The sequence below is a fragment of the Gymnodraco acuticeps genome, unplaced genomic scaffold (assembly GCF_902827175.1).
Source record: "Gymnodraco acuticeps unplaced genomic scaffold, fGymAcu1.1, whole genome shotgun sequence".
NCBI lineage: Eukaryota > Metazoa > Chordata > Actinopteri > Perciformes > Bathydraconidae > Gymnodraco > Gymnodraco acuticeps.
In genome coordinates this window covers 2010799-2082887 of record NW_022989983.1, presented here as the reverse complement: position 1 = coordinate 2082887, position 72089 = coordinate 2010799, and the positions used below count along the sequence as shown (strand labels likewise).

The 72089-nt window shown below is 42.8% G+C and overlaps 1 protein-coding gene across 4 annotated transcripts; it reads left to right on the top strand.

Annotated features, from left to right (window-relative positions):
* The first annotated feature begins 26728 nt into the window (after positions 1-26728).
* sulf2a (sulfatase 2a) lies at positions 26729-68887 on the top strand. 4 transcript variants are annotated; one of them, XM_034212397.1, is made up of 23 exons: positions 26729-27121; positions 33369-33476; positions 34400-34473; positions 53516-53779; positions 54501-54740; positions 54836-54987; positions 55773-55942; positions 57375-57525; positions 57783-57958; positions 58094-58222; positions 58548-58604; positions 58705-58834; positions 64038-64251; positions 64642-64921; positions 65020-65116; positions 65548-65642; positions 65722-65781; positions 65859-66025; positions 66168-66310; positions 66480-66588; positions 66680-66713; positions 67159-67212; positions 67608-68887. In XM_034212397.1, the coding sequence occupies exons 4-23, from the start codon at positions 53581-53583 to the stop codon at positions 67636-67638; spliced, it is 2688 nt and encodes an 895-aa protein (XP_034068288.1). In that variant the 5' UTR covers positions 26729-27121; positions 33369-33476; positions 34400-34473; positions 53516-53580; the 3' UTR covers positions 67639-68887. The 4 variants fall into 4 exon arrangements, with proteins under 4 accessions (XP_034068288.1, XP_034068286.1, XP_034068287.1 ...); XM_034212395.1 differs by lacking the exon at positions 33369-33476; XM_034212396.1 differs by lacking the exons at positions 33369-33476; positions 34400-34473.
* The last annotated feature ends 3202 nt before the right edge of the window (positions 68888-72089 follow it).

Sequence of the window (72089 nt, the reverse complement as noted above, 5' to 3'; positions counted from 1 at the left end):
GCAACCCCCTCCCCTGGTCCCCCTTTTTTTTACTGTGTTACAACTGATGGTGACCTCACACTGGCCTGGTTGACATCCAATCCAAGCATTTAACATTATAACCAGATTCCAACACACACACGTGGGCCTGTGATTACACACACACACACACACACACACACACACACACACACACACACACACACACACACACACACATACACACACAAAACCACTCCCTCTGCACAAAATGAAACACAGTGTAACAGGAGGCGTATGAGCAGGGGTCACATCAGATAAGGCGAGGCCAGACAGCCTGAGATAAGCTCTTTGAACAGCTCTATCTGCAGCGTCAGGGAGACGCTCTCCCCTCCAGCCGTTTCACATGATGACTGTGGGCCAGGCCGCTGCTGGCCTGTTTGTGGCCCAGCACTGCTACTAATTAACTGGGAGAGCCCAGGGCCCTCTGACTGACTGCCTTGTCTCTTGCAATCCCCCCACTCAGGATTGCTCATGCATGCATACTAACAGACACTCAGGCAGACTCACACACATACCCACACAGACTCCTATCTGTTGTGGACTCCAGCAGGATCTAAAAGGGTGTAGGTGGCCCTCTTGTGGTACAAAATGAAGCCTGTTGAGGCACCTAAGTGTGTTTTGTCTAATCCCATGGCTGTCTGCCTGAAAACACATAGTTCTACATGCTAGACTGGTACATAAGCAGTGGCGTTTTCTCCTGGAGGCCAAGGGAAGCCAGGCTTCCCCTGTTTTTTCGGAGTGTAGTTATAATTTTAATAAATAAATAAAAACACTTTGTTTAGTTTCGGAAATTCCGGCCCGTCTCTCCCCCATTCTCAGAGTATTTTACAAAGAGTGAAACAGCGCCCCTCTAGATGTTATGGTGAAACAGTAGATTGCACTCTCTGCTGCGAGAGGAGGCGAGCCAAAATTGGCTTCCCTTGGTGAAAAAAAATTGAGAGATTGACCAATCAGATGAGGCTCACGTGATGCCTCTGCCAACCTGTGATTGGTCAGGGCCATGCCAAGGGAAGCCAGAGGCGGCTGGCTTCCCTTGCCTCACAATCCAATCAAATTGCATCAATTTAGTGTTGCAGTGACGCATTCTAAAACCCGGAAGTAAGCTGCGCTCGGGTTGCCTCGACAGAAAGCAATGGGAGTTCTCCATAGGATTTTGGAAAATAGCTCGAAATAAGGTCAGTGGAAAACGAACCTGTTAGATAAATGCACGTTTTGTTCAGTCGGATAATATCCACATGTCTACCCTACTTTTATAATTTTCGAATCATAAATCTAATCGATAGAAGATAGATAGCGTCACTGCACCACTCTCACCGCCGTTAGAAAGTAGCAAGCAACTGAAGCAAGTGCAATTATGGAGGGTGAAGATTTGGAGTATTTAATAGTATTTAATAAAGTAATTGTACTAAACTTCCGCTACAGCAGCAACACCAAATACAATCTGATGACAGGCCAATGCCCAAACTGGAGCTGTGTACAGCGAGGAAAAAAGGAGCGAATCGGACGTAAAACGTTAAAGGTCTCCTGATTTAGTTTGTGAATGAATGCTTATTAGAGTTTAGGCTGGAGAGTGCGTGCGGACCTGTCGGTTAGATAACAGGCGTGTGTAAGTCCTGCATCTGATACAAATGTGTGTAAAATGATACCGGGTGCTGTAATCACTCATCTGGTTACGTTATTGCATTGACCACCACACCCTCCTGACCCAAAAGAAAGGACGTATTATTGGCTTCCCCTAATTTTTTCCCCACGCCACGCTACTGTACATAAGGGCTGTAACTAACAATTACTTTGACTATGGTATTATTTTACTAAAAGTAATTAATTGTTGAGTCAAGTTATTCACAATCAGGGACACGAGTAGGTAACTTCTAAACACTTTGTGTTGTAATTGAGATTTGCTGTTAGCAAGCGAACAGAGAAGCAATAATGAATAAACAGTTCAAAAATATAGCTAAACGTTTTCTAACAGTTTACAGTTGACACTGATGGCTGAAAGTGTTTTACAAGTAGCCTACATACAAGCACTATAAAGTAAAGCTTAACGTTTTTAATCTATTCTAAAGCTATTTAAATGCTAGCAATAGCATAACGTTAGCTTAAAGGTCCCATGTCATGGCCATTTCTACTGATCATAATTCCATTGTTGAGGTCTACTAAAATATATTTATACTGCGCAATTTTCCAAACTCACATTGGTTTATCATACAGCATCTCTGTATAGTATGTGTGTTCACTCTCTGTCCTAAACGGCTTGTTGGAGCTCCTGCCCCCCCCCCCCTCCCTGTGAGCCCAGTGGCCGTCTGCGAGACAGCGAGACACAGCCCGAAACACACCCGCAGCCTGGCTGGGAGTTTGTGTGCGTGCTCAGGCTGAGTTCTGCGGTGTCTCGCTGTCTCGCCGACCCCACACCAGTGAGCCGGCTCACAGTGTCCCGCTCCTCGCAGCAGCGAGCCTCGCAACGTCCCGCCGAGTGTGTGAGTGTGAAGAAGTCGGCGGATTGGTCCAAACGTAACGGCTCCGCGGACGTGACGTCACTATACCCGAAATACGTCACTATACCCAAGAAGTAAACAATGGAAAAATAAAAATGTCCAACGAGGCGTTCTGGGGCAGCATAGACAGGTCTTTTCTGTGTTAGAGTTTTACTCGCTACAGGGTGTACTTTGAGGGTTTGTGACTCTGCAGACCGTTTACATATATGCATACAAAGCTACATAACACACAAGGGGACGGGTAATAACCAGAAAAGCATGACATGGGACCTTTAAACTGATGGAAACTTTAAATGGTTAAATAGTTTGCCTAAATCATTTGATAATCAGTTTGATATCTGAAAGTAGACTATAAGATGAAAAGACTGATGGTTAATTGGTTGAGCTTAAAAGCAATTGATTTAAAGTTAGCTGAAGGTAGGTTACTGGATAGGCTAAATGTAATGCTAAAGTTAAGTTAAATCAAGAGTTGAAATAATATATTCTTAAAGTTGGCTAACTAATGGCAGTAGTAGCCTATAGAAATCCACCAAACTGACCTAAATACTGACAGTTCAGTTATGTGAAAAAATACTGTAGCCTAACAATATCCACTTATTCTTAATCAATTGGGTAAATGCAATCAACCTTCACTTCAATGTAAATAAACATGGGAAATGTATTTCCCAGAGTTCCCAATATTATGTAAATGAAAAGTGACTAATTTCCTGTCAATCACATATTCACTTCTGGACTAATAACCAATAAAGACCTCCATCTTCTCTGTGTGTGTATCATGTATTTGCAGACTTAACATTCAAACTAAACAACATTGACGTCAAGTCACAGGACTCATATGGTTGATTCTTGTACACTTCATTGTCTAATGTAAGCTTCTGATGACAGTCCAGTCAGGGGTCTGTGTTGTGTTTCAGCAGCGCTCCCCTCCCACCATGCAGAGGTTAAAGCCCACTTAACCTCATATGTCCAGGAGCATTCCTAAGGCTGTCAGCTGTTTTATCCTGCAGTGACCCATGCAGGGTACAGGCCTTGATGCTGGGAAAACTCCCTCTGTATCCTTACAACAAGGAACAACACAATCAAGGTGTTTGAACAGCCACGAAATACACACACGGTCACATATGGACGCAGGAGGAGGCTGTGTGAATGCTGCTGCTCCAGGAATCTCACCATGAGCAAGTGTAGGTTTAAGGGGATCAGCTAGGATGTGTGAATAGGTGTATTTGTATTATTCAGTTACTGTGTTTGTGTCTACTGGTTGGACTAAAAATGGTGGCTTGCTCACCTGTTCACACACAGTGGACAGAAGGAGAGGCGGCCTCTTTTCACAGGGCCACAGTCACGGCTGCAGGCACACACACAATCACACACTCACATACATACACTGACCTCCACATTTTTTTTTCTGCGCTCACCTGTTTGTTCAGAGGATGTCTGCAGCCTGATCAACTTAAACACAGCTCCAATGTTTCCACTACCTGTTTGAACAGCTGAGTGAAGCGTTGACTTTAGCACTTTGCACAATAGAACAGGATTGGTTTGGAAACACACACAGGCCTCCTCCTCCTCCTTCTGGGCTTCCTTCAGTTTGGCGTGGACTTGGATGTGTTAAACGCTGCACGGCAACCCACTGAAAAACGTATTTTCCCCCCTTTAAAATAGCTCACTTGGTCTCATGGAGTACAATAAGAAATCTGGTTTTAAGTGCATGTTTGTGGTTTGCATTGCTTACTATATATGGGCCAAGCCTCCCAGTCTAACATCTAATTATGTGCTGATGGGAAAGGATTAGACACTCACATCCAGCAGGAATCTGTAATTGTGTGAGTGTTCTCTGTAGATGTTGGAGTGGATGTGAAGTATGGGAAGCAGTGTGCTATTGAAGGAATGCCCTGGTGCCAGTGAGACTGGGGAGCAGACGAGCTGTGGTGGATCTAAATGAGGAGAGACGGCGAGAGAAGCATTTATGACACTAATCTGCATTCCTCTCTGATCTGAATGCAGCTGCAGCCTGATGCTGCACCTCACCTGCATTTAGAGGAACACCTACATGCAAACACACACATAAAAAAGCAGTGCAAGGAAAAGGGCTAACCTGACGCTGGCTCACGTCAGAACATAACAACATATTTCCTGTGCATTGGTTTTTGTATTTTATTTCTCTTTGCTATATTTAGTTAGCAACATTGCTAAAGCTAGTAGCCAGCAGACCTAAGGTAGAAACAACCGTAAGAACCCCTAAGAACAAAACATCCTGATCTCAGTGCAATGATAAAAGCAAATTCAACACCTGGAGGTATTAATACTTTGGTTACTTGATGTAGCTTAAAGAAAGACATGTTTTTATCACTGTACCACTTAGTTTTTTTGCATTCAGGTTTTTTTGTTGCCAGCTGGAGCTTCAACAGTTACCATTATTCCAGTTGTTTTTATACATTGGTGGTATATCTAGTTTGTTGAATTAAGGCAATCGTTTATGAAACAAATCGGCATCCTCTCTGAAGGCAGCTGCAGCCTGACGCTGTTCCTCACCTGCATTTAGAGGAAGCAGTGCAAGGAAAAGCGTGGTAACTCTTGGAGCCCGTTGTACCTCAACAGTGAGGGAGACTATTACAGGCCTAACGCGGCACAGCGGGCTCGTCGGCGTCCGCCTGTCGCTGGCCAGCCTGTTTTGGGGGTCCGGGCGGAGGGTTTTTGTGGCTGCGGTGCTGCCTGAGGCCTGGCTGGGCTGATTTACAGGCGGCGTGGGGACATGTGCTGGGGATACTCCCAGAGCAGCCTGGTGGTGGGGGCCAAAACAGCCACACTGCTGCTGCCTGCACATCTGGAGTCTAGACTGAGTGGCTCTGCCGAGAGCCTCGATCCCTCCCTTCTTCCCTCTCCACATCCACATCCATCCCTCTGCTTCAGCTGCTGTGTCTCCCCCCTCCCACCATCATGCACTGTTTGTGTAGCTGCCGGGGCTCAATTGAAATTTAAGATCAGCTCTCACTTTTTCCTCTCTCCCACTCACTTTCCTTCACTCTTGTCTCTCTCTTTCTCCTCTCTCCTTTTTGTCCTAACTCTCTACACATCTGATAAAGGACAAAATAGTCCGAAAAAAACGAGTGGCGTCATGGAGGAGCGCATGTGGAAGACATCACAGAGGGGATTGTTATTCCTCTCCCTCTGAAAACCAGAGCCTAAGTGTTCACAGGGGGACCCTCCAGTGATCTTTCAAGGAATTATGGATCAGGCTGCTGAGCCAAGGAGCGGTCATATAAACATATTGGCTCTGACATACACAATAAACAGCCGTGCGATAAACACGATACCTCACACACACTCACTCTTTAAAACACAGCCTTGTTTTAATGGTGGCTCCTGTTGTTGCTGTCAGGACAAATGTTCCTCATTCTGCAGAAGACATTGTGAAGATGACGACTCCTATCAGAGTCATCATCAGACTCCTCCCATTTATTCTCACACACACACACACACACACACACATAAAGCTTTTATGCTGATGCTGCTTTTCTAATCTTTCTCACATATACATCACATAAGGGAGCACTCATTACCTTCGTATGTCAGCCCTTAATGTGTGAACAGAGACATATGTGTTATCTCTCATAACACCAACATGATGGATGAAGCCCCACAAGATACATATGTTCTGGTATAGGTCAGATGGTCTTGGGATTCAGTTAGGAGCATCCCCCGGAGAATTGTTATGGACATCATCCATTGTCCCTAACGAACAGCATCAGGCTTTCCCCTCCGCACATGATCACAATTACAATAGTCTCTCCCTCCCTAAGCTGTGGAAAATTGTTGTAGAAACAACTTCTGTCAGTGGAAACAGAGATGTTATTTACTGCAGAAAAACAGGGACCTCTCGTTCTTTCCATGTAGCTTGATTTCCTTTCCGAGTAATGAACATGAGCTTTTTTTTACTGCCGTGTTCACCCTATCACATTCACACTGTGTCATACACTGCGGGATAAATGGCTGCGTTCAGCTCTCTGGTGTTAAACAGGTCGTAAAAAAGGGCTACATAATACCCTTCCAACAAGGCCCGAACCTGTGAGGCTGCTCGCCTGACTGTCGCCTGCCTGCCCCCCCCCCCTACACTACCCTCAAATGGAACAAATTATCTAGCTACTTTGGTGAAACAAGGTAATATTCATTTAAGAAAGAGAGAAGTATAGAAAGAAAAACATCTGGATAGCACTGGTTGCTGTTTGACTCCTCTGGAAGCCATTAGGACAAACAGTGCTGCTGGTCTATCACTCTCACGTTTCGCACCGGTTGAACCTTGCATCCTCTCACCACCTGTATCAGCTCTGGTTCCCACCCTTGTTTTTTAGCCACAGGACAGATACCGAGGGTGAGAGATGGGAGAAAGACACCAGATACAACAGAGGGGAGGTATTTTTTTTGTAAAAGTCAAAGAGTACAAGTAGTCCCAAGTGATAAAGGTGACCTATCACTTACAGGTGAGAACCAGCTGCACGCTCTCATCTGCGCTGAGGCTGCAGGGCTTCTGTATCATACATGACAAAGGTTGAGTTTTCTCCACTGTGCTGCTAAAAAATTCTCTTCAAGTGCTAACCTGACCCGGGCTCACGTGAGAACAAAACATAACATATTTTCTTTCCATTGGTTTTTGTATCTTCTATCTCTTTGTTCATATATTGTTAGGAACATCGCTATCGCTATCCAGCAGCCACTGTCCTAAGCTAGCAACAACTGTAAGAACAGAGGTGGGAGAAGTACTCAGATCTTGTACTTGAGTAAAAGTAGCGGTGTGTAGAAGTACAAAAGTCTTGGCCTCAGATCATACTTGAAGGATCAAAAGAAAAAGTACTTAATGTGCGTAATGTCACATTTCAGTATCATCTATATTAATTTACTGGATTATTATTATTCATGCATTAATGTGTTCATTACTTCTGGTAAAGGTGGAGCTAATGAATTACTTTATGTACCACTACTGGATATATTAACCCACAATTATATATCATAGTTTATGTATTTGTGTATCTATATTAGCTGAATATCTGAATCTGTAAAGTACAAGTACCCCAAAATCGTCTTTAAGTACAGTAGTTGAGTAATACTTCATTACATTACACCACTGGCTATTGTAGCCAGCAGCTACTGTCCTAAGCTAGAAAAACCACTGTAAAAAACCCTAAAGGCCCTGACACACCAAGCAGTCACCAGAGGACTCGCCGACGCCGACGTCGGCTGTTGCATCGCGGTGTTCTCCTGCGTCTTGGCCATGTGTCGCACAGGAACACACCGCAAAGAGTGGCAATAACTCTCCTTACCAGCAGGCGGCAGTGTGTATTATTCATTAAAAATAGGCAACAACCGGAAGACAGAGAAGAAGAACAGACTGCGTGATATAAACAACAACAAATAGCGTGTGCAAACTGCAGCCTGGTTATGATCCACTGCTGTCTGCCCGTCTTTGGTGCTCCACAACTACCCGAAGGGGCAAGTCTCCTGTACCGGGTGTACTGGGTTCTCAGAGAATCCCACTTCTTCCTCAGCTCTTTCTCTGAAGCACACAAATAAACGATGTAAGCATTGTGGCTAGTTAGCATGTCCAATTCATATCTATATGCAGTGCCAAACTGCACAGCTAGCAACAAGATAACAACAAAATACAAGGTTGAAATAACAAATTACATTTCACGTTAACGTCACTGTACGCTGGCAAACAATAAAAAGCCAACAATATCTGCTAAAGAGCTCAATTGATGAAAAAGATAATCTTACCCGAGAAACCAAGTTGCGTTTCAATCTCTCGCCAGAGTCCGGTTTTCACTACTCGGTTCGAGTACCTTTTCTCTGTGATGTCGTACAGAGCTGGCCTCTCCTGGATCAATGTGATGAGCAGGTCTTCGTTTGCGTCATTCCAGATCGCCATGATGAGATGAAAATGAATAACAGTCTGTGTGTGCCTTCTTAAATCGTTTGTTTACGTCCCTCACTTCCGTTTCGCTTCTCATGCACTGATTCGCTAGCTGAACAGCCAATCAGAGTGATTGTTTGGTCCGACTGCCAGACCCGATGCATGGCCGATTCAACATGTTGAATCGGCCATGCATCGGGACAGGCAGTCCAAATAAGGCGTGTCACGGTCGACGGTGCGGGACAGACCAAATTGAGTTTGGGCGACAGGACACGCTTCGTCTCCCGACTTACGAAAACAGCCGAAATCGGCCTGGTGTGTCAGGGCCTTAAGAACAACAACTCCAGATCTCAGTGCTATATCAAAGCAAATCCAACACCTGGTAGTTTGATAGTTGGCAGGTTTGGTTACTTACTGATGTAGCTTATCGAAAGAACATTTTTTATCTTTGCTTTCTTTGCCTTCTGCGTCAACAGGGCTATCATGCCAGGTGGGTTTTCAAAGGTTACTCCAGTTGTTTTTCTACATGGGGATATCTAGTTTGTTGTATTGTTGAGCTGCCTCTCTGGTAGGCAGTGATGCAGTGTACTATATGTCAGGGGCTTTAACTGTGAAAGGGAAATGATGCCCTAGAGGTAGAGCGCTTTGTGAAAGCAAGTTTTATAGGGAACAACTCTAAACACAGAGGGTGTCTTTATTCTACAACAATTACCTTTTGCAATCAACATTTACTACATAATTATAAGTTTAAGCAAACATGTTGTCTTTTGCCACTTTAATGCCAAGTGTTTACTGTAAACCAGACTGAGAGGCAGCTGGGTGGATTTTGCCTTTTCAAGGAAAGTGGTGATTGACGTTGTCACAGTAGTACATATGTTGCTCAATATTGTCTTTACATCCAAGAAAGAACAGTGTTATTCTACTTATGAGTCAAGAAAGTGTTTTGTGTCCGACCTTTACACAATAAGCTGGCTGGCTAGGTGTGGGCACTATGATACACATGTGGTGTTGAGACGTGCAGATTGGCACAGTATTGTGTTTGAATCATACGGCAACACCACTGTCAACACACGCCTGCCAAGCGCCCCACTGGGAGAGGCTCAACATAAGTGATGCTGCGCCCGCACTGGTATTAGCTGTGTGTGAGCTCTGAGTGTTAGGCTCAACGTGTTATCAGGAGGATTAGAATAAACTCTGACTGCTGATAAAAAGTCAGGTATGAAGAAAAGCAATCACTGCTGCAGGAGGTGAGAAGTAGTATATGATCTGACTGCTGATAAAGTGGTGATAAAGTTATGAAGAAGGGTGTGAGGAAAAGCAATTACAAAGACATAGTGGGTGAGAATGGCTGTTTGTATTATCTGCAACTTTGATAAAATCCATCAAATAATGACTGATCCGTTTACTATAAAGTTGTAAATTGAGATTCTTAAGTAATAAAACACACACTTCATCACTCAATTAGTTTTAATCATGGTTTTAATACTAGTTTGTCTTGTATGACCAATGGCTAACATTGGCTAATGTTCGCATACATATTGCTGACATTGGGACTGACATACTTCATGCGATATCTTTTACAATAACATCTTATAATATATAAAATAAATAGTTTTATCACAAACCCCCTATACCTCACCAGGAGAGGTGTGTGTTGTTTCCATAGATGCATTAAGGGAATTGTATATAAAAAATGGCTTCAAAACCATTCCTGTTAAAGTTGCTCACCCAGCACAAGAGTCAGGTTACTCTCTTCACAGTATGGCTCTGTATTGTCCTGCACAGTGCATATGCACATTATTTCTCCCTCTCTGAGCCAATTGGATAGAATTTAGATTACTATGATGTCTCATTCTTAGCTGCTCTAAACATATTAAGCTTGCATAAGTCCAATGCACCCTATAATAACATCTTTAAATCAGCTAACTATAGAACACTTTTAAGATGAAGAGAAACGAATGCTGTTCAACCAAAGTTACATGGAGTTGATACATCACGTCTTACTTTGTCTCTTCGATACAGCTACAGTATATACAATCGCTGCAGTCTTACATCCAATGGAAAATTCCACAGTTTGAAACTAAAAGTGGGAAATTGTAACGATCTCAAATGTCGGTGAATTTCTACCTTTCTTTACATAATTACAGATGGACGTACCAAAGAACCATGGGGTTTAAACAAAATTGAATACCATTTGTCAAAGGCTACATTGGGATTTCATTTGGAGGATAAGTGGTGTCTGCCAAACCAGGCCGTCACAGATACTGTGTAAAACGCTTTACTGTGCATCACCTCCAGTTGTAAACTGTTTTAGTGTGCTAAACTGGTCTGTAACAAACTATACCTTTCGATTTTTTACGACTGTTGTTACGTTTGCAGGTGGCCCTTAACCTCTCACTCAACTTCTTCTCTCTGCAGCTGCATCTCCCTCTCTTCCTCTCACTCACAGTTGGTCTGTTTTTACTTTTGATTCTGTCTATTCAACACTAAAACTGCAAAGACGCATCCATTAATCATCCAGCTCTTTTTGTCAACAGTGATCTCACTGGGCCTGTGACAGTGAACCAAACCATTGTCAGGGGATACTTGTCAAGCTCACAGTAATGCCTGTAATAACATCTCTATCACAACAACAATTCTCAGAGACATATTTAAACAGATTACGACTCCTCTCCATGGGTGTAGGCTGTTTTCCCATCTGGCTTTATACTGTCACCTCGAGTGAAGCCATCATTTTTTCCTTTGTGTTTACAGTCATTTTCAAGACAGAAAATAGGGCTGTTGAAGGTTGCGCTTGTAGTTTGGATGAGACCCTGTTCATGTGCAGGAGGCCTCTCTTCCAGGAGCTCAGTGCCTCTGGGAAATAATGAAAAATAAACACTGAGCCTTGATGTTGACTCAGAGAGAAGTGATCCACAGGTTATTACTGCGCTCCTCTCTCTCCTGCTCTCCCATGGCTCTTGGATGAGTTTATGTAATCTAAACAGACCCCCCTAAACCTCCATCGCACACACACACAGACACACACATACACGCACACCCCTCTGGCCTCCTGGGCAATGGATGTCAGATGCTGCTGTCATGTCTCATTTACACCTATTGCTTTGCAGCTGTAATGGGTAGATGAAGTGTGCTGGTGATACAAATCTTCTTGAGTGGAGATTTCTCACCCCATGTTAGGGTCAGTACACTTAATCTTGTCAATACATGTCATAAACGGAAGCAGCAATTGACTCTACAGTAATGCAGCAGCCATTCATTGTGGTTAAAGACTGGTTATTTGATCCAATAGCCATACATTTTCACACACAAATTCAATTGCCTTGAGTTTGATTGAAAACCGGAAGGAGTTTTCTGATTTGTCAAAATGGTGTAGTCCTTTGTGTATTTTGATTTGTAAAAAATACGGTGCAACTATATATTGATCTCTTAAAGTTATATAAAAACATGTCAAGTGTGGCCACCAAAAGTTATTTGATCCACTTATTCAATTCAAGCATTCAAAGAACGTTAGTGTTTTAGATATTTGTTTAAAAAACCCAAATCAAATCTATTTATATTGACACCTTACATACATCTACACATTTGACATTTGTAATGATGGCATTCAAAGACTTTTATTATCAGCTGGAGGAAGGAAAGTCGAGTTCTTGATTGATATAAACATGTAATTGTTTTTATTAGGCCACACACCAAATGTATTAATTCAACTGATTAGTCAACTAAGCAAAAAACAATGTTTATGTTATCTGGAAATGCTTTTTCACAGGGTAGATAGATACACTGACACTTGTTTCCATGTCCTGCCGGCTGAAACTAAAAACTGTAACCATTGTCTGCCTGCTTGGACTTGCACTACTTGTTAAAATCATCCAAGCTAGTGGCCCCCTCTTGTGTGTAAAATGGGTAAGTACAACAATAAAAAGAATGTCGGTGTTTTGCTTCTTTATTTTCAAATGAAGTATGTATTTTATCTTGAAACAAATATGCTACCATTCCTAGTATTGCAACTTAAACTATCTGATGTAAAACTTGTAAAAACCCAACGCTGGCCTGTGTTAGACCTATGGTAAAATCACCACTCAAAGTACACCTGTGACCGAATAACAATTAAAATATCAATGCGCTGCTTTAACCGTTAGCACAGAAACCCGCTGATAGCATGTTTTTAGCTCGACGACGTTGCTTTGGAAAAAAACACAGACATCACTTTTTAATTATTAATGTCCTCTTTTTGTTCATTTATTTGTTTTTGCAGTTGTATTAACTCAAGTGTGTAGACATCGTTAATAATCAGTAGAGGTCGCTGCGCAACAATGCTAGGCTGGACAGGAGAGAGGTTCAAAGACACACAAACAGTAAGTCAACGCTACAATATATTATATATATATATATATAATATTGAAAGTACATATTGCCTGAGATCTCATGATGTTGTTTTATTAAATGTGCCAAGTGCTAGGACTGTCTTAGGGAAGAAAGCTTTTAGTTGTGCAGCTCCACTAACTTGGAATAGTCTGCAAACATGTTTAAAACTGAGCACTTTGGTTCCCCTGCATCATTTTAAAACTCGGCTGGGTGACATGCTGTATGATACTCATGGTACCTGTCTCTGTGAATAGAGTTTGTAAACTGTACCCTGTACATTATGTTGTATGTCATCCTTATTGTTGTTCTGTTGTTTTTATGTTACATGTGTAACTAATGTCCTGCAGGTCACCCTTGAAAAAGAGATCTTTTGATCTCAAGGGGCTTCACCTGGTTAAATAAAGGCTACAAACAAACAATATGGGAAACAAATGTCAATTCGTCTTTATTAATGAATTCCAGAGCGACAAGTGTGTGAACATATTTGTAAAAATGTTCTGAAGATGTTAACAAAGTACCAAATAAATGTAGGGGCGAATATTTAGGTTATAGACCAGTTAGTGACCAGTTAGCCGACAACACATCTGTAAACAAAAAAGTAGTTCGTGTAACGTTCACTTTACTGGTTACTAAAGATGTATGCAGTGGTCTAAAGTAACTAATTACATTTACTCAAGTACTGTTCTTCACTACAATTTAACAGACTTGTACTTTACTTGAGTATTTCAATGTTTGCTTAACTATCCCACTACAATTCAGAGGTGAAAAGTGTACTTTTACGCATGTATTAATACCTTTAGTTACTTTGCAGATTTTGTTTGTTTTGATATACTTAAAACTTAAATAAGATTTATGATCCTGGATTAAATATACAAGCTATCCTACAGCATACAAAGTAATTAAACTAGCTGCAGCTTTTCCTGCTTTGATAACACTCTAATACACATGTGTCAAACTCAAGGCCCGGGGGACAAATCAAGCCCTTGGTGGATTTAATTTCGCCGCGCAGGATAATTTCTAATTACTATTAGATCTGGCCCGCCGGTATATTGCACGCACACCTTCACTCCATCCTGAGGGTCTCCTCAGCTCAGAGCCTGACCCCAAATATTGATGACCTTGCACCCAAGATGAGATGCCAAGTATCTGACTTGAGCTAGCATCACAGAGCAGCACACTGAGTTTGATGGATGTTTCCTTCTGCACTTTTTCTCTCACGACAACAGGGCATGTTTGGTTTTCTCTATGAGGGAAATAGTTTTTTTGAAGCTGTTGTTGGCCTGTGGAAAAATGTAATCATAAGAAATGTCTCCGGAAAAGCTGCAGATAGAGCCATAAGAAATGAATGCAACTGATTATTTAATGTTTAATGTTGTATAGGCAATCATTTAAGCTTTGTTAGTTCCAGGTTTAATATGTGCAATAAGTTCATTTCAATAAGTTTTGCAATAAACATTGAACCAGTCCGGCTCTCGACTAGCACCGATTTTTTAATTTTGGCCAACTGTGTATTTGAGTTTGACACCCCTGCTCTAATACATCAAGTATAATCAGTGCTGCACATAACTGGTGCGCAGGTGCGCATGCGCACCTTCGCCAAAAAAGAGCACCGGGTCATTTGAAAAAAGGCGCATTTGCGTACCAACATTGAGAGAGAGGAGAGAGGGAGAGAGAGAAGAGAGAGAAGGGAGAAGAGAAAAGAGAGAAGAGAGAAGAGAGAAGAGAGGAGAGAGAAGAGAGGAGAGAGAGAAAGATATTTGCGAGTTGCATATGAACTCAGGGCCGGCCCGTAGCGCTGGCGTTATAGATGTTCGCCTAGGGCGCCAGATCTGTGGAGGCGCTGCGCTGGCAGCTCTGGGAGGGAAAAAACCCTTTTTGACCATTGGGCTCATCCTAATTTTCGGCCTTGATGTAACAATATTCATAATTAAGTAAATGTAACACCCTTTTCACCCCCGTTACACGTTTCCTTTGCCCTGTACAATGGGTGCTGTAAGTGATGAAAATGGGGGATGTTGGCTTATCTGGCACCCGGTTCCGGCGCTGTTGTTATTAGAATCTGGTGCTAGCTGCTCTAACGGATATAAGAAGAAGATGTTTCTACAATGATGTGGAGGGAGAGTCCTCTCCAGTCAGACTGAGAGGCTGATGACTACAGCTCAGTGAGGTAAAGGACTCTGAGTGTTTAGATAGTTCACTTTAGTCTAAGTTATCTCAGTGGGTCTCAAACGTTTTGATCACAATTTATGTAAACACATATTTCCAAGGCACTCCTTTATAATTATTGGGATAAACAGGTTTGAAATCATTCCAATGTATACTATAGGACAGTAAACCAAAAATAACCTTTAAAACTGGAAAGATTAAAAAAAATGCATAAATAAATAAATGTTAAGGTAAAATATGAATGAACAACAAAAATAAAATAAGTTACATTAATTTGTTATTGGCTATGGTAGGATATTGGTTATGTTCACATACTTATTTGATTACATCCACTTGTCTAAGATGACAACAGAGACTTTCGACCCAAACCCAGCTGTTGACTTGTGGATGCAAGCAGCTAATCGAAGACTCAACACGAGAGAAAGTAGTAGGCCTACATCATCAGCTACCATGTCTGACAGAGAGGAAGACAGTGAGGAGAACAGTCAGGAGGGTAGTGATGACAGCTTGTAGGATTACTGGTCGTGCTAATGTTGTCTTGTGTTCACCTCTGTGTGTGTGTTCTGTGTTCACCTCTGCATGGGTGTTCTGTGTTCACCTCTGCATGTGTGTTCTGTGTTCACCTCTGCATGGGTGTTCTGTGTTCACCTCTGCATGTGTGTTCTGTGTTCACCTCTGCATGTGTGTTCTGTGTTCACCTCTGCATGTGTGTTCAGTGCCGTGTGTCTGGCAAATAAAGACCCCCTCAAAAGTTACGGTTTATTTCATTTTAAGGATGAGCACCAAGCAACATCTCCAGGTGCTCCTTTGAGAACCAGGGCAAAAAAGTTATGTGCACCCCTGAGTATAATCACACATATAATACATTATAATGAAATGGGCTAAATGGCATAATCAGTCATTTTAATGCTAATGCTTTTGTACTTTTAACTTGGGTTACATTTTTATTGCAGGACTTTTACTTATAACAGAGTATTCCTACACTCTGGTAGCTCTACATAAGTGCAAGATCTGAGTACTTCGCCCACCTCTGGATGTATGCAATTATAAAATGTAAAATACTACAAACAAAACACTTGAAATTAAGTGCTTGCAGCTGCGTGTCACCATGCAGAGACACTTTGATAACACTGTTAGTCTGTGGACTTGATATTAATAGACTGTGAGTGATGTTTGGCGATTCAATAGACTGAATGAATTATAGATGATATGTGCGGGAAAATCTAATCTCTGAACAGAACATTAGAGACCTCAAGTACTGTTTTAGCCTGAGCCTCTTCCAGTGTGCACCAAGACATAAAGCCAAGGAGAAAAGAGAGAGACTAGGGTCTGTCATAAAATACTCCAGACAGTGTTTCTCAGTCTGTGTGTCTGTGTGTGTGTGTGTGTCTGTCTGTGTGTCAGTCTGTGTCTGTGTGTCTGTCTGTCACACAAACAGATCAGTGTTGTTAGTTAGGTGTTTTTGGGAATCTGTGTCTCAGTATGGATCTCACAGTATTCACTCTCTGAATTATTCTTTTTATAGATGTCCTGTAGTGAAACAGCTCCCTCTGATGCAGATCAAAGTCTCCAGCAAACAACTGCAGAGGTCATCCCTGTGCAAGGTAGGATTGATAGCAAGAGGAGGAATTCAGAGTGATACTCGACCAACTAATCCAACAATGTAAAACGACACTTCCATAAGTTCTGTATCAACATGTTTAACTTAGGTGTAGGCTTATTTGCAGTAAGGTGTTAAATTAGTCATATATAACCCTACATAAATTATTTAGTTTAGCTTTGAATTAGTTATATTACAACTCTTAGAAATAACTACAAATGTCAGAAACATTTGTTTGAAAAGAAAAGAGTAGAAGTGTAGTGCTGCCCAAAGAAAAAGAACCCTGAGTAAAAATACCAGTCTCACTCAAGTTTATTTATGTATATTCTTATTTACACAATTTAACATTCCCCATGTCCCAAGTCTATACTGCATATTAATCTATACAGTTCCAGTGGGTATGAAGGGGATGAACATTGTAATACAAAAAATGACTAAAGCTATCGGACACATGTAGCAGAGTAAAAAGTACAATATTTGTCTGAATCCGCATAGAATCACTTGAGCAAAGTAGCTTGAGTTTGTACTAGTCCTTGTAATTAAGTGTTATGCTTGAGTAAATATACCAAGGTAATCCAATACTGTATGGTATACGCATACAGTATGTTGTTGCAGCTAGTACAGGCTATGATGAGATTACTGTAATCTAATTATGTGTCACCCATCACTCTTTAGCCTCGTGTCACCACACCTCCGCAGTAGATTTCTATTGCACACACACAAGGTTGATTCTCCTATGTTGGTGTCTCTTTTGTCTCCCCCACCCCCCCCGAGTCTCTCCTATCCATCCATCTGTGCTCTTCACACGCTGACTTCGCCTCTTCTCTGAGTGTGTATGAGCCATATTGTGGTTTGAAGTGTTACTGCTGCTAATGAGCCAATTGTTCTTGTGTTTTGTTCCCCTCGGGGAGCGTTGTGTAGATAACAACATTCTGCTCACAACCATTTTAAAACATATTCACTGCACCGGGGAGGGATCGGGGCCAACAAAACAATAATGACTCGGAGCACGTACAAAATGAAAAAATGTGTTAATGACAGCCGCACCAGCGAAGTGACAGAGCATCCTTTCCTGTCAATTAGACCTTGGTTATTCAAAAGTAATTTGCATCTCCCTGCCGAGTGAAATGTGTGCCATCTCCCAGGCCTTAGTCTGTGACAGCGTGTAAGCGATGTATTCATTCCATTCCTCTGTGTGTGTCCTAGTTTGAGACATTGAAGTTATATTAAAGGGGATCTATCATGCAAAATGCACTTTTGTACGTCTTTTATACATGAATATGTGTCCCCGGTGTGTCAGGGAACTCACCAAGTGTCAGAAAACACAACCCTCTCTCTTTTCCTCCGTACCCAAATCTCTAAAAACGGGGCTGCAACGGAGCTGATACAGATTTGAATTTTTCTGACGTCAGAAAAGGGGTGCTCCGCCTATATGGGCAACTCTCCACCCATCAGGGGAATGAGAGGTTGGGCCACGGCCGGCCATTGCCGCTCGAAAGCGCTGGAGACGCTGTAGTACATATGCCAGGCCTGTAAGTGGCGCTGTAGTCTGCCACAAAAGCAGCGAAGAAGACTTCTCACAGAATCAGCCCTTGCAAAAACAGGGCTGGAATAGAGCAAATAGAGCGAAATGAGGCATGGCTAAAATGCATGATCTGTTTGGTATTTTGAAAAAAAAACTTCACAGACATGTTTTATATAGGTATAAATATATTATTCAAATATAGCATGATAGGTCCACTTTAAGTTAAGATACAATCCAAAGTGCTCTATCCAAATAATGTTTTTCTTGAAAACAGAAAACTATAGTTCTATTTTGAGAGGCTTGTGTGCCCTTTTTTCTGTGTGCTCGTGACCCTGTGCATGGGGTATTGATACAGCTGGCATTCAACACCCTGATTAATTGCCATGGCATTTGGCTGTTCTCTGTAAATGCCATATCCCATGCTGAGTGCTTGGTTAATGGATTTCTGCCCATTGCTGGCCCAGCATCGGCATTTCCTTTCTTTCCTCTCCCTCTATCCTTCATTCCTTCCCTCCTCTCTGCTCCTTCATAAAAGGTTATCCATGCTTTATCAGCAGGAATGGACACTTGAGTGGAAGGATCCCATACTGCTCAGATGTCCAAGCTTTTGACAGTGACGTCCAGAGTGGGCTAGCCGCACAAAAGCTCAGCCTCCTCTATTTCTAACAGCACTAGTTCAAAGGTTTCTTAAGGTTACGTCCTTCTTTTTAGTCTACAGTCAAATGTGTTTTGATAAGAGCCCCACCTTCATTCGCCAGTCCCCCGTAGACCCAATTTGAGTTTGTCTCTATATCTCTGAGAAGAAGAAAAAAAAGATATGAAGAATTAGCTTTCATCCTCAAGTGAATTAGTTTGCTCTATCTTAATGAGGTTTGCCATGTCAGAGGGAACAGCTCAGAGCCTGCATACTAAACAGACTGAAATTGGAGTATTAGCTCCTTAACAGCAAAATACCTTCTCTCTCTCGCTCTAATTCTGACGCTGCCACGCAATTACCCTTATACACAGTTTAATCTTGTCACTTCCAAATGGGGATATAAGGGAAGTGAAATATTGTTGTTATTTTTCTTCTCTTTCTTTCTGGAAAAGTAATTCCAAAATCTAATTAACTGCAGAAAAAAACGTGTTTCCCATTTGACTGGAAACATCGAATGTGGTTATGCAAATGACCCTAAGTATTGTAGAATGTGATTTGACAGAATCTCATTCTGGGTGGTGCTAGGCCAGATAGGAAGATTGTTCAGCCGAGTCTGAGTGGAGGCAAACAGGAAGCGATGAGCCCGGTAATTTATTGCGTTGGTATTTCTCCTGTTTGACTGAAGACAGCTCATTAAAGGGTGAGGTGTCATGCAGACAGACAGAGAGACAGACAGACATTTCTCTAATGGGCTCTCCTCTTCTCTGTCTGCATCAGCTATTTTCTACCTCTTGCGATGCTGGCTTAATCTCTCACTTTTTTTAATATGAGGTGCCAAACAAGATTTTACACAATTCATCATTCTGCTCTTCACAGGGGAGAGGGAGATGCGATTTCATCCTCCCGCTTGTCTTCAGTCTGCTTACAGGGCTGTTTCTGAGCAGCCTAGAGACGGCCAGAGGGCTGAGATGAGGAGAGGAGGTCTCTGTTTTTATTTTTTAAGAAACGATGGAGAGACTTCATGGTCTGCTGTGTTCTGATAGTCTGCTGTACAGGTGGCATTCTGCTGTTGCGGGCTGGCGTTACTTTTGGCAAATGCCCCATATGCTGCCAGAGTGCTGGTTTTTACCATTTGCCTGTCACACAGTGAGGACGTGACACTGATTATTCTGCCCACAACCCTCTGGCTGCTCGGGGCTCCTAACCAGCAGCCCCCTCGCTCTGACAACTCTTCATTAGTGCATCTGTACAGGTCCTGTTTGTGCATGGGTGTATATCGGGCCTAAGGGTGTAATGTGTAAAACAACAACATAGTGAAGCTGAATTACGCCCTCCAGAGATTAATAAAGTATGCCTTCTACTTTTTCTCAATTACCCGACCCAAATCAAATCTTAAATGTTAACTCATACACAATAAATGGTCTGCTACCAATCAAGGTCTGTCTTGATCCTTTATTAGTCCCGCAGCGGGGAAATTAACAGTGTTACATCGAAAGTGGCATATCAAGTAAAAAGGCAAGCTGCCCACTCTGTTTTACTCGACATCCATGTTTTATTTGTTTTTACTTTGTGCTGCATTGAAGACTGCATTGCGGTCCACTGAAAGTAAGTCGCAATACTCTCCTCCTCTCTGTAACAAACAAAACTAATGACCAGCAGGTAGCATTTGATTTAAATACCTTATTGCTGCACCTCCACACAGACATCATATCCTTATATCCTCACTATTGAGATTGTATGTAATCTTTCTGGACACTTGGCTGTCACCAAAATGACATCACACATTATAAGCATTCTGCAGACTCTTCAGCAGCCCTTCTCACAGCCAGACAGATCCCATTGCATGCCAGCGACTGTTTGTTTGCAGATGCAGAGAGCCGTACAAAAAAAGAAGCAAGGTCCACTCTGGTACCAACAAGTAATTAATTATTGACGACACCAAACACGGCTGCTTGCTAATCTACATAGCGCTTTAAAGCTCCTTGATTTATAATTCAGGCCCTTCTCTCACTCCTGAGTGCTGAGATTGAAAGGCAGAACTGGAGGGCACTTGAGACTTCACAAAGAGCAAGGTGTGTCTTTTCAGCAAGGGCCCTTTGTGGCTGTGTGCTGCATGCAGAAGTACAAGCATGCCTGTGCAGATTCATGTCAAAATAAAACCAAAAAGTCGAACGTGTGCACAGAGGAAGTTCACACAAATCTTAATCTAGTTATATTGTCAAATTCACTCTGGTTCCAGTGTAATTTAACTTTAAGTGGCCGCACTCACAACGTTTTAAAGTGATTACAAATGTATTTGTACTACAAACACCAGGGTGCCTTGTTAGACAAACCCACAAGTGCTTCTTATTTAATATGTGTGGCAGATATAACGCAGTGTGCTGTACATTAGTAATGCAAATAACATGGCGTCAAAGGGAGTTTAGTTAATTAGCTGGAGTTGCGATGCTGGCTCTGGCCCATAGCGGCTTGTGTTCCTCGGGACCCCAGACCTCGACGGGGGGCCGCTCTTTGATCCGAGGATCCCACGGTCTGCTAACGGTTTCCCAACCTTTGCAAAGCCTGCTGCGCAGAGACAGATGGGAGAGAAGTGTGTGTACGACTGTGTGTGTATGTGTGTGTGGGCACCTTTGCATGTGACTGATCCAACCTGTTCCAATTTTTTTTTTTGATCACTAATTCCTTGAATGTGAATGAATGAACAGACAGAAAGTTGACTACACAAGTTTGATCATTGAGAGTAAATGGTGCTCATCTGTCTGCCCAGCAATGTTACATCATATGTCCCATTCTGCTCATGACTTGATATGAAAGTTATTTGAAATCATTGTTTTAACAAAAAATTACAACAAAGCACTATTTCAAAGGCTGAAATGTATTTCCAAGGCTCAGTACGTGCAGGAAAACGAGCAAACAGAAACCAAAACCTGAAAGTAGCAGACCGTTTTTAAGCATTACTATTCAAATGAAAACAATGAGATATTTATCAGATACCACCCTATTTTCCTAATCCCTCCAGTTGTCTTTTCCACCTCAAAGCGATGCATAATGTTGTTTCTTCAAACCCTAATGCTCAGTGGAAGATGCAGTATACTCCCCTCAGGCCTAAGTACACCTCCCCCTGCTGGCTGATAATCAAACAACATGGCCTCCTTTAGTGGGACTGGCAGGGTGTCCCAATACTAATTACTATGTGCTCACACACCATGTACCAGTGTTGACGGCATGCTGTTTTGGCAGATAGAGTAAACAAGAAATCAATGTAGTGTACTGTTTTGTACTTGCAAGGAATTAAACAAGCCGTGTGGGATGTCAATAAAGCTCCAGCTTGGGAACAAAATGCAAACATGTCAACTTTAACTTCAGGAACTATTTCTGTTCACAATGATATGTTGAACACAGGTGGAGCTAATACCATCTCGTATTGCTTTGCTCTACTTAGATGACTCAGTTCCATGGCTCTGATGATAATTCAGTAAATAGCTGGGCAACCCAACGAACTGAGCCATCCTTGATGCTATTGTTGTTTGCTATAGAGTGGTGATGAAGTATTTTTGTATGTAGGCCAACCCGAAAGTTAGCATTGCAAGACCTCACTTGACAAAAAGCAAATGGGATGTTTCCATTGGATTTTGGGAAATTGCAGAAAATAAGATCCCTGGAGGATAATCTTCACATATTAACTCCACTCTTAGAATAGTTGAAGAATCAAATAGCTAACAAAATGCTATAAACATCTACATGACGGTTGTATCATGGCTTCACATCAACACCGGTTGTTCTTACACTAAGCTAAAGGTGGTCTTTTGTTTGCCGTGATAACGTCTAGTAGTCTCTTAGCCACTTTGTCCTTTTTAAGATGCATAAAAGCTTCAGACGCTTATTTTGGGAAACAAAAGAAAAACGAATAAAAATAACTGTTGATTTCCAGACGAGGGAGTCTGGACTTATTTTGGGATTAGGACCTGCACCAACCTATTTCAATTTGATTCAGACATTTTCACTTTTACTCTTTTCTTTTTCTTTTGCGGTGCAGTCTGGGACGACCAGAGAGTATAGTTTATTTACACACGACATACTCAAGCACAGTTTAAGATGCATGAACAGACAGTTTGCATATACAACAGTATATTCAAATGCCATACAGGCCTTTCTTATTTTTCAGTTGCTTTATGTCTGTCTGCATATCTGTCTACGTCTTTCATTCGTCCTTGTCACTTCCAGAGTTGCAGTATAACTTGAAAAATATCCACACACTGCAAAATGTCTCAGGAAAGTGCTGAAGGGAAATCTGCTCCCTGTATTACAATTAACCGGGATAATGGCTTTCTCACAGTTGCTCTTTAGGAGATTTCATAATTCATTGCAGAGCTTTTAGTCAGAGAATTATTTAGACTTTCCTCAGTCTGAAAAACTTCTATGACCAAAAGCTTGGCAATTCAATTTGAAACCTTCGATGTGAGAAACTTTGCCAGCCCCTCTATTCTTTTTAATTGTACCATTCAGTACAGAGTTGTGGGACACTCATGAATGAATTATAGCAGCACCTCAGGATATGGAACCGACTGCTGGAAAACAAAGGATGCTCGTAACTGACTTATTAACTATTTATGTTTTGAATGGTAGCGTGTGATGTGACGGTGAAAGGGATGAGGAAATAAATAAGAGCAGAATGCATTAGACATGACAGGATGATATGTTGTTTGCATCATTAGCAGGATGTAATGAAGTCGGGGTATTTAGGTAATGCATGCCTGGCATTTTGGCGACCTTCTGCAACACAGGAACACAAGAGGAAGACACACATCCAGGAGCAATGAGCACAGCTGCAGAATGAGAGTCATTTGACTATTTGCATCTGTAATTTGCCAAGAAAGCTGTCTCTGGAACATATGTTTGATCTTCTGATGTTCGTGTGTGCTGGGTCCGGTCATTGTATTTGAACACACCAGGGACATGCGTGTAGTATGTCTATACCAGATGAGCAGTAGGACGAGGTTGTTATAATGTCTGCCTTTGAAGCCACTTCCCAGAGGTTAGACGACCCTTTTACTATTCCACCTGCAGTAGCCGCTGTGCTATTTTCAGGACAATTGTTTCATGGAGCCAGGACTTCTCTCATCCTCACTTCTGTCAATTCTGTGTCCTTGAGTGCCCACATTGTCAGCTCCGCGGCTGTCTGTTCTCTCTATGTCTGTTTCTTTTCATAACGTAGCCATGGAGATGTAGAGCTGTCTCCCCATAGGACACACTTGCACACAGATTCACCAAGGGAATCACTGACTAGATGGTGTGTGTGTGTGTGTGTGTGTGTGTGTGTGTGTGTGTGTGTGTGTGTGTGTGTGTGTGTGTGTGTGTGTGTGTGTGTGTGTGTGTGTGTGTGTGTGTGTGTGTGTGTGTGTGTGTGTGTGTGTGTGTGTGTGTGTGGGATCATCATCCTTGAACCAACTAGCCCAAACCAAGAGAATAATAGTTGGTGTGCCTTCAGAGAAAGAGAGAGCTGACAAGGAGGAGACAGTGCAGAGGTCTTCCTCATTTGTACTGGAGTCCTCCTCTCTCCATACAACCAGCTGACAGGGGATATTTTTATCAGCCTGGAACAGACTGTGCAGAAAAATAAAAAATAAATCATTTGTATAGGCGCAATCCCAGCCAAGGACAAGATCTCAGCGGGATAGTGCTTCGCTGTATTTCTGCATTATCAGAATAGAAATCATTCATAGTTGTTTATGCAGCTGCCTCGCCGCCACTATCCCACACAAGGCCTTCCTCACTTTGTGTCCAATGAGACCGGAAACAGAAAATACAAATAAAGGTGTATTCTTCGTGAGCATCTTGTTTTATTGTTCTTCGTCTTTCTTTCCTGGAAGCCAGTGGGGTTAGAAGTTATAACTCTGTTGTTCAAATACAAAGACTTTACGTTAGTTAGTTCATAAATATATAAATATCTAATGACCAGGCTTTTTTACAGATGCTCTTTGTACAGAACTCATAATTGTACATACAGTATGAAATCACAACGGAAAAAAAGATAAAACATAAATTTAACTGAAATACAAAATGAAAGAAAAGAATAAAAAAGAAAAGAAAAACTAAAATCTAAGCAGAAATATACTGTATATTAAAGTTATATTAAAGCTGATAACAAAGCAATGGCTCATACAGTTCCTATTTCATCATAGGTCGAACGAAACAGAGGGTTGATTTCACGCATTTACATTCATACACGCTTACATACACCTGTTCATACACTTTCTTCTAGACATATGCATATTTACATGTGAGTAAATGGCATTCAATGGAGTAAAAGAAAAAAGTTAGTTAATATATACCGGTTCGATGGAGGGTATGTATTTTGCTCTGAATCCAATTACAGTTAAGGTATGACACAGCTTAAATGTGCGTGAGAGCGAGCGAGGCAGAGTGGGAGCATGAATAAACCATGTCCTAAAGTGGTGTCACTGGGCTGCTGTGTTGGCATGTCGGCACCGCTCAGAAAACATGGCCGTCTCTGGAGCATTGTCTGTAATCCAGCATGTCAGAACAGCTAGATGGCTCTTTTATGTAAGCAGTCTCTGAGTCTCAGACATCATCTGATATGCATACAGCGGAGAAATAAATACATTTTCCAGCAGTATAAGTATTTTCAGATGATTATGAATAGCATTAGAACAAGCTAATCCATTCTTACAAAGGGCTCATGCTTCCGATTGGCTTGAATGACAGTACTTTCCTTTTTGCTCAAGGATTAGCGTTGAATGCACCTACACGATAAAACAGGACATTTTTCTATATCCTCAAATGCCATGCAAATCCCATCGCGCTGAATACTTTGTTTCGCATCTGCTTTGACACTGTCATGGCCAGAGAAATGCTGTTTGATTTTTTCTCTTTAAGCACCATTTCTTTGCAGTGACACAAATACCATAGTGTGCCAAGCTGACAGGGAGATGATCCATTGCAGACGTCGTAATTGAAAACACTGAGAGGGGTTGGACAATTAATCTCTTTCTCTCTGTGTCAAATTTCCATGGAGAAATACCTCGAAATGCAGATAATAGATAAGAGTGTTATTGATTAGATGGGGTGGGTGGAGATGCAGAGGTTCTCCATCACTAATCTCTCTGGCTGTGACTGCATCTAAATAACCTGCAGAGAGGGATAAACAGGCGCATCCATCATGGGACGGCTGGTGCGGACAGTGATGGATGCCTCCGCCCTCTGCCACCCTCCGCCAAGCCCTCTCCTCCTGGTCGGGGATAGGAAGTGACACCGGCACTTGGGAGAAATACCTGGCTCAAACATGCCTATCATTTCTCTTTGGTGTGTCTCTTTGTGAGCTTGTACAATTGCCGCCTGTCCTCCTACCCCTTGTCTCTTTGAGTTTGTAGGATTATCCGTCTTGATAGATCCTGTTTGTTTTGTCAAAGGAAAGGAAATTGCTTTTGTGGACTTGTGTGAAAGTGTGCTTTTGTGTGAACTCACCCATATATATGCCTTTTGTGTATAAATTGATTTGGGTGAGGGACGGTTTCCTCTCTATCCTCATGCCCGTGCAGCGTGAGCCAAATCCCCTGTGCTGCCTGGACCCAGTGAGTCGCCTCTGAGGTGCCAGCCTGATAGATATGGTGTGTGTGTGTGTGTGTGTGTGTGTGTGTGTGTGTGTGTGTGTGTGTGTGTGTGTGTGTGTGTGTGTGTGTGTGTGTGTGTGTGTGTGTGCGTGCATGCGCCAGGTTGTGCCTCTCCTCCCCACCCTTGCAGCATTAAGATTGATCCCTCGTTCCCTCCCATTCCTTTCTCTCTCACTCTGTGTGCCTCTGCCTTTATGAGACTGTGAATAGGTGAAGCTCACTGGCTCCAACAGATGGCCGGAGCTACCCTGTTACACTGTCTCTCACACACACACGCACGCACACGCACACACACACACACACACACACACACACACACACACACACACACACACTCACTACTGCCCCGTGAATCAGAGCCTAGAGAGAAAGAGAGGAAGAGGTGGATGTGGCAAGGCGAGAGAGAAGGAACAGGAAACAACACAGTTAGTGGGTCAGTGAGGAACAGCACACAGGGAGGAGGATGGAAAAGGAGAAGGAGCGATAGACAGCGGAATTAACTAAAAGAGGAGAGGACACATGCTGGAAAAAGGAGTGAGAGCAAAAATGGAATTGTAGATTGAGGGAGCCTTTCTCCTCCCTCTTTCCCTCCCTTTTTTATTTATCTCATGTGAAACCACGCCTCCCTCTTTTCACTTGTCAGTGCATCTATAACAGTGAGCTGTCTGCGCCGGGCTGCATGGGGGGTGAGACGAGCTCCTCACTCTGCCAGCACACACTCCGCATCTGAGCGGACCGGACTGGACTGGATGCTACTGGACTGACCAGAGCAGGTGTGTGAATTTGTGTGTGTGTGTGTGTGTGTGTGTGTGTGTGTGTGTGTGTGTGTGTGTGTGTGTGTGTGTGTGTGTGTGTTGGCGATAGATGTCAGAGAGCAGCATGTGTAGCCCTCAGTGTGTGAGCGCTTGTTCCTCCGCAGGACTTGCTTCCAGAGTAGCATAACTAGAGGGTACAGTGCTGAAGCTTTGCCCTAGTGCACTTGAATGCTCCTATCCTTTCTGTTCGCCTCTGAGATTTATGCATGGAGTCCCTAACGACACTCCTCATAAGGGTTAAAGAAATATGCTGAGATCAGATGGAGTATCTGGCTTTGAGTCAGAGCAGCGTGGACAGAAGCTGCTCTATATCTGGTGGAACAAGTTGGTAGTTTTAGGCTGGACTCTGTCGACATGTGCTGTGTCGACATTCGTTTTTTTTCCTGACTTATAAAGGGTGTTTGCGTTTGTACACAGTAGCATCCTTTAGTGGGGCATTACATTACATTGTGTTCAACATCCATTTTCTGAAAGTAGTCAGTGCAGATTTGACTGCTCTTAGGTGTGGTGTTGAATCCAATTTGTGATTAGTTCTCTTTGTCTTCCTGTTTCACAGCCTGTGGTGTTTTGAAATATAGAACATTCATTGTCTCAGCATTGCTTTGTTTGTACTCAGCCGAATATAATCCTTACTGTTGCTGAATCTTTGTGTTGGTTTAAAATAAGAGCAACAACAGAAACGGTGAAAATATTACTTTTTTAAAAGGCAGGACCGTCTCAGTTTTGGATTATTTACCTTAAGAGCACCTTAACATAGAGATCCAAGAGGAATCCGGCACACAGCGTTCCTTCAGGAGTCGCCATTTCAACAGTTGCAGCTGCTGCTATACTGTAGAGCCGGCACGGCTTTAGCCTATGAAGCCAAGTCAATGTACTCACTATCAGTGTTTTGTCAATCTCTTTATGGGTCAAAAGGCTGTGTCATCACCAAGCGGCTGTTAAGAGCAGCAGAGCGGATGAAGGGGGGTGAAAACTGACCTACAGGCTAAAATATTTATGATGGAGACAGCTGAACGCCCCTTGCTGTTTGTAGCGATATGGCTGGATGGATGAAAGAATGCAAAGATGGAGGGATGGGTGGATGGGTGGAAAGTAAAGAAGAGATTCAGAGATATGTTCTTTAAGCATTCATTATTTATCACAGCGCACTCTGCCATGAAGCTCTAACCCCCACATCAACTGGCCTATTTTCTCACTGAGAGGCCAGTGGACTGGAGGAAGATGCACCTGCTTAGTCTACCTGTCAGCCAGTCCCAGGGCATGTGGAGACTGCAGCCGCATGTTACACACACACACACACACACACACACACACACACACACACACACACACACACACACACACACACACACACACACACACACACACACACACACTCACTCGTACACTCATACACACGCTTACACACACATACACACGTATCTAAATAATGTTTTGATTTATATTCACACAGTAAGCCTAAATGCATGGTTACCGTCACTAATGTGCACCAAAATCACAGTCACTTATTTCCACTGCATTAACCAAAAATACGATTGGTGCACTCACACTGCATGAATTTATGCTCAACACACACACACACACACACTTATTACAGCTTTCAACCATTTTATTTCTCCCGCATCTTTTTTTCAATCTTGTTCACAGACTCTTTCTGACACACACAAAAACCACACACACACACAATCCTTGGGAGTGACGACCTTGAGACCTGTTGATGTTGTTTTCAGCAGCCGTGCATGGAATACATTAGAGGCCATGTGGGACTCGAAAATGGGGCGCTTGACATTCCGTTTGTAAAAAAAAATGGCTGGAAAATGTGCATGAGGGCTGGCGATGCAGACGGAGGGAGACTCCTCCATGAATATGTATTGTATGCTAATGCCGCACGCCGAAGCTGTTGACTCAAGCTGTTGATGAAAGCAGAGGACATGTTCCCCCATCGCCACCCTCAGGAGGAAGTGCTATCGACAAAGCCATTGTCGACGCATTTCTGGCCGCGGGGGCAGCAGCGCGGTGACAGGTGGCAGATATCGGTGACAGCAGCAGCCAAGGTGACACGGCTCTATGCTCCCCTCACCGCCGCCTTGACCTTTTGTGGTTAGACACAGCGAGGTTGTTCCAGAGGGCCCTACAGCTAATGTCTCCCATTCGCATCATTCAGCCCCTTTCAGAGCTGCTTCCTCCACCTGCTCCCCTCCTCTATTGATTCACATTTTTTTATTTAACGATAACAAATAACAGCAGTCTAAGAAAGACTGAAATAGTACTGACGATATTTATTTTTTTCCGGTAGAATAGTTGGCACACTGAAAAAGAGAAGATCCCACAAAAGCTGACAGAAAGAGATATTTCAATACGTCTTGACTTAATCGTATTGCATATCATTCTGCCAAATACCCTCACAAGTCTTTACTCCAAAAATAAAGATAGCTGAGTTTCCGGGGTGTTCATACGTTATATGTTCCTGGTTATAAAAAAAAGGGAAAAAAACACGAAAAGGCCTCTTAGCAACAATTAAATACTGTCATTTATCTGCGTTTCTGGTACATGATTAATGTAATTTTGCTGCTTCAATAGATATCTATATTGAAATGCGTTCTCATACATTAAGTAAGTAGTCACACACTAATCCAGATTACATTTATTCATGCATTTTATCTTAAAACTTGGGAACATAACTCCAACACACATTAGAAGTATCCTGACAGTGGGTAGAACTGGCATGCTTGAGTCCCTGTTCATCTGTATGTATGAGCTGCTTTTAAGGTCCTGCGATGAGACGGCATCAGAGATCAGTGTGTAAATCTCGCTGCTGCCGCTGCTCCTCTCAGCTCTAATGATAGCGAGGCACAGGGGCGCTTTGACTAAACCTATCAAACACTCCTCTCAACAGTGTGTGGAGAGCGCAGAGCAGGTTACGGCTGATAGGAGCAAATAAGGAGAAGCACGTTGCCAGGTGTTTAGAAGTGCATGTTTCTCTGTACACAGTGTGATCCCCACGTGTGGACAGCTATTGGACTGCGGTGTGCGAGTGCAATCAGATTTCAATCTCTTCCCTCTATACGTCTGAGCTGAAGCAGCGGAGGTGCCCCTTGGGGAAAATGTAATTATACCCTGCAGGCCACAGAGTACAGGCTTCACTGCCCCATCCGTCTCAGGAGATACGGCGGATAAAGGCCTCTTCTCACTTGCAATACCAAACGGCAGAGATGTCACTAAAGCCCTTCTATATTCTCAATTTTGGTATGAAATCCAGGCTCCAATCTCCTCTTCTAATCAGCTTTTAGATCCCGGGGTTATCTGTGTCCTTTTGCAACAGTTTTGTTACAGTTGTGAATAATTTATGACAGAATTAACTGCCGTTGCTAAGAGCAGTGATTGGGAGATTTTGGAGCACAGCCAAAATCTGACTTCAGTTCAAAGCAGAGAGTTTATTTTTGTCTGATAAGCAAAGCCCTCTCACAACGGGTGTAATTATCGCCATTATTACTGTCATCTGTATCTCGAACCACCTGAGTTCCTAACATATGGATTTGAAGTGTTTTTATTGATCAATATGCTTTAAACTCCTTCTGTGCTGTCTTTTATGACCCTGTGTCCACTGCTGCTCGCCATTGGTTCTCAGTGAGGTGTGTGCTGAGATGGTGTGCATTAGTGAGGCAAAACAAACAACCCCACTCTCCTGGATTTAGGCAAACAATCAATGAGAGCACTCTGATAACAGCAGTCTAAGTGGCCCATTGATGTTACGATTAAATGAATGCAGGATGTAGCGGTGGTGGTACAAACCAAATATAAGCAGATTATTTTCTGTGCTGGAATTATTTTCAAATATACAAAACATCAGCCAAAGCCGTCTGCTCTGTTCAGGCTTATAAAGCGAGAAGAGAAACAAATGAAACAAAAAGAAGAACAATGAAAAATGTAAGAGCACTGAAACAGCGGAGAAGAATTATCTCTGTCTTGGAATAGTCTGCAAATTAAATGGAAACTGAACAATCTGGTGCCACTAAATGTTTTTAAAGCTCGGTTGGATGCTACTCAATCGGAAGCTATTGGTACCTGTTTATGTGGATAATTATGTAAATGATGCTGTATGATGTCCTTTTGTTGTTCTATTTATGTTTTTATGTTTCATGTGGAACTACTTGAGCAGGTCTCCCTCGAAAAAGAGATCAATGATCTCAATGGGATTTATCTGTCTAAATAAAGGTTTGAAATTCAATTAAATGAGATCAGCAGTGCGTTGTGACTGACAAGTTGAAAATTGTACCCCGTGAATCTCAGTGTGTCTCCGTTTCATCACGTTGTACTTCGTCATGGTAACTTACCAGAAGTGCATCCGTGCCAGAACACTTCTGTCTTCTTCATTTCTCCGATTTGCTTCACTCCGGCTCTACCTTAATCTTTATTTCTGCCTTCGTCACCCTCTCTCCATCCTTGTGTTTTGGCCGGGTCAAAACTACACTTACCCACCCCCCTGCCGCTCACTCACCCCTCCCTCCCTCCTTCATGCCTCTCCCTCAGGGTGTAGCAGCTATTGTTGTGCCTAATAAGGTTTATGGTATTACAGATCTCTGAAATTGGATTTTCTCACTCCACCAAAGCAGTGGGATTACGAGTTTAAGGCCGGGTGCGTCGGGGCACTAGTGACCTGTTTCTGAACTTCTTATCTTTTCTGACTTCACCCTGAAGGTGGGCAGATCAAGAGATTGATGTGGTAATAGCTCTGGAGAGAGACAGGAAGACTGGCAGACTCCTTGTATCTGTATTAGTTTAGCAATTAATTAGATTCTGAGTCAAACAGCTTTTTGGCTCCTACGCCTGGATTTCTGTTTCTCTCACGTCGTCTACTCTCACACACTCTGCTGTGTTTGATCAAACTCTGATCAAATGAATCTTTTAATCTTCCTCGCCCGACTCCCAGACACATTTTATACATCCAAAGTAGCCCAATTCATTCTCATCCTTAAAATCTAGCCGCTGGTGGAGCAATTGATTCTCAGCCATGTACAGGGATTTGAACTGTCTACATCAAGCTTATGTGTAATGAACTGTGGGATTCCTTTACTAACTTTGATGTCCCGTCCCAAAAAACGACCTGATTACCAATACGAGCGATATTGTTCGGATGCGTCTGAGCATTACATTCTCCTGGAACTGAGCAGTAGTCGACAAAAGTGAGTAATGAAGAGGGAAAGCATTGGAGACGGTGAGTGTTATGAATGCAACATTGAGACGTTGGCAGGAAAGTGGTATTCATTAGGAGCGGTCCATAGTGCCGGCTTAGTGAACTCTTAATTGGGGCAGAGACGGAGCTGGGGATGAGGGATCAATAGGGGCAGAGCCGGGGTTTCAGCCCCCTGAAATCAATCAGCCTCCTGCCAGACGGGGAGAATGCAGCCAATCAAAGAAAACACGGCCTCACACAGCACTCATTTACCCTCCTGGTCAAACCTCATCATGATCGACAGACGGACAGCTCATTCAATCTTATCTCTGTCAGAGGAGGATGGAGTGGCCTGATTGCTCTTTTTTTCGACGTGGGAACAAGATCCTGTTGCTGGAATGCTTTCGAAATGTCATTACAACCCTGCCAAGGACAGGAACTAATAAAACATGATTCATTAACAAAGGAGAGCTCTATGGCAAGGAATATTAAATGAACCCTGGCATATTTTTACTCATCTGCTAAAAATAGTCACTTTCTCCTCTTCCTCCTCCCCGCCTGGGTAATAGCCATCTTTCTGCCTTGGCTCTTTTTGATGTATCATCCTCTTATTCACATCAAGGACAAGGCCAGGTGTCGCATTTTCTCTCAGTTGCTCCACGCTTGTCACGCTGCCTTATCACCCACAGCCTTTTCCAATCCAGCTCCCTTCTTCCTCCCCCTCTCTCCGCTTTTTTATATTAAATCTGTCACTCCTTTTGTTTTAGCGAGAGAAAAGGAAAGTAAATCACTTTTGCCATTTGCAGCCTGAGGTGTCTGCTGAATGCTGCAGGTTTATTTGGATGTCATCTTTGGCCAAATAGAATCCTGTCAAAACAAATGATGTCTCTCCTGGTTTGTGCTGTTGTCGCACAGCTGAAATTCCTCCTGCATGCTGTGTGCAAGGCTTCAAATGTGTTAAGCTATCTATGAATATGCTTCACAGTGAGAAGGAGGCCTTGACAGATGTCTAAGGCTTTTATATTTCTCCAGATGAACAGACGGGCACAGGTGTCCGGCCCCACCACTCTTTGATGCCCATGAGTGGCTGGCAGAGCTGATCGGGCAGAGAGCAGCTGGGGTCGGGGACGTGCCTCGACGGTGAGATGCATTTGAGCTTATAAGGTCCTCCAGTGTATTCTTAGCACATATCTAACGATGGCATTTGTGTGTGCATAGCCACGTTGTTTGGTGAAAGGCGGTTTCACCAAAGACTACATACGACATATCCATCGGTAGAGGGAGATTAAGGCCAAGATTTCTCAGTGGTTATAGAGATGTCAAAGATGGTTTGACTAGGCTCAGATGTTTAGACTGACATCTGTCCGATCAGAACATGGATCAGATCAGACAGCTCCACTGCTGTCAACATGTCTTCACAGGCAGACACAGAACAAGGCACTGTTGCTTAAAAGATCCCGACTAGAGGGAGACTGTGGTGGAAAGAGCTGGGAGAAAACAGCTAGTTATCTGTGCCTCATGAAGCAGAATAAGGATTTACTTGTCTGCCCTGACTGAAATAAGCAGTGCTTACACAGCTTTACAAACAGAAACTAATTATTATTACCATCGCTAAAAATGTTCTGCAGGGTGAGAAGTAATTATGTTGAAAATGTAGCAATTTTTACTCTATTTCTGGCACATGTATAATTAAACCACCTCCTGAACTACCGCCTGCTCCCTCAGGCGTTACAACATCAGTCAAATATGGATTTTTACCTTGTGCAGAATACCATGTGGACTAACATGACGTATGCGGTTGTTTATCTCCACTTCCTACAGTTTGTCAGTGTCCTAAAACAGATGTGTCATCATCCTCAGGGGTGAGTGGGAGGGAGTGGCATCGGGACTCAGGAAAGGCTTATGGTGTTTGTTAGGGAGGACAGAGACAATATAAGCCAGCATCAGGCAGGGAAGAAGCAGAATGTGTACAATATTCATAGATTTAGATATGAAACAGTTTGAGCTCCTAAGTGGAAGTTGCACATATTCCAAGTCTTCATCCACTCTGTGTTTGCTTACAGAACGTGGCAGTCGAAGGCTGATTTCTGTGGGAGAAGAGCACATCAGAGGCAGCTTGTTTAGAAAGGAGAGGAAGGTAAGGTCCTCCTCTGATTTCTCTCTCACATACATAAGGAGAGTTGACCTGCATGTGTGGATGGATGCACATTTCTGTTATGTTGCTGTAGGTTTCTGTATTTGTTTTTCTTATCTGAGCAAAGTGCCCGATGATGCAGAGCATTTTTCATATTTACCTATTTATCTACCTTTCAACCTGTCTGGGTATCACAGACTAAATTCTGATAATTATTCCCTGTTACCATGGATTCTACCGACCTCGGAGGAAACAAACGCAGCGTGCTACTGTTTACAGCGATGCTATATTTACTGCGGGGGAAACATATGTCACCTCCAGAGGCAACTCGCATCACATCACACTGCTTCAGTCTGTCTCAAACCCACATCTCTTCATTTGATCCACCTGCCAGTGATTAGCATCTCATTCTGCATGAAGAAAATAATGGTTGTTTTTGGCCCCGCTGAGTTAGAACTGATGATCAAAAGAAAGTTGTAGGTGTTGCGTTATGTTGTGTGGACACAGCAGATGCCCCCTCAGTGGTCGTCAGTCCAAATGGTAATTATGAAGAGGAGGGAAAACAGAGTGAAATGGTAGATGCATAGAGATTTCATTAGAATTAACAAGAAAGCTATAAACGCTAAATTTTTAAATCAATAACAACGGCAAAAGTGGCTTTGGGCTATCCTCATGTCCCCACTGAACAGGTAAACATGAGTTTTACGTTTGGATAAGAAGTTTTTAGTGAGCAATGAGTTTTTAGAAAAATTGGAAATGCATTTGTGCTAACACTGTTTTGAAAAAGGCAATACATCTGCACGATGCGGACACGTGGCCGCTTACCACTGTCCTGCTGGCTGTTTACCAGTAACATGCTCGTGTTGCTGGCTGCGATCGGAGCGTCCTGTGTGAACAGTTGGATGGCAGCAGATGAAGCAGCTCTCCGCACATGTGGGCATATTATGTACACAGCTGTGCACAGCTGACTCATTATCACTTGCGAAAACATCAGTATGCACGACTGTAATTAACTCTTCTCTTTGATTAACAAACAACGGCGCTACAGACGACTCCTAATATAGCCCTGATAGTTGAGGGTTTTGTTTGTGGAAAAAGACAAAACATGTCTGGCCATGTAGCTGTTCTCCTCACGCAGCACAACTTTGATTTTCCTTCTTGTCTTTTTGAAACTTGCAAGAGCAGGCAGGTGAATGATATGTCTGTGGTGAAATATTCTGTTTCAGGACCCCGCTCCACTTCAAAACCCCAGCGTGAGGACAGCATTTACCTCTCCCTTTTTCTCCTCTTCTTGTGGGCCTTCGGCAGTGCGGAATAAACCCCAAAAGTCTTCAAGAAAAACTCTTCAAAGGAGCAGTTCATCTGCCGAGAGAAGACCTCATCAATTCGATTTTCTTCTTTTAAACCACTGTCCCCTCCACAGAGTTCTGGTTGTTTACGACCAGCCTGTTTCTTCTCCATTCCTTGCAGCTTGTTGCATAAGATGCTTTTGATTTCTTGTGAGTGACGAAGGGATATTTTCCCCAAACACTTAGTGAGATCGGCCTGTTGTTGGGGGCAATGTCTCCCTCAGACTGATTCCTCACATGTTCTCTGTTGAACATGTTGCGCATTGCAGAGCTCTGGGAGCATTTTCCTGACCCTCATTTTCCACATCAGCGAGACAGGAACTGCCAGCTTGCTTTCATGCCTTCTGCCCACTGATTAGAAGTCAAATATTAAAGTGCTCTGTTGTGAGCTCGGCTTAATTGATTCTTTCCGCCGGGTGCACACAGAATGGGCTGACAGCAGGCGATACCAGGCTTTGTCAACATCGGGCACGCTGCCTGACGCTCAGGACGGCATCCCAATAAAGCCCCCTGTGAGCGTGCCAACCTGCGGCGCCACACACAGAGAGGCACTCAGCACTCCGACCAAGCTTTATAGTAACAACTCTGAAGCAGCTCATTCTTTTGCCTTGTGTCAGCTCCCTTCGGCTGGCTGGGAAGTCGGCTCTCTATTTGTAAAGAAGTAGCAGGCTAAGAAGAAAGCGTGTATTTGTGTGTGCGTCTGCCCACTTGCATAACCACTCGGCAAACTTAAGCTATCTGGGGCGACGGTGCTGAAAAGAGGTCTCATCTGACTTCCAAAAAAGTATTTCTTCTCAACCGATCCCCAGCTCTCCTGCCGTTCTGATAATTGCTTTAATAGCTTTTTTAAAAACATATTTAACAAGGAGCTTACCAAACACAGAATGGCAACAAGCCTGTCATCACTGCCCACACTGCAGAGACTGAATGGCATCTGGTGGAGATATATTATTCCGGTTGAAGCCTCATATATTTTCCTTGTAACGTCTTACCCTCCCTTAACTACAATGTAGTGATAATTAATTGATTCTCTGCCGCAGTAAAAGAGTCTCCTCCATAGGCCGAGACCGTGCATCTCCGTCCCTCTTGTCTGCTTACACCGTGAATTTACTGGGCATTTTATGTGTGTCTTGAATTGGCTGGACTCCCCATTTATTTTTTATGCGTTTCTTCTTCACACGCAGGAGAGCACAACAGCCATCTTGGCGCTATACGACGCTCATTAAGTGCAGACATTCATCCACGACGCTTCTCTCATGAATCTGATTGACCTTCTCGCTCGGTGCGATCCACAGTAAAAGGTTATTAAACCCCCCCCCCCATCTCACCCACCCGGTGGTTGATAATCTGGCTATACCCCCTGTCCTGCCTGATGCTTAATGTTCCTTTTGAGCTGATAGGAAGGTGCAAAATGAAGGTTTGAAGGTGCAGGAAGGTGGGGGTGGGGGTTCAATTCAGGTCAGCTGGCCGCTGTTGCAGTAATTACTCTATTTGTAAAATGGGGCCTCGCTCTGCGCTCTGACACAGCACTAATTGCAACGCAAGGGTGCCAAACTTGATCAAGGCGCTGCTAATTCATGTTTAATAAAAGAGAGAGGGGGAAAACTGTGAAGGAAGGTGAAGAACAGGGCGAGCAGGTTACCAGCGGGGGTGTATGGAGAACATTTTGTAAGAGGACATAATCACAACATGTACCCGTTTCAAGCAAATGCCGTTCTTGAATTTTCCCCGTTACATTTCAGTGTGACCAATCGGCAGCGCAGTGCTGGAACGGCTTCAGTGGTACAGGCGCACTGAAAAGTAATCACAATGTCCTCTCCCCCGAGTACTGGGCAGGGTTTCATTTCCACCTCCATACTCCCAGGAGAGGTCCAGGGGCTGAAGGGGGGGGTCATGATCACAACACAGGGAGGAGGCCGACATCTGGCTGCCTGTCTGACAGAAACCTAATGGGGGGCTAATAGAAGAGAGTAACATCTCAGAGACCACTGCTGTGACCTTGACATGAGCCTGTGGAGGCAGGTAAAGAGGAGGAGGAGGTGAAGTACCATTAAAGAGGGTGACAGGCAGCTGGTTTGAATATATTTGTCTTTTATCCATTACCTCTCTTTCTGTTTATTTGAACTTCTCTTACCTCCTGTGTCCAGTTAGTGACCCTACAGAGAACTTCAGCACAAAGCAAAGAGATGTTGTTTTCTCTCTCCTGTGTGTGGGTGAATGATTCAGTTAGTTCAGTTTGCATGTGCGCGGGTGGTGCCTGCGTCAGAATAAATGTTTGAATAAGTGTTACTTTCCTCACTTTGTTGTTATTTCTCTTAACTGTTTGAAATGCTTAAAGTGCCTTTCTGTGTGTACGGCTGATCAATTATTGAGAATATACTTGATCTTTTTATTACGACAGACTAAAACTGAAAGATTTTTTAACACTCCAAATCGCTTTCAAGTTTCAATTATGTTCTTGTAAAGTCAACAGCCAGTAGTATTTGATGACTTTGGAGACTGATGAGTCCTTACACAGTTACGTTTTGTTTCAACTGTTGCAAACCAACTTCATCACCACTGCAATCTGAAGGGCAGAACATAGGTAACCAAAGCTGTTGCACGTGATTATTTTAAGGCAAGGCAAGGCAAGTTTATTTATATAGCACTTTCCAACACAAGGCAATTCAAAGTGCTTTACAAAAAATGAAAGAGATTAAGAAAATGGCATTTAAAATCAGTCATTAAAAAGAAAAGCTAATAAAATAAACATTAAAAGAAAAAATACATGGATAAAAGTTACAGTGCAATTAAACATTAAAAGAAAAAGTACATGGATCATTTTATCATTTTAATTTTTATAACAACTCATTGCAACCACTAAGATTCCTCCTGACATTTTTTCCTGATTTCACTTTTGTACTTGAGATTGTCTTGTGCTTGTGACTACAGATTGTGGGCAGTATGTCTGTCTCAGTGATACAGATCATAGGGGTCAGGTCTGCAGGGACAGCCCATGAGCATCACACACAGTAAAGGGGAGAGCCAATACAGCCTGATCAATCTGAGCTCTCATTAAAAGGCTGCCAAGCCATTTGCAACCCGATACAATATCAATATTGTGGTACCACCGAGAGACCTCCAGAGCTGTTAGGCAAGCCGCTGGCAGCTTAACTGTCATTACCGGGCAGGCAACATGCCAGAGACCCCCTTCATGGACCACTTAGGCTCCCCCCTTGGTCCCAAACACAGGTCAGTGCAGACAGATGGGCTGTCTGGGCATCTGTCCAGGGGACGAGGCAGAGAGAGATGGATCCCGACCTGTAGAGGAGGAGACAGCTTGCGCTCTCTCACAATACGGAGGGAAGATGTGGGCTGTGTGTGTTGTTACAGTTACACATCACTGCGGTTTCACCTGAGGCTTGTTTGTTGGCCGTGGGTGTTTTTCTGTCTTGGTCTTTTACCATGCATGGTTACAAGAAGCATCGCACATGTTTGTTTTCAAACCGAACAAAAGACAATGAGTTTTCAGTTCCAAACACCCTCTCTGAACTTTGTAGGTGTTGGTTGAGATACAGGAAATCTGCTCTGGGTTTTGGCACATATCCCAAGGTTCCTGCTGGGAAAAACCACGAGCACTGAATGGCGCTCTGTGGTGATTTCTGAGCAAAGCAAATGGGGGGGGAATATAAGTGGCCTTACATAGAAAAGCCTCTGTAATTCAGATCATTGTGCAAAGGTCTCCCCTCTGTGCTCCGGTTTTAACCCCCTGTGTGGTTCCGATAGGGGAGGGAGGGATCAGTGTGTGCGTCTCTAAACCCCCAGTAATCCGCCGACAAAAGGGTGAGGAGAAAGCCAGCCAGAGAGAGCTAGGGGGGTTAGGACAGAGAATGGGCGGAGTGAAAAAGTAAAGAAGTGGTCGTCGCCTCTCCAACCCCCAAGGGTATGCTTAACATCGGAGAAGATGGTCCTCACTGCGCCCACAAACCCCCACCATCGAAAGATAAAACAACCCTCTGCTGTGTAGGGCCTCTTTGAGCAGTCAAGAGCCTTTGTTTATCAGTCAAGTAAAAGAATCCCAAGACCATCGGTGTGATCACTTCTTCCGCAGCTCGACTCTAAGCGTATTGATTTATCTGGGCTGTGATTTATTCAGCGGGTTGGCTGCAGATGTTTACTGAAAGTTGAAACCGATATTGTCTGTAATCATCATTAAGTCAGGCCATTAGGAGGAGTCCCCAGTGCAGGTGCTAATTTGATGATGGGAGAGAAATGGTATGTAATTAAAACACAACAAATGACAGCTTAAAATCTATGAGTCCTGTGGAACATGATCTAATTTAACACAACGCGTGCGCAGCTTACAAACTAGATGGATAATGCAATTATCCGAGCAGATTGAATATCACTGTGTGCATCCCAATTATGTTTCTCTTATCAAGCTGTTTTTGTTTTATGTGAGTCTTATCAGATCATATTTTAAGTGATGTTTCATTGCGCTCCAGTTACGCAATGTCATGCAGAATTCATTTGGACCAAATGAGGGCTCAGTGAGGTGTTGAGGTCGGTGGTACAATTGGCCCCGGCTGACTTGTCTGTAATCCATTTAGCTGAGATGTGACACACTGTAGGGGGGCTTTGCCTCTGGTCAATAAGTGCCAATAAGGAACAGCCATCACTCAGCGGGCTGCCCTGTCCACCAGCTTGCTCACTTGTTTCAGCTGTCAACCTCTGACTCAAAGGAGCTGGGAATTGCGCCGCTCTCTCGGACGCACCGCAAATGGCTTTCCCATACAATCCTCAATGGGACAGGAAAGGCACGCACACTTGCAGACTGCAAAGCAGGCACATTTCCCTCTGACATCAGAATAAACCCATCTGAAGTGAAAACAGCTATACGTATTTACAAAACACCATTGACAGTTGCTCATTCTCCCCGTTTTAAACCCCTGGAGGTGGGGCTGTGGGGGGTTGAACTCAAGACGGGGACAATCGGGTCTCTGTTTGTGTTTTCTCTAACACCTCCGTGTTCTCTTTGGGCTCTGTTGGAGCGTACTGCAAGGGTGCAGAGGAGGAGGGGGGTGCCGTGACCCTGCCGAAAAACTCTGACTGAAGTCCTTCAAAAAAGCCTACAGACCACCGCGCTAGCCCTACATGCCACTCTGTTGCTGCTGGAAACAGAGCGAGAGCGAAGTGGACGTGTTGATGAAAGGGAAAGCTAGCCTCTTGAGGCCAAATCCAGTGACTAAAACCTCCTCACTGCAGAAGGTTTTGATGTTGTTCAGTATCAGAAAGTCTGAATCAGACACAGGTTTATTGCCAAGTAGGTTAGAACATACAAAGACTTGCCCTTGGTGTATATGGTGCATACATAAACACAGACAAAGAAGATACATTGTAAGAAATGGACCACTACTATGTAAAAAAAGAAGATTATAACAAATATAGAGAAATGTATTTACGTGAAATATAGATATACGAAAAAACGACGTACAGTTTAATATGAGATTATTTGTACAAATGGGCAAAATGTCCAGGGTTGTTACTTGTGGTGTGGCTGCAGTCCAAGCTCATTACAAGTAATATCTTCACTGTGTTAAACCTGTTGGTGACAAACAGACAGGCAGTAGCTGTGTGATGTTTGTCTCAGTGGACTTCACAGTTTGTACAGAATATCAGTATGACAATACGACACCCTCTGTCCTTAGACCCTCTATCCTTAGACCCTCACATCGTACAAGGAAAAACTTCCGGAGAAAACCCACAGTTTAAAGGGAAAAATGGGAGAAACCTCAGGGAGAGCAACAGAGGAGGGATCCCTCTCCCAGGACGGACAGACGTGCAATAGATGCTGTGTGTAAATTTAAAAGATAATACATTTGCAACATAGGTAGTCCAAATGTTTGGAAATGCATGTGTGTATAATAGGAAGATGAATCCACGAGGATATCCATCCAGGACCTATGATCCAGGACCACAGCCACGACTTAAGATCCAGGGCTCGCGATCCAGGACACAGGACCGCAGGATCATCCATGACTCCGGATCCCGGCGTATATAGACACCAAAAAGAAAGACATTTGGGGAAGCTGGGTTAATCGGAACATGAGAGTACACAGGTATAGACAGAGAGAAGGAAGAAGTAAGATGTCCCCCGACAAACTAAGCCTATATCAGCAAAACTAGGGGCTGAATCTAATCAGTCCTAACTATAAGCTTTATCAAAAAGGAAGGTCTTAAGCGCACTCTTAAAAACGGATAGGGTGTCTGCCGCCCGAACACAAGCTGGAAGCTGATTCCACAAATGTGGAGCTTGATAAGAAAAGGCTCTGGCTCCCATTGTACTTTTAGAGACTCTAGGAACAACCAACAACCCTGCATTCTTGGAACGCAATGCCCTAGTAGGACAGTAGGGTATAATGAGTTCTTTAAGGTAAGATGGCGCCTGCCCATTAAGGGCTTTGTAGGCGAGAAGAAGAATTTTAAATTCTATCCTGTGTTCTATAGGGAGCCAGTGTAAGGCAGCCAGAACAGGAGTAATGTGGTCCCTTTTCCTAACTCTGGTTAGTACACGAGCTGCAGCATTTTGAATCAGCTGAAGCGACTTGACTGACTTCTTGGTACACCCTGATAATAAGGAGTTACAATAATCCAGCCTTGAAGTAACAAATGCATGGACTAGTTTCTCTGCATCGTTTTGAGGCAAGATATGCCTGATTTTTGCAATGTTACGTAGATGGAAGTAGGCGGTCCTTGAAATTGATTTTATGTGGGCGTTAAAGGATAAATCCTGATCAAATATAACACCAAGATTCCTTACAGTCTCACTGGAGGCCAAATTAATGCCATCCATAGTTAGTATATCTTTAGATAATTTGTTTCGTAGATTCTTCGGGCCAAGTACAATAACTTCAGTTTTGGTCGTGTTTAACATCAAAAAATGTAAGGTCATCCATGTTTTTAAGTCCTTAAGGCAGTCTTGAATTTTATTTAGATGATTAATTTCATCAGGCTTGATTGATAAATATAGTTGAGTATCATCCGCATAACAATGAAAGTTTACAGAATGATTCCTTATAATATTGCCTAACGGAAGCATATATAATGTGAACAAAATAGGTCCGAGCACTGAACCCTGTGGCACTCCATGGCTAACTTTGGTTTGCGTGGAAGATTCATCGTTAACACGTACAAACTGAGAGCATTCAGATAGGACCTAAACCAGTCTAAAGCAGTTCCCTGTATGCCAACTAAGTGCTCTAGTCTTTGCAATAAGATATCATGGTCGATAGTATCAAATGCAGCACTGAGATCGAGCAAAACAAGAATAGAGACATGTCCCTTGTCAGAGGCTATTAGAATGTAATTTGTGACTTTAACCAGAGCTGTCTCTGTGCTATGATGTGTTCTAAAGCCTGACTGAAAATCTTCAAATAAATCATTGTTTTTTAAGTAATCACACAGCTGTTTTGCGACCGCTTTCTCAAGAATTTTTTGAGAGGAACGGAAGATTAGAAATAGGTCTATAGTTGGCTAAAACCTCTGGATCGAGGTTGTGCTTTTTAAAAAGAGGTTTTATCACTGCTACTTTGAATGATTTTGGAACATAGCCTGATAATAAAGACGTATTAATAATATTTAATAAAGAAGTGCTAATTAATGGAAAAACTTCCTTCAACAGCTTAGTTGGAATTGGGTCTAACATGCACGTTGATGGTTTAGAAGAGAGAATCTCCTTTTATGTCCACTTGTTGGAGAGAGAAGTTTGAAGTCTGATATACAGAGTGTGTGTGTGTGTGTGTGTGTGTGTATGTTGCGCTGCCTGCACGCTTGTTTGTGTGTGTGTGTGTGTGTGTGTGTGTGTGTGTGTGTGTGTGTGTGTGTGTGTGTGTGTGTGTGTGTGTGTGTGTGTGTGTGTGTGTGTGTGTGTGTGTGTGTGTGTGTGTGTGTGTGTGTGTGGGGGGTACATTTATAGTCAACAGAACAGACCCAGGGAGTCTGTCAGAGCTCTTTGTTCTCAAGCGAGAACACATCATGACTGGCTCTTTTGTCTGAACTGACAAATCATACAGTCTTTCTTTACGTACCTCTACCTCTCTCTCTCTCTCTCTCTCTCTCTCTCTCTCTCTCTCTCTCTCTCTCTCTCTCTCTGTTTTCCTCATCCTCTTATTTTTTCAACTAAACCATTCAACCGGCATCCCATCACTCGCACCATTTACAAAGATAATGGACCCTGTGGATTATAGAGTTGCAGAGATGGAGATGATTTGTCTTCCCTGTGTCTGGGTGTGGACCAAGCTAAGTGTGTGAGGGTGAATTTCAAAGTGTTAGGTGACCAGAAGATGACTTCTGAGGACCTTTTCTTACTGTGTGTCTTTTCATTTCTAATTCAAAAGTGTGCTTGTTTATTGACCCATGTTGCTTTCACTTACATACCCATTACTCACAGTTGGCGTCAACCCAATGATGAGTTATCTCCTCTGTTCAGGCCAAGAAAGTTCTTCACTTACTTTGAACTTAAGCCACATTTTAACAGAATGGAATCTCTTGACTCGAGTCTCTTGGAAGGGTTTTTTTGTTTTACATTTGCAAAATCAGTTTATCACTTGGTGCCTACACATATTTTATACTACCTTGGTTGAGCTTCCAAGCAAGTTTTTATGCGATACTAGAAAGTAACCACTGATTCTTCAGAGGGAATTTCCGCTAGAATCATCCATTGCCTGACACAAGACATCTTGCACAATTCACCATATTTAAATAAGCTACCATTAATAGTGGCCACAATTTATTCACTGACATGACCACGTATATATTTTTAATGGCAGCCTGCTTAAATATGCCATGTTCCATTAAAAAAATACAGACGTTCTTCTGTTTGGTTGCAGAGCAGTACTACAGTATGCAACGGAAATCTGGCATAAGGCGCATGGTTTTAAATCTTCATACAGTACCAGGAGTGTACATTTACCTTTGACCATATGATGCTAAATCTAGGTGGGTGAGGCCAGATATATAAACAATCTGAATGTGCATGTAAGATAAGATGATAGCGTGTGCGTGAGTGAGTGAATTTGGCAGCCAGAACACATCTCAGCTTCGCCTTTTCTCTCAGGGCAACAGACATACTGCAGGATTAATGATGTGTTAAGTGCTAAAATTACACTCGTTCATTTTCACTGTTAGGGCGGGACATTCCACATGGATTTAAAGGTTAGGGAGGAATATAATTTATAAACAAGGAAAGAAAAACGATGGCATAGGCAAACAGTTTACAGTTACTGCAGAAAGAAAGATCACTCACCTGAGACTCCTCATCGCAGCACAAATCTCCTTCTCTCACTTTTCAAGGCCGACCACGGCTCTTTGTGTCTGCGTGTGTGACAGAAAATAGCTTTGCAGGTTCTGACTGTCATCTTAAATGTCTGCAGAGTGCCAAGCTTATCGGAACCTGAGGGAAATCTGAATTAAATCTTCCCGGTGAATGGGATCGCCCTTCACTTTATCTCTTGTCATTAAAGTTAGTTATTAGGAAGCCACATTTTTCAAAGAATGTGTAGGCACTCTTTTAAACCAGAGAGCGTTTGGAGAGCTTTTGAATGTGAATGCAGGGTTATCAGCCAGCGACTGGAGATGGTTGAAGAGACCGTGCTGACCTGTCAAAGGAGCCAAGGTTTTAGATGTCATCTAACCAACATTCATAGTTACTAAACTGTTGTTCACAGTTCATCTGTAGAACATTCTGGAGGCATTTGTACTGCCAGGATGCTTTAGGCACCTGACATGAGTAATGTTAGCATTGGATGCTAATAATAACTCAAAACTACCCATGGAAGGTAGCAGGAATGTTGTTACGACACAAACAAAAGTTAAGGGGTAGAAAACATGGTAGGATTATGTAAACCAAAAACTAATAGAACAACATTTCACATTTACAAATGACCCTTTAGCAATGATTTTAGTTTGGTTTAGAAAGGGGTTGCTTATATTGTTTAACCTACAGGGAATTTTGTTTGCATTAATTGTGCTCCTATTGCATTGTTTACGTCTACTGCAGGCATCTGTTTTCACACCTGTTTAGAAAACCAAATACAGAGCCACAGGAGTTATTTCTGGACTCAACTCATCCTTTGACAACTGACAACACAGCTCCAAGCGAATAATCAATTGGCTCCATGTCTGCCTGCTTTGTGTTTCATCCAAGTTCAAACAAGAAGGTGATGGTATGTCAGTGTTCACAACTCCTTTACATTGCTCCCAAGTTGCCAAAAAAGTATTATTACAGAATTCTCAGTCGTACCTTACTTATTGGGTCAATGAGCCAAAATGCTTGTATGGGTCCATTTAAGCATGAGATTGACTAACCTGATTGAGAATAAGATTTTGCTGTGTAGTTTCTCCATATGTTTGTGGTTGACCAAAGATTTGCATGCAGAGAATGATAAACCAAGGATAGCAACAAACCATGGCTCCTTATTATCATGAAAAAAGCATTCCATACTGTATTGAGGATTGCAAACCCCTCCTTCTACCGACACATACTCAAACCCATGCAAACTCGCACATAAACTGCTTTGAGAGAAAGTTACTCTCACATAGATGCATGCCGTAACAGAATTTGCATTTGAATACCAACTTTTGTTGGTAAATTGAAGGGTCCTTGGAGATTTTGCACATTCTGTTCAGAGCTAGGCAGGCCAATGGGAACAAAGTCACACATTAGCAAAGCCCTGCCAGGCTCAATTATGACCAAAGGGATTGGCTTGATAGTGTTGCAGCGAGCTACATTCAGAGCTGGATGTGTCTATTTAAACTTTCCTCTCCACTTCCTTTATGTTTTCCAGCAGTTATTGGCAAATTCCTGCATACAGAATGAAGCAGAGGAGATTTAGAGGTTCTCTGCTAGCGATTTCTGTTTAATTCAGTGCTACTTTGCAGGGAAGCATCGGTCTGTGGATCTAGTGTTCATGTTTGCGAAAAATCCATCTGCAATGGAAGTGCTCAGGCTTTGTTCTATCCAAACTATATGCCTCCTGGTTTTTCTTTCTAAGACTCTCCGTCTTCTCCTCTCCATCTCTCTCAGAACATTTGGAATAGAGAATCCGTGAGTCTGGCTTCAAGCATGTGGGCTTTCTCCTCCATATTTCATATGCATTATGAGACCCAGCTGATTAAATTGCAAGTGAACACCATGACTCGTCCTCCTTCAATATGTAATACATTTCTTTTTTCCTCGGTTTTCTCATATTCCGTCTGTCGGTTTCGTGGCTTCTCAGGAGGATGAATCAGACTTTATGCATGTTTCAAGGCCTAAGGTGTTTTCTATAGAGGGGAAAAGTACCGTAACACCTCTGCAAAGTCTTTGTGAGATTTATCAAGCACTCTCTCCGCTTTATCCCCACCTCGCCTGTACTGTGAAACTTGAAGTACAGCAGCATGTCGTCGGACAGTACAACATGTCTGTCTGTCGATCTGGTGTTTGTTATCATCCCTCCATCGTCTCACCATCATGCCCGTGGTGTGACATGGCCAGCCCTGTTCTCACGGCATTTATAATTCAGTCTTATCAATAAGAGATGGACGGCATTAAGATTTTATCTGGTGATGCAGTGCTGCTGTCTCTGAGAGCCTCTTTACAAGCGAATGACTGAAGAGCAAAACTTTCCCTCTCTGTTCTGACTTCCAGGCATCACTTGGCATTAGTATAACCTTAGACAATCCTTGTTCCTACAATATGCTTTTAGAAGCTGATTCCTTGTGCTAGCTAACTCCCCAACCCTTCCTCATCCCCCAGCCTTTTAATTAGTTTTGCTGAGGCTTATATTTACTCATGTTGTCTTGTGCTTCTGTCTAAATGGCACAAATGTATCTTTCAATCCGTGCTATTGGGCTGAATCAGCGTTGTCGTTTCGTAGCTCACTTAGCGGAAAGAGCTGATGTGTGCAGAGGTCTGTCAGGAAAACAAGATTTAAATCATCCCAGTTTACACTGACAACATGGATGGCCTTGCATTATGAATGCATACGTGCCATCACACTGTTCATGTGTTTGGAGAACAGCTTGGCTAGTAACTGCTGTTTTCTAATGGTTGTCCATCTCTGTATTTTCCCACACATCTTCAAGGTATATTGGCGTCCGTCTGTTTTGACATACTGGTTTCCTCTTTTTTCTCTGCGGTTTAATGTAGCATCTGCCACCCGGAGAGATAAACAATACGGCTAGATAAAAGAGAGAGGGGAGAGCAAACTGGAAAGAAAGGACTATATGTGTCAGTTAGAGCTGATGAAAGCCTGGAAATCCAATTAGTCCTTCGTATCAGGGAGAAGGAGGAGGCCTCTGGGGAGTGATGTCGGAAGATATCTACCACCGTGGCGTGTCAATAACACAACATTTACATACTATTGATGGATCAGCATGTAAAATCAAGCTGGATGTCTTCTTGTAAACCAAGACTATATTTAGTATTCTTCCTTGACAGGTTGTGCCTACATCAGCTTTTTGAACAGATAAACAACTATCAAAGGGAAATACTGTACCCCCCACATCGAAAAAAAACGCTCTGAAAGAGGAATCAATGGTCTTCATTTAAACACACTGGATCTATTCACTCTAGATGTCCTGGAATCCATTTTGGGGACGAGGTATTCACTGCTAGTTGCATACAGGTTTATTGTGGATTTCCTCATTGACGGTGTCTTGTTTTCATCCCAAGGCGTAAATGAAAGAGGGATGCAGGCAGGGAGAGAAAACGAAGAATGAGCAAGGACAATTTCAACAGCACAGCGCCGCGGGTCAGAGCTTATGTGTTCCTCTCGGGAAGAACCTCAGTAGAACGCCACAGCAAACACAGCTGCTGTTGGACAATGTTATTGGTGTGTTTGTGTGCATGTAGTGTGTATTTCTGTGTGTAGGTGTGTTTCACGTTTGTGAAAAGCAAGAACACGACAGAGGATAGAGGACATGTGTGGGTGTTTGGTGAGAAGTTAATGTGCACAACCTGGACAACAGTGTAGAGTTGAGATGAACAGGGAGCTTTGTTTGAGGCAGAAGAGCGATGTTTCTCACCTATAATACTAAATGGCCATTATTAATTGTCATCATGATCGTGGATTTAAGGTGGAATGGCCCTACTGTACCTCCTGGATGGGTCAGTAGGCTGTAGTCATCTATTCATAAACATGATCACCACAAGTAGGTTCAAAATCACAAGCCCTGTTTAGGGCAGTAATAATTAGTAATTAAGTAATAAACATAGGACAAACTCGGGTGACGTAGTATAAAGACTGACAAAGGATGTATGTATGTAGAAGGATGGGGTGGATGAATGTATGAAAAAAACACATAACGTTAACCCAGGAGACCAATATTTGTTTAATGTGTGAAAAAATATATATTCAAAAGGCCTTGTCGTTGGTTTTGGAATGTTCCCTTTCCTGTAGTGCAGCGTTTTCAAAGTGTGAGGCGCGCCTCCCTTGGGGGGCGCCAGAGAGCTTCAAGGGAGGCGCAGCGTGAGAAAAAAATATATCGAGAAACAGTTAAATCAGTAATTTCAGCTAACTTTATGCGAGCGGCAACATGCAGTGTGCGAAAAAGCACACGTCTGATCGGACAAATACATCTTTCCATTGACGTGTCCGACGGACAAGTGACTTTTTTCGCCCATAAATGTTAGTTTTGGTTCTGCTTGTCGATTCCTAACGGCCCGTCCACACAGCGGCGTGCGTTGAAGCTTCCAACGCTTCTGCCCATTCACTTTGAATGGGGTGACGTCACTTTTAGCCGAACTGCATTTTGGGAAGCGACGTGGAGCGTTGCTGGCGTAGCTGGCGTCAAAAGTTGAGCAATGTTCAACTTTTGACGCCTCGACGCTAGCCAATCAAACCGCGTGTATGCTGGGAGAGACTACGCAGGTCATTTCCTCATATTCAAAAAAATGGAGGGAAAATTCATTATAGCGGTAGTGAATCACCCGGTGCTGTATGATCAGTCTCTGTTGATCTACCGGGATACAAACCGGAGGAGCGAGGCATGGTGGCAGAGACAGTGGGTGAATCTGGTAGGTTTTCGCCTGTTTGGGGATTTTATATCCAGTTTACTTCGTTTTAACATTGCTATTGCTTTGTATGTCGGGGGCAGGAGATTCATGTGATTGGTTGTTGGTCGCGTTGCTCGCAAAAAATCCCCAAGCTTCAGATACGCCCACCTCCAAGCGTCAACGCACGCTGCTGTGTGGACGCTCCGTAAGGAAATGCATCTCGCCGCTTGTACTGTTACGGCCCCTACACACGGCGGCGTGCGTTGCCGCTTCAACGCTTCTGCCCATTCACTTTGAATGGGGTGACGTCACGATTCGCCGAACTGCATTGTGGGAGCAAAGCGTAGCTTCTCTCGCGGTGCTCGCTGCAAAAGTAGAGCAATGTTCTACTTTTGCCGCCTCGACGGAGGCGTCAGCCAATCAAATCCCGGGTATGCAAATCTGACATTACAAGCGCTAGCCAATCAAACCGCGTGTATGTTGGGAGAGCCAGACCGCAGTTATTTCCCATATGTCAAAAAATACGCAAAACTCGGTTCCGAGTTTGAAAAAATAACAATTGTCAGGTCCCGGGAATAATAAGAGTTGTCGGGACAGGAGGCGGAGGCCGAGCCAATCAGAGCAGACTGGGCTCTGGTTTCAGACAGAAGGTGAAAATAGGTGCTGCAGCACAGGCAGTATGAGAACAATAAAGAGCTTTTTGAACGGGCGAGACACGGCAGGCAAAAACATCGTTTTTCAAGTACTGGTCAATTTTGAGATTTTGTGCTATTTCGATTCTATAACATGTTTTCTTTCAGGCTTTTGGAAGGAAAACGTACGAAATACACATTTAAGTGTTTATTTTACTATAGTTTGTATATTTGCGTCTGTAGATTTCTCCTAAATTCACCAAAAGTTAGCATTCTAACGTAACATAAAGTACCGCGACCGCTGTGTGCACCATGTCAACAGAGGTATCGCTGGAAAGCTGTGTCTCTCCTGCACAATCTCATCAGATCCAAATATGGTCATTTCCTTTGTATCAGCAACCAATCGTGAAAGCACAAAGGGGTCTTAAACCAAGAAACAAAATCTCATTGGCTGGTGTCAATTTCTGACAACGTGATTCGTTCAGATGCGTCACGTGGTGTGCTAAAACACTTCCTGGTTAGCTTTCCGCTAGAAATGTAAATCTCAAAATGGCAAAATAACGGCGAAAAAAACGTTCACAGAGAAGACGACAACAATTGTCACTTGCACGAAGCAAGGTTATAAAAAAAAAATGACCCCAAACATAAAATACCTTGCGTCGAGGCGCAAGCTGTCATCCAAAGAACAGGAGGGTTTAGCTAGCGCCTCACTGCAATCTTTAAAGGTCGTTTTCTCAAAATGAGTTTTTTGTCCTACTCTGAGTTCGAAATGTCAACTTCAGTAGCACGTACATACACCAAACCTTCCAGTTATATTCCTATCAATATTCTGAAGGCTTTTACAGAAGGGTTTGTTCATATATCATTCATAGCCTGAATTATACAACATTGTATACCTAAAAACATGGCGAAAATGGATATTTTAGGGCTGTTGACAGTATTTTCTGATTTATGGAGTGATACAAAGAGATATCCAATATCCCTTCTGTAAAAGCCTTAGATACTAATATGACTACAAAATGAAACAAGAATTTTGAACCTGGCTTTATCCAAAGTTCAGATTTCGATTCCTGAAATGTGTTAAAATATGTGCATATTTAATGAGATAATGGATAATTTGCATATTTAAACATGCTATTTCAGAAAACTTGTAATACAAAAAACAATTGCCTTATTGTAAGTAATTAACTGGAGAAATGTCTAGCTGATACCTTTAAGTTAAAAAAATTACCCTATTCACCTGGGGTGTCTCGCCTTAAAGCATGGAGACATGTTTCAGTAGAGACACAAAATATGAACCTGAAGATGAACATATATCCTCTTTCTTCATTGCATGACAAACATACTTATTTTAAACAAAACCTTTATCTTTCTAAACCAAAGCATTAACATTTTCCATTTGGTTAAAACTGCCTCTGTCACGTGTGGGTAGGTGCAGTTTGCCCATGTTCCCTTGGTTTGCCCACGTCTGAAGCAATATAATGGTAAAGAAAACAACTGATAACGGCCAATCAATAGGCTGATGTCATACACAACAGTTTGTCTTGTTCGTCATGTCATGCGTCATCCCATAAATGTTGACAACACTTCAGATTCTGTCTTTAATAAGTGCGACAGTTGTGTATGTGTGTATCGAGGCGCAGTGGCGTGTGTGTTTGTGTGTATTTGTTCATTTTTCTTACTTATCCCCATGTGGCTCTGTATTCCAGTCGGGTTGTCGTTAAGGTGTTGTTGTCCCAACAGAGAGACGTAGCTGTTGTCTTGTTTTTATTGTCTATATCTTCTGGCCATCCTTACTCACACACACACGCGCACACACACACACACACACACACACACACACCCCCACTTTACCTTACTGACAGTGGAGCATCTCAGTGGGCACACTAATGCTACTGCTTGTAAACTGACTTTATGATTATTGTCACTGAAGTGTATTCCTGCTCTAATTGTCTGTCAGGATAAAATAGGCAGACAAATTCAGCTTTGGGGTATTGTCCTCTCGTAATAATTGGATATAAAATGGATAGCAAAGAAAAGCTTAATGTTAGAGAATCAAATGTTTCTAGTTATTTAACCTATTTTTATATACAAGTTACATTCTTAATAAAGCATTCTTAAGAGAGTTAAGTTGCTTTATTTGCTGAGATGTAATAGGCAATGAACATGGATGAACAGTATAAATATTAATAAGTCAAACACTTGTTTCTAATGGTTTCTTTTGCTATAACCCTACAGTCTTTCGATCTTGGCTTTTATAGTAATAGTAGTTAAGGCTGCAGTCCGGATAGTGAGGTAACACTGCCTCAGGTTTATAAAAGCAGTATTACAGTTGCCACGGTAAACTCAGGGGGGCTTTACTGTTAATGAGGAAGAGCTAGTGGGGAACTAATAGGATTGTAGTGAAATTTGGTGAACTGCATGTAAAGATTAATTATAAAAAAGCTACATTTAACACGTATTTGGCTCTAATTGTTATGTTAAACTACACAAGGAGAGCAGAAGTTGCAATGTTCTGCTCGTCTAGAGGCAGTTCTCTTTTATTGACCTTGGTGATATTGCTACATTAGCATTCACAGTTCTCTTTTTTACAGCTGCTTTATCACTTCTGTGCCACGAGGTATTTTTGAAGTTGTCTACTCTTTAGAACACATTTTCACTCTGCTCATTGACCCCTGTCTTCATTATCCTCCTCTCATCCCCTCCTCTTCTGTCTCTGTCCTTCACCTCTGCCCCCCCCCCACACCTCCTCCCACCCCTCATATCCACCCTCACCCTCTCAGGGGGAGGTGAGTCCTGTGCTGGCCCCGGGCCCAGGACCATTAGCCCCAGCCTGGCAGCCATGTGCTCATCACCAGAGATCATTACACCCAGCCAATGACACCACTCTAATGCATCATTAATGATTGATTAACGAGCTGAGCTCAGCCCAAACGGGCGCATTTGTACGGAAGAGCACCCTGTAATGGCTGTGCAAGGCTTGCATCTGCTATTTTTCCCCGTGTTTAGTCTGTGTGTATTTTTTTTTCATTATGTGTCTTATCCCTCAGGTTGAGGGTGCTGCAGACTCCTTTGAGTGAAACGAAGGACGAGGAGGCGACTGCAGGGAAGTGCGATGGCAGGGCGGGGGCTCTCCGGCCCTCTCCCTATATTCACCCTGCTTCTTGTCCTGGTGGCATTCCTACCTGTGACCCAGGGCTCTGGCCACTTGTCTGGGTATCGCCTGAGGTCACGCCTGCAGAGGGATCGCCACTTCCGCAACATCCGACCCAACATCATCCTCATCCTCACCGATGATCAGGACATAGAACTGGGTGAGACATTTTCTTCCATGAATTCCTTCCTGTGTGTGTTTACTGTGTGTCTGCCTCTCTCTGTTTGCTTTGTGTCCATGTCCCATGGGTATGGGTATTCCCTGCATGTGTACCCAACAGCATCAGCAAGGGAAAGTCAGCCTAATGCTGCCTCTTGGCACCATAACAACTGGCCCACTCCAAGTCATGTGCTCGCTTTGCCAACTCCTCCACTGCTGGCATGAAATGAGGGGCAGCCTATGGCTTCCATTGTCCGGGTGCCAAACCCTGGCCATCTCCCATCCCGCTTAAGTCCTTTAGCGGCGTATTGGACTGGAGTGGCTGCATAATGGCCTCTGTGACATCTTTTGTCCTCCTGTGATCGCCAGTGAGAAGGCTCCCATTGAAAAGCAGGAATTTATGGTCAAGCATCTGTTTTCCCAAACAATCACCATCAGCCTGAAAAGCTTTTAGTTCACAGGAATCTAAATAGGTTACACTTTACCAAAAAGATTTATTCCCTCATTTACTTTCTCCCATTCCTTTTATTTAAGAAAAATGCTGTTTACCCCGTGTGACTTATATTTATATTTTCCACTCTCTGTTTCCCTTTTAATCTTGTCCAACTGTTTTATATCCCCCTGGGTCCCTTTCACTTCACTCATTGGCCTCTCACCCTCCTCACCCTTTTTATAACTTCTCTCCCCTTTTATCTTCTTCTCCCTCTCTTTTCTCCTCCCAGGCTCAATGCAGGCCATGAACAAAACTCGGCAAGTCATGGAAAAGGGCGGCACACATTTCTCCAACGCTTTCTCCACCACGCCCATGTGCTGCCCGTCGCGCTCATCCATCCTGACGGGAAAATACGTGCACAACCACCACACCTACACCAACAACGAAAACTGCTCCTCGCCCTCGTGGCAGGCTCACCACGAGCCGCACACCTTCGCCGTGCATCTCAATAACTCTGGCTACAGGACAGGTGAGCACCGCCAGTCTGACAGTGGAGTTAGATTTAAACGGGTACTGAGCTCGACGGACAAAGATTAACATACTGCCCTCCTGTTCCTCTCTCAGCCTTCTTTGGAAAGTATCTGAATGAGTACAACGGCTCCTATGTGCCCCCTGGCTGGAAGGAGTGGGTAGCACTGGTGAAGAACTCCCGCTTCTACAACTACACCCTCTGCAGGAACGGAGTACGAGAGAAACACAGCGGTGACTACTCTAAGGTAATTATACACTTCACCTGAGAGATGTCACACCGAGTCATGACTGCCTATTTGAAACTAAAGTAGTTATTTGGAGTATTTTTAGATTGCTTTAAAAGAGATCTTTACATTTTAAGCTGTTAACATTAGGGAAACATATGATAACAACTTACAAAGCATCAGCAGCATTTATAAATTACAATGTTTGTCTCTGCAAAAAGCTTTACACTTCCATGCCTTAAAGAGACCCTATTATGCTTTTTGGGGGTTTTCCTTTTCCTGTTTATTGTGTTGTATAGGATTTTGTGCATGTAAATGGACTGTAAGGGCTAAAATCCCAAAGGTCCCTCCAGAGGGAGCTAATCTCTCCCACACACTCCCCCCCTGCCTGAAACGCCTCCATTGGACTCCTTGGTTTACTTCCGTAACATTATAACATTGTAACAATTGCGCTTCTATTGGCTAGCAGTCCAACACAATGTACGTGATAGGGGCGGGACATCTAACCGGTTGACCAACAGACCCAACAGAGCCTGCCGTCTAACTAATCCGAGCAGACTGGGTTCTGGTTTCAGAACTGCTGCAGCACAGGCAGTATGAGAACAATTAAAGACCTTTTTGAAGATTTAAGCATCTAAACATGTTACAGTAGAGGCACAAAATACAAATATAAAACCTGTACATGTGCATAATGGGGCCCCTTTAAGATATATAGTTAAACAGTAGTGCTTTAGTGAGTAATGGGCACTGAAGGGCTTGAAATCACCCACTGAGTTCCTGATGGACAACGTCTGCTCTCTCCACAGGACTATCTGACAGACATCATTACCAACGACAGCGTCAACTACTTCCGCATGTCTAAGAAGATGTACCCCCACCGTCCTGTCATGATGGTGCTGAGCCACGTCGCTCCTCACGGTCCAGAGGACTCGGCCCCGCAGTACAGCACCGCCTTCCCCAACGCATCACAGCACATGTAAGAAAAGGCTTTAAAAATCAGCGACATCCAACCAATCCGAGAGTACTCCAAATGTTTTGGGATACTAGTGATTTGGGTCGTATTAGACAAAGCAGTCGGACACAATGGCCATTTTTTTTTTACATTTTCACATCCACAGCTATTTGCTCGCACATGACTCATCCACACGCTTCCTTTTCATTTGACCCAGAACGACACAAATTCCATAATCTCAGCTCGATCTTATCTCTCACCGCCTGCAGTGTGCTCTTGGCAGCTGAGCCCTCTCCACTCACTGCCAGCACTTTGCTCCAGTTTATTTGGCTGTGTGTTGTTCACATTAGTGCTACCCCTGTAATGAGTCCGGCTAATTTGCACCATTTTGTCAGCAGTGATCAAAGAGGCATGAACGATGTCTGTTTAATGCATAGGTAATGATATTGGGCGTACACAAAAACATTTTATCCTTTGTCTTACTGGCCCCCTAGGTTTCTGATTGGCTGTCTTGTGCCGCTTGCTAATAGCGGGGCTGATATTGGCCTCCAGAGACAGATCCAAGGCCAGTAATGAGACTGCTATTTCTGCCCCCTCCCTCCAAACCCACTAACACCCTTCTCCTGCTTCATATAATCCCCTCCAGCATCATTAACCTCTGCCACGCAGGCCCTAACACACCGAATATTGTAAAATTCAGCCCCAGTGTCTTTGTACAAACTTTTAATTGCTCTTTCTCCATAAATGTGCTTCCCCCTCGGGTAATGTAAGCACTTCCGTGGCTATTTTTCTCACCCCATCTCCATCTGCCCTTATCAAGCAAATGAAGAGAGAGGCAGTAAAAGTGCTCACTCTTCTGGTGATAAACCTTCTCCTCACCTTGGCTCCTCGCAGGGACGTCTTTACACTACATTAGAGCTACCACTGTGGGCCAAGCTGTGAGACATTAGCATTTCTTAAAGTCAAATCGATACACATTAAACGTTAAATATCTTTTCTTCAAGGATCCCATTAGCTATTTAGGAGTATTTATTCTCAAATAATTAAAGTTCCATATGGCTCGGAGTTCATTATTGATCAGACCGTGCTCACTGTGTACAGGCCTATCGATTGCAGTGCTTTGCATTTCACAAGGTTTCTGTAACTTCCATTTTAGCTTTGTAGTTTTACTGATACTTTAGAAAGAAACAAATAGGACACATAAGCAGACGCAGGCGGTGAACATTGCTGTAAACACACTGGTACACTTTCAATAATTTACATCTATAGAAAATGAAAATCCCATGTGTAAAGATGGGAGAAAAAGCAAACTTATGTGGGGCTACAGTGACATACTGAAATGAGGGCTGTGCTTTGTTATGTATCCTTAGGGATTTAAAAGAAGCACTAAAACTGTAACTTTATTTCCCAGCGCAGTTCTTCGTGGTTTAGTTCAATGTTTTTCTACCTCCTTCAGAACTCCAAGCTACAACTACGCCCCGAACCTCGACAAACACTGGATCCTCCGCTACACTGGAGCCATGAAGCCCGTCCACATGCAGTTCACCAACATGCTGCAGCGCCGCAGGATGCAGACCCTGCTGTCTGTGGACGACAGTGTGGAGAAGGTAGCTAAAACACACTGATATATGCTTAAACACAGAAACGCACACACACACACACACACACACCCATTTATTCTGAAAGTCTCAAGTCCTGGGAGATCTGTTCCTGTTCTGACTGCGGCTGTATAATGTATTCACTGACACGCTTGGTAAATTGTTCAATCTCTATTTCTTGGAACTGGCACAGGAGACTTTTTAAACATTGAGTAAAACTTTTCCACACAGTGTGAAACTTAAATGAATTCCATCCTCCTCCGTAGCTGTACAACATGTTGGTGGAGACGGGGGAGCTGGACAACACCTACGTCATTTACACCTCAGACCACGGCTACCATATCGGCCAGTTTGGTCTGGTGAAGGGCAAATCTATGCCTTATGAGTTCGATATCCGCGTTCCCTTCTACGTACGAGGACCTAATGTGGAGCAAGGTGCCATGTGAGTGACACAGACTCTTACTTTTATGTTATTAATTCATTATTCTGATGTCTAGATGCTGTTTTTCAATATTATTTATGTTAAATTACATTCTTCAACCAAATTTTAATAAATCCTGTTCTTGCTTCCCTGCAGAAATCCTCAAATAGTATTAAACGTCGACTTGGCGCCGACTATGCTGGACATGGCTGGTGTTGATATCCCTGCAGAAATGGACGGAAAATCTATCCTCAAGCTGCTGGACACAGACAGGCCAGTCAATAGGTGACACAACAGTTACTTTACTCAGTGTCCTGGCATTTAACGGACAATTCAAGAAGGGTATTCATAATGCTGCAGATTAAATGGAAATATGCCAAAAAGCAATTTGCCCGGACTTTGTAGGGTTTTAATACTAAAGTTGAACTTTCTGTTCTTGATGTTTTTTTGGACACAATGACATCTACAACCCAAATATGAATGTGGAACGCCACATTCCTTTCAGCACTGTGCTCGGATGACATTTTTAAAACGAAATGCGAGTTTGTTCAGGGCAAATATCACAGAGTGGTCTAACAGGGTTTTCATTTTCTTTTCACTCACTTTCCAGATTCCAGGTGAACAAGAAGAGTAAACCATGGAGAGATTCTTTCCTGGTGGAGAGAGGGTATGTTTTATTGATTGACCTTTCGCAGGACATGTTCTCAGTCTCGACTCTTACTTGTCTTTCTGTCGGTTGAAAATAAATAATTTCCTGTACTTTTCAGGAAGCTTCCACACAAGAGACCTGATGGGAAGGAAATGGCACAGGAGCAGAATTTCTTGCCTAAATACCAGCGTGTGAAGGACCTGTGCCAGAAAACAGAGTACCAGACGTCTTGCCAGCAGCCAGGACAGGTACATGACCGGCAGGAGCTCAGAAAGAGAGCTTTTTAAAGATTCAGGGATACAACGTGGAGTGTAGCTCATGCAGGGGATCATTTGCAATCTTGTTTGACAATTTACTGAGTATAATATGCAGTCATTGCGCTCTCAGGGTTCAATTTGACATCAAAGTCTCTTTTTAATCCTCCAGAATGAAGTGTGCAGATGTGTGTTAAAAGCCTTCTGATTTGTTATAAAAAAGAGAAAGACTCTCAAATTAGATCATTTTAATACTGTTGATCTGGAACATTTCTTGCATTTTCATAGCACTGTCTGTGTGTTGTAATTTGAGCACAACGCTGTAAAGAACCATTAAAACAGATATTTTTGAAGTGCTTAAATGCTGGTCTGGAGAAACAAACATGATTACCATCAAGGACTGTACAGCTGTGGATGGGGGCAACTGCTAAATATATTTTAGCCACCAAAGCTGCAGACTGATGGGGAACTGAAGAAGTGCTTTTTTGCTTTATGCTTTTCATTAATGACTCTTTTCTTTGTGTTATTGTATGACTTTGGTGGACACAACAAACTAACCATTTAAAGGTGGGGTGTATAGGTAATTCACTTCAGAAACACTTTTTGTTATATTCCATGGAATGCTCTTAACATCCCGATAGCAATGAATACATTAAATGCTTTGACAATAAATACATAAAAAAATGTCATCTGTGGAAGCCGTAGTACTGTAAAAAGCACGACCAATCATCTGAGCCGGCTAAAATAACTGGATGGCCTACCTGCCTGTCAGCCTTCTATCTCGTGCACAAACTTATCTCGTGCCCCCATTGGTCATGTGCGTGTCCATGTGTGTTGGAGGAGGGGCTCTGTTAGGAAGTCTGAAGGAAGGGGCAGATTGTTTCCGATTGTGTACTTTCAAATTCTAGCTCACTCGAGCTGGTTTCTACATTCTTACCTACCCTACCTTTAAGTCACACAATAACACAAACAAACTAATAATATGTATGGTAGGTCAGTTAAGCAGCAGTACACCCGGATGTGAGGTAAATTACTGTTTTTGTCAAAGGGGTGTGAAGACTTGTGGAGTGCATAAATGAATGTATTGGATCGGAAAGGGCTGTCTGCAAGGTAAAGTGGTGAAAATACTCTAAATAGAGCCTTTTAGGTGGCTATTATATATTTTGCTACTGTTCATTGCTTAGTATCAGTACTTTCTGAATTTTCCAAACTAGTGACATGCCAACACCATCCACTGTAGGTATTCCACTGACTATTTGTAATTTAGTGGGAATGCCGGGTTATTTTGCGCTGCTTCTTCTCCCACATTGAACATCGCAGAAACTCCGTTCAAACATCTAAACGTTCAACTCGGTCGGGAATCAATGGCTATTATTTTTATCATTCATAACTTTCATAATTCCAGAGATACATCCAATTTTTAACATGGAAGTCAATGGAGAACTCTTCAGACTTCAACAATCTTCATGCAACTTCAACTGCTAACTGCTCCTTCTTCAACTGCTAACTGCTCCTTCATACTTTCACTCAGAAACCTCATTCCAACTTTAAAATGTCACACATCTTTCTGACATTATTCGTGTAACACAATCTGATTCTTACTTTTACAGATATTAAACATTGTTCAGACCTTGGTAAAGAGGCCTTCTTCAGATTTTAGAGTGCGTGATGTCACAGAGTGGAGGACAGATTTCATTTTGCCTTCATATTTTCTTTTAAACCTGCCATAATTCCCAAACCCTACATTCCTGAGACATAATTTTTCATGACAAACGTAGGAAAACATCTCGTAGCTTGAAAGATTACAAAAAATTAAGCAAAATAATTAAACAAAATGCCTCTTGAGGGCATGAAGTGACAAACACTTTCAACATGTCTCCATTCAAATCCATTGTAAATTCAGCCTCACCTTTCCCCACCACAGCAGCCGCACACCTTTAGTTAATCTGCCAAAAAGGCCACATTATTAACCCGAAAGTACACAAAAAGTACACTTCAGATGCACAAGTTCCTTGACATGCTTCACGCTTTGAAATTTCACCGATATCTGTTACGGTTCTTCAACAAAATGTTCACATGTAACAGGTTTATTACATTACATTACATTGCATTTAGCTGACGCTTTTATCCAAAGCGACTTACAATAAGTACATTCGACCAGGAAGACACAACCTTGAAGAAAACAGAATCATATAAGTACATCAGGTTTCATAGAGCCAAACATTTCAAGTGCTACTCAACTGGCTTTAGGTAAGCCAGTCCTTTATTAGTATAAAAGTGCTTTGTTAATAGTTCTAACGCTCGAAGTGGAGTCGAAAGAGATGAGTTTTCAGTCTGCGCCGGAAGATGTGCAAGCTATCTGCCGTCCTGATGTCAATGGGGAGCTCATTCCACCATCTTGGAGCCAGGATAGCAAACCCACGTGTTTTCGCCGATGGGAACTTGGGTCCCCCTCGCAGCGAGGGCGCAACGAGTCGTTTGGCTGATGCAGAGCGTAGTGCACGCGCTGGGGTGTACGGTTTAACCATGTCCTGGATGTAGGAAGGGCCAGATCCATTCGCAGCATGGTAAGCAAGTACCAGTGTCTTGAAGTGGATTCTAGCAGTTACCGGAAGCCAGTGAAGGCAGCGGAGGAGCGGAGTGGTGTGGGAGAATTTAGGAAGGTTGAAGACCAGACGAGCCGCTGCATTCTGGATGAGCTGCAGAGGTCGGATGGCACATGCAGGTAGACCAGCCAGGAGGGAGTTGCAGTAGTCTAGGCGTGAGATGACGAGAGCCTGGACCAGAACCTGAGTCGCTTTCTGAGTCAGCTGGGGACGTATCTTCCTGATGTTGTAAAGCATGTATCTGCAGCAACGGGTTGTAGCAGCGATGTTTGCAGTGAAGGATAGGTTGTTATCTAGGGTCACACCCAGATTCCTTGCAGTCTGAGTCGGGGAAACAACTGAGGTGCCGATGTTGATTGTTAGGTCAAGAGTGGGACAATCTTTTCCCGGGAGGAAGAGCAGCTCAGTCTTGTCAAGGTTGAGCTTGAGGTGGTGAGCAGACATCCACTGAGAGATGTCAGCTAGACAAGCAGAGATGCGTGCAACGACCTGGATCTCTGAGCGGGGAAAGGACAGAATTAATTGGGTGTCGTCAGCGTAGCAGTGGTAAGAAAAACCATGCGGGCTAATGACTGATCCGAGCGAGTTTGTGTACAGGGAGAAGAGGAGGGGACCAAGAACAGAGCCCTGAGGGACCCCCGTAGTTAATTGACAAGGGTCGGACTCAGACCCTCTCCAAGTCACCCTGTAGGTACGGTCTTTCAGGTATGAGGTGAGGAGGGAAAGTGCAGAGCCTGAAACTCCAAGTTTTTGGAGAGTGCGAAGGAGGATCAGATGATTCACCGTGTCGAATGCAGCAGACAGGTCCAACAGGATGATGACAGAGGAGAGGGATGCAGTTTTGGCAGTGTGCAGTTCCTCCGTGACAGCAATGAGAGCAGTTTCTGTGGAGTGACCTGCCTTGAAACCAGACTGGTGCGGATCCAGAAGGTTGTTCTGATTGAGATAACAGGAGAGTTGTTTAAAGACAGTGCATTCAAGTGATTTAGACAGGAACGGGAGGAGAGAGACAGGCCTGTAGTTTATAACATCAGACGGGTTGAGAGTGGGTTTCTTTAGGAGAGGGTTTACTCTTGCCTCCTTGAGACTGTTTGGAAAGTGACCAGAAGTTAGAGAAGTGTTGATGAAATGGGTGAGAAACGGTAGAATATCAGGAGCGATAGTCTGAAGGAGGTTTGAAGGGATAGGGTCCAGAGGACAGGTGGTAGGGCGGGCAGAGGTAATGAGGGTAAGAACCTCACTTGGAGAGAGAGGGGAAAAGGAGGTAAGTGTGTTGGTGGAAGGAGGGTCTGGTGACCCAGCGGTGAGTAAAGGTTAGTCAGAAAAAGAAGAGCGAATATCATCAACCTTTTTTTCAAAGTCGCTTGACAGAAGTGAGGAGGGGGGAGGAGCTTTTGGAGAGTCCAAGAGGGTGGAGAAGATGGAAAATAGTTTTTTAGGATTGGAATAGGAAGATTGGATCTTATCTTGAAAGAAAGTGCTTTTTGCCTGAGAGATCGAAGCAGAGAAAGAGGAGAGGAGAGCTTGATAGGTTAGGAGGTCGTCACGGTGTTTGGATTTCCACCATTATCTCTCATTCAGAACAATGAAAATGCTTTCCTCTCACTAATCACCATGGAAACCTTTGATCTCTGGACACGTCGTTAGCTCAAATATAAACGCCTGTGTCATAGAACACGATGATGTCATAACTCCAACTGACATGCTCAGAGCAGCAGACTTCAGATAATGGTTAATGGTCCTGCCCTCAACAGCTCTACGTCAATTATGGGGTGTCATCATAAAAATCATAAAACAGGATGTCGCTGTAACTCCAATGGACACGGTCCGATCGTCCCCCAAACTTCGCTTGTATATCACCGGTCCAGCCTTCAACAGCTCTACGTCAATTAAGGGGTTTCATCATATGCCGTTTCCATGGAAATGCATCCCTCGCCATAAAAGACGATGTCGCTATAACTCCTATGAAAATGTTCAAAAAGTGCTCAAACTTCACATGTGTGCTAACAGTCCAGCCGTGAAGACATCTACAGGACAGTTTTGAGATTTCTTCAAATGTCGTTGCCATGGCAACACAATGCTCACCATGAAACACGGTTTTCTCATAACTTCAGTGAAAATGCTACAAATGGCCCAAAACTTCACAGGTTTGGTAACGATGCAGCCGTCAACGCATCTAAGCGTATTATGGGATGTCATCAAATGCCGTTGGCATGGCGACAGATCATTCACCATCAAGTTAGTTCAAAAGTTTGCAGTTCAAATATTCTGCTGCTTTTCCAAGCCTTTTTACTTTATTTTCTTCTCTCATCACACATTCAAGCCCCCAGTGTTCATGTTTCATTTCAATCTAAATTCTTCACTTTCTTCTTACACATTACATTTCAGCATAGCAGTTTAGCATCAGCTTTTCAGCATAAAGCATTCCCACTAGCAATTTCTTCAGGAATTGCATTCTCTAGTTACCTCATACAACCCCACTTCAAAACATCTAAACTATCCCATTAAGTTTCCCTGTATCTATAATGATGATGTGCTTTAGTACAAGCCTGAAACCCAACGTCATGGAATGTCTTTCCGCCTTGTTTCAGAAGTGGCAGTGTGTAGAGGACCCGACTGGCAAGCTGAGGCTGTATAAGTGTAAGGGCATGGCAGGTCTCTTTGCTCCACGTATGCAGGCTCTGATGGCCAGAGGTGCCTCCCACCTCCAGATGCCTCCCACCTCCAACTCTGACGGCTGTAACTGCGACGATGTGGGCTTCAAAACATCCTTCCTGAAGAGGAAGAAGCTGCTCACCAAGAAGAGTATGTTCCTTTTGTCACTCACATGCACCATTGTTCTGGTAGTCGTTATTAATAGAACTGATTATGTTCTGAAAGACGGTAATTTGAAATGTACTTGCAGAAGCCTTGTCAAACGGGGCCATTAACCTCCAGCTAAAATAACCACCTTCTAAAGTATTCATGAGATGAGGAGCATGTGTCTGTGCTGCCATCATGTGGTCGACTTCAGTAGAGCATTTAATCATAGATCCTTTGAAGAAACACTAAAAAAGATTGCAATTGTTGGAATATAATTCCAAGTGCACATAAAGAGTCTTACATATATCAGTATTTGCTTTTGTCATTTGCTGGTGTTCACTTGTGTACTCCGCTTATATTTTGATCTTCATCCTTCTTTTTCATCTCCCTCAGATCCCTCTGTCTCATCTAAATCAGAGATGAAATCCGGTAAGGCTGCCTCGAGGAAGCGCTGGGCCCGCTCTGTGTCCTTTGAGCTGGAAGGGGACCTGTACGCTGTAGACCTGGAGGAGGGATACCAGCCCCTGGGCTCCAAGAATAGCAGCTGGACCCCTCATCAGAGCAAAGTGGAGAATGAGGAGGATAATGAAGAGTTCAGTGGCATGGGAGCCACAGCCATACCCACCACCAGCAGAACAGTCACACCACCTGCTTCTCTTAAAGTGACCTACAGGTAAGACAGTGTCTGTATTAACGTGACATGTTTGTGGTGATAAAAGGAGAAATAATGTAGACTTACACATGCTGTTATTCTTTTTTTGTATCCTGCAGGTGCTCTATTCTTATGAATGACACAGTGCAATGTGACGGAGGCCTCTACAAGTCTCTTCAAGCATGGAAAGACCATAAACTGCACATTGAGCATGAGGTGTTGATACAAACTCTTCCTCAACTCATTTCATTTCATTTATATTGCCTTTCAGACAAACAGCACGTGAAAAAAACGTTAAAAAAAACCCAGAAAAAACAATGATATTTGGATTTTTGAAAAAAATAAAAAGTTAGATAAATAGAAGTCACTAGAATAAATTAATGATAGTATGAAAAAACATGATTAAAACTTGTGTAACAAATAATGACCTGTAAAAGCCAGGCTAAAAATATATATTTTTATGTTTCTATTAAAATGTAGTTTAGCTCTGAGCAAAAGTGGTTGCCTGGCCATTTATTGAGTCAATAAATAATAATAATAAGCTTAAATGCATGTTGAATCGGACCCGTAAAGCCAGTTTTGCAGGTTTTTATTAGCGTGTTGTATAATTAGGTTTGTGTTGCTGTGTTTGCTCCTCCTGTGTTTAGATTGAAACCTTGCAGACCAAAATTAAGAACCTGCGGGATGTGAAAGGTCACCTTAAGAAGGTGCGGCCAGAGGATTGTCAGTGTAACACTCCCAGGTGAGAATATGTCCGGGCAGCATTTATACCTGTGTATCAATATAACTACATAAGTCACAGTTGTTTCTTGTCTTCACAGTTATCTCTTCAAGAATAAAGAGGCCTACAGGCTCAATGCAGGGCGCATGCTCTCCGTCAAGTAAGAAATTACATTGTTTGTCAATTTATATTTCCTCATGCAGTCTTGCTCTACTGAATTGGTTTTGTTCTTATTAGAATGCCATCAAAGCTAAAGAATCAGTGGCTCCAAAAGGAGCAGAAGCGCAAGAAGAAACTACGTAAATTCATCAAGAGGCTCCAAAATAACGACACCTGCAGCATGCCTGGCCTCACCTGCTTCGTCCATGACAACCATCATTGGCAGACGGCCCCCTTCTGGACAAGTGAGGAACAACATAAAGATAAATAACTTTTTTTCAAAGCAGCTATGGTGACAATCGTTTTTTGGAACAGTGTTGTAATAACCCGTTGTTTTCCACTCTCACCCCTCCCTTCCTCACCTACTCCGGTACCTCCCTCCCTCAGTGGGTCCGTTCTGTGCATGCACCAGTGCCAACAACAACACCTATTGGTGCCTGAGGACCATCAACGACACGCACAACTTCCTGTTTTGTGAATTTGCCACCGGTTTCCTGGAGTATTTTGACCTCAACAGTGACCCATACCAGGTATTTCATTTATACAGCCGCACTGAATAATATTGCAGACACATCAATAACATAATAACTATAAAATGATACCACAACATGATTCATAGTGCATTCCTGTGAGCACAGGGGGTACCGATTTTTCCAGAGATTTCACAGAAAAGCACTTCTTTCCTTACTATTCCTGTAGCTGATAAACGCCGTCAGCAGCCTCGACCGCAACGCTCTGAATGCAATGCATCAACAGCTCATGGACTTACGGGCCTGCAAGGGACACAAGCAATGCAACCCAGAGAAGGGTGAGTAAGAAGCCTCTCAGGCAAACATGATTGATTATAGTGTCTCCGGTCATTTTACACTGAGTCTAATGTTACCCCTGCTTCCTTTCAGGAGGAAAAGAGAAAAACTACTTCAGTGAATACAGGTATTTTTTTTCTTCCTCCTACAGCACAGTTGATTACTTTCACAAACACTGCAGATGGATTTCAGGTTACAATTTGAACGGTGGGAGGTTACGGCCTCCCTAGAGGGCCCTTGGTTATGTTTTATTCTCACTATGAGTCATCTGTCGGGAAAATAAAATTCTGTGATGTTGAGCTGAAATTGAACCTCTTCAAACGGGTTCCTTACCGTTGTGATCAAAGGCTCTTTAGCATGCAGAAGCCAAAGAGGGCCGAAATGCAAGCTTGCTTTTTAGCTTCTGCTCTACCCTTCTTGTAATGAAGCCTAATTGCTTTTCTCTGCTGTGTGTGTGGGTGTGTATGTGTGTGTGTGTATGTGTGTGTGTATATATATGTATATACACCTGTTTGTTTGTCTCCATGACTTGCATTTGCCCCGCGCGTGTGTACGTGCTGTGCATGCCTCAGGCCAGTTCATCGTCGAAAGAGGCCAAAAGTGAAGAAGCCTTCCTCCAAATCGCTGTGAGTTTGTCATAACCCATCTGTTCTCGCGTAGTAAGCCAAGCTCTTCCCCTATCTCCATCCAGATTTGTTTTCCGCTTGGTCAGGTGACCCAGCAGCATGCTCCCCTCTCCCATTCTAATGTTCTTCTCCTATACTTACAGTAATTCTGCATTGCAAAGCTGCACTCCATCTTCTTTTCCATTCCACCACTCAAGTCAAAATCAATACAGCAATGCAGATGTGACGTTGTGTCATTATGTTGTTTTGTTTTGTTCTGTTGTGTTTAGTCCTGTTCTTGACATTTCTTACTTTTCCTTGTAGTGTTCGTAGGAACAGATCACAGCTAGAGCCATGGTTTCCAGTGAATGCCTCAGTTAGCACATTTAACTCACAGTGTTTTCTCCCATTCACAGAGGGCAGATTTGGGAAGGATGGGTTGGTTAACCGCCTGCATGCCACAACCCACCTCATCAGCCTCCTCCTGAAGGAAGGAGATTGAGGACCAGAGGACCTTGACCACACTTTGATGGACCACAACCTGAGATACTCCTTTACTCTCATCTGGGTTTTACTCACCCAGGCAGAGGAGATGCTGAGAATGACAGGAAGCTCAAAGACTTTTCAATTCCACATTCGCACACATTTCATTCTCATTATGTTCTGTTACCCCTCAGCTGTCCAGAACATTAACAGGAAGCTGTGAATCAGGTTGAACAGTTTGATGTCCACAAGCCATTCTGTCCAACCGTACTGCTTGTAAATAATATATATCAGCTTCCTTTCATGCCATATGGGACTATGTTGAAACACCGTGAGTTACAACTCTGCTGCTACTCAACAATGTCACGGCCCTCATGATGTCTCTGTGGCACATGCTGATTAGCTTAAACATTTGGAGTAACAACAGGACATGTTTTCTTTCTCTGCACCAATGTGTCTGCACATGTAAGTGGTATGGCGTTTAAACGACAGACAAGACTCTTTCGCCATAATCTTTTGTATTATAGTTGTAATGCTGATGAATGTCCTTTATGAAGCATTATCTTCTTCAAAGCTGTGAGATGTGAGATTGTCTGCCTTGATCCAAACACACCCAGTGTCAGCCACTCCTTGGACAGGCCTGTAGATCTCACCACTTCTCACAATGATACAACTCAACCGTCCAGAATATTTGAGCACTGGAAGGTGTCCTAAGTGAAAACCATTTTACTGCTTTGTATCGTGAGTTATCGCACTGTAGAAATATCTAACTTTTGTGCAGCTTGCTCTATATGGTGCTACAGGATAACAATACAGAGGTAAAATCTTGCTGTACAGTACAGTATGTATTTGAATGTATGTTGTGCAATTAATATAAATGTTTACAATATTTTTTATAATACTGAAGAGGCAGAGCTCCTTGTATGATATGGGTATAAACTTGTAGGGAGAAATGTAGCTTGAAATTGCCCGAAACTGGTATGTCCTTTCCTTATTTACATCGGAAAAGCACTTAAAGGGTTCACTGTGAAGAGATGCGTTTAATGGATAGTTTACTCTGTGCCAGAGGAACAACACAACAGTGTAATAATTATTGATGTGAATTTTAGCTATCTGCTTTTGTTAGCTTCTTTAATTATTATTTTTTCTAGCAAAGTTTCCATAGACCTGAGCGCTGATAGTAATTGTGAATAAAGTGTTGTTTGAAACTGAACGTGAGCCGACTTTAATTGTGAAAGTGCATGGTGGTTTGTGTTCCTGTCCAGCAGGGGTCTCTGTCTGTCCACAGGCTAACACCAGGGTAACATACAGTCTATGGGTAACATGCTACTTACCTTACAGCACAGTGCAAATACAATGGTGCACAGAGAGTTAGGCGTGATAATAAAGTAAAGAGTTAAGCTCCTCTGCTCTTTGACTGGATGAGTAAAGTGAGAATAAATTGTAAAATGGGAAATGCAAGAAGTACTCGGATAATTTACTTAAAAGTAGTACTACTGCAGTGTAAAAATACTCAGTTATAAGTAAAAGTATTGCTTTCAAAAATGTTCTTCGTTTTTACAAACGTTTTTGCATCAAAATGTAATTTCAGTACCAAATGTAAAATTACGCGTTTTGCAGAATGGTCCATTTAAGCACCATATCTTTTTTTGGAGTGGGTGGGATAGGGTAGGGACAGAGCCATATTATATGGCTCTGGGTAGGGATAGGGTATAGGGTAGGGTAGAGGGATGGGATTGAATTAATCCAAAATGTTGTGCAACCTGAATTGTCTTCTGTACGGTGTTGTAAATTGAAGATGTTGCAATAAAAAATGTATGATAACAAAAATAAAGTAAGTCTGCAAAGTAACAAGAAACGGAATCTGTAAAATAAATGTACTGGTGTACAACGCTGCAATTGTAGCAGAGTAGACATAAAAAGTAGTGTAGAAATACTTAAGAACAGTACTTCAATACATTACACCACTTATGTTATGCTATTTAAATAATGAACAAGTATACCACATAGCACATACTGGTGTGTCGCTTAGCAACCGCAGTGTTATGCTAGGCTACTTTTCAAATTGTATCTTTAGCTAACGGCTCAAATCTGGTCAGACTATTTGATAAGCACCTTTTACGACTTCATTAAACACAACCATGATAAATAAACTGTCAAATGAAACAGAAACATAATGTAGTTATTTTTTAATTCACAGAAACATAGCTTTAAACGTTTATATATTGCTACAACTACAACAACAAAGTTAGTGTTCCGTGACGTAAAATGTGATAATAGTTGTCCACAGACGTTTAAACATTTTATGACTGGATTGTTCAGCCAACTGATCCATTCAAAATGTTTTTCTTATGGTTTGGCCCCTCTACTCTTTCCAGCCAGCTAGTGGTGGGGATACAGGGACGTGGAGGGGGTGCAGACTGGGTGAGTGACCCCCATCCCAACCTATGACTCACATGCGGGGGCGGAGACTCCATATCGGATTCACCACGAAGGACTGTCCCGTACTCACTCGTCGGACGACCGTACTGTTCGCACAGAAAACTACCTTCAGCCCGGCACCAGCTGAAATATCGTTTTCCTTTAGCTTACGCCTCGTTTACAATGTGAAGAAAAAATGGCCGGAACAAGGTACGTTATCTCTCATTTCGATTTAAAACTGACAGAAACTTAACTGGAGAAAGTTACGAAGCTCGGTTGCCTCGCTACCAGCCCGCCGCCGACAGCTTTCTGAGGGCAGACTATGAACCAGACCACGCCGCTTTTATTGCATTACATGTTTTCAGTATTTTAAAATATTTGTTGGTAGTTTTATAAATTCAATTACCGCTTAAATGTCTGGAAATTAAGTTGCATGATTGGGAAAAGTCAGTAATGTGAAGAGAGTAGGTTGAAATGATTAATTTAACCTCGACATTTAAATAATATTAGCTAGTGGTGTCGCTATTTTATTAACAACAAGTGGTGTAAAGTAACTAAGTAGATTATACCCAACTACAATTCAGGGGTTCATTCTGTACTTTTACTCAACTACATTTACTTAATCCCTTTAGTAACTTTACAGATTTGGAAAAATTATGTGAAATATATTAAGTTTACAGAATAAACAACCCTGCAGCAAACAATTAAAAATAAGCTGCACCTTTACCAGTTTGATAAATACTTTAATGGATCAATCATTATTATCAAACATGTAATATATATTGTTCTTAAATGGTCCAATCTGCATAATGAGTACTTTTACTTTTGGTACTTGTATATTTAGATGCTAATACTTTAGTACTTTTACTTGAGTAGCATTTTGAATGCAGGACTTCTACTTTAACAGAGTATTCCTTGACTGTGGTACTTCTACTTTTACTTAAGTACAAGGTCTGATTACTACCACCCCTGTTTAAAGGCAGTGTAGGTTGCTAGCTTGTAGGCTATGATTATGATAGAAGTTTAACCCTTAAAGTTGAGTTCTGCCACCACTTAGTACCTGTAGTTGTGGGGGAAATTGAACTGACTTTCTTTATATATTTTCCCCCCAAGTCTTTGCTGTGGTTAGTAGGCAATAACCAAACGGAAGTCAAATGTTCCACAGCCCATTTGTTGCTCCAATTTTTACTGGAGGAAGCTAACTAAAGCTCAAATAGCTACTGGTTTGATCTCCACATGTTGAATTTCTTCTGCATCTGCTTTGCCTGCATTAAAACTTTGTTTAGCTTTTATCGACTTCTTTGGACAGATGGTTTGCTTTAGTCCCCACAGTCTATTTAAAACTTTTGAGATGTATAGGATAAGCTGCTTTTGGATCTTTCCAACAACTTCTTTTTATTACTTATGCTTTTGCATAGTTCAAATGTGATGGCTTTTAATGGCTAAAGCTGAAGTTTAAGAGTCTTTGATATCATATTATTCCTATGTATTTACCTCCTGCTGAAAACTAAACCATGGACATTGTTAGAAAACAATCTGCACAGACAGATGTCATTTATATAGCCTGAAGCGGTTAGTTTGGCACGTCATGCCACCCTGTCTTCCTGGGTGCAGCAGTTTCACCTTTCTCTGCCAGCTGGTGCTCATCTGATGACAGCGCGGTGTTGGTTTATGCAGACGTGTTAACTTCTCTATCTGTCCACCAGCACTACAACACAGACAGAGAAAGGCAGGACGGCGGGACAAGACAATGGTCCCTTTGGTTTTCGCTCGCTCCTAAAACGTGTCTTCCACTCATTTGGGCCTTTCAACGTGAGGAGTGGACATTAAAATAGGATGTTGTCTCACTGTTATCCCTGTCAATGGGCATACAGAAGGGAACAAACCATGCATTTCCCTAACAAGATAGATACAAACTGGGTCTTTTGACAAGGACAAGGCAGGATGTCCATCCTACAGAGAATTTGACAACGGAAAAGTTTGTTTGCATGTTG

Bases quoted from the DNA above. Each gene is read 5' to 3' on its own strand.
- sulf2a (XM_034212396.1), top strand. From the start codon at position 53,581: ATGGCAGGGCGGGGGCTCTCCGGCCCTCTCCCTATATTCACCCTGCTT. The intron at 53,780-54,500 runs GTGAGACATTTT...TTCTCCTCCCAG, and splicing joins TGATCAGGACATAGAACTGG to GCTCAATGCAGGCCATGAAC. The intron at 58,223-58,547 runs GTGACACAACAG...CTCACTTTCCAG, and splicing joins ACAGACAGGCCAGTCAATAG to ATTCCAGGTGAACAAGAAGA.